This window comes from Quercus lobata, chromosome 9 (genome assembly GCF_001633185.2).
Source record: "Quercus lobata isolate SW786 chromosome 9, ValleyOak3.0 Primary Assembly, whole genome shotgun sequence".
Classification (NCBI taxonomy): domain Eukaryota; kingdom Viridiplantae; phylum Streptophyta; class Magnoliopsida; order Fagales; family Fagaceae; genus Quercus; species Quercus lobata.
The window spans coordinates 26,751,949-26,824,037 of record NC_044912.1 but is presented as its reverse complement, the minus strand read 5'-3'; the positions used below and the strand labels follow the sequence as shown (position 1 = coordinate 26,824,037).

The window sequence follows — 72,089 nt, the reverse complement described above, 5'->3', positions numbered from 1 at the left end:
TCCAAACACCCCTAAAATTTACAAGGTAAAATCCAAATTTTAAAACGTTAGGGTGCAAAATCCAAACACCCCTAAATTTTAGAAGGTAAAATTCAAATTTTGAAACGTTAGGGTGTAAAATCCAAACACTCCTAAACTTCAAAAGGTAAAATCCAAAATTTGAAATTTCAGGGTGTAAAATCCAAACACCTCCAGACTTTAGTGATATAATTTACAATTTACCTGATTAATGATTTCCCATGACTTCTCAATTCTCCAGATGGAAGAGGAAAAATGTAATCCCTTTGTAATTAATTGTGAATTGATAATTTCTCATGACTTGTCAATTCTCCATATGAATTGAGGAAAAATGTAACTCCTTTGTAATTAATTATGAATTAATAATTTTCCATGACTTATCAATTCTCCATGTAAAGTTGTGATTTACAACTATTTTGTATTGGTTTTAATTTCGTGCCAAATTTGAGGTTTTCGCGAATATTTCGCAAGTAAGGTCTTCCCGCGAGATACTCGCGAAACATTCTATTTTGCTATTTTGTCATATCTGATACACCATGTCTTTACCCACACTATATATACTCATATTAACCACATATTGTGAAAAGAGTTTTCAAAGAGAAAACCCTAGCCATAACCCTTAAGAGTTAGAGATTGTCACACCCACAATCCTCTACACAATTTATCCTCAACTTCTACTAATGGTGTATTATAAAATAGACCAACTCCAAGCTCGTCCATAAGGGTCGTCCAGGGCAAGAATAGAAAAATGGACTTATAGAACCCTCATCCGTGACAAGGTCCTTCATCCAAAAGATGCTTGGACGACCTCCATACATTTTGAGTGTGCTTCTCTATACATGTTCTGGATGACCTCCACATTCCTATTTTAGAGCATAAGTAAAAATCGGGGTTCATTGCTACAAATCACTTCCAATGACGGTTATGGAAAATGAGACCAAACAATATAACTTCCATGGCAGTTATGAAAGTTAACTCCGAACCTTACGACCTCCTCGATAGGGGAAGTTATCAGACAAGTAACTGCTTCAAGTGTATACTATATAAGCACTCATCTATGCAAAAATAAAGTAAGTTTTTCGAACATTTTCAAAGAGATTGGAATTCCAGAATTTGAGAGAAATACTGACTTTACCATTGGAGGGTTCTTGGCCGGTCCTCCCCGGTCACCTTTGATTGTGTGTTCATCCTTTCAGGTTTCCTAAGTGATTTTCTTACCATTGAAGCCCGAAGCATTCAGTTTTCTGATTTTACTTTGTAATATTAATTGGCACCATCTGTGGGAAAGAGATTTTGTTTGTGCAATTAATCTTTCTTCAACAAAAAGACTGCATGATTCGGACAAGATTAAGGGCCACTAGCTCAGGCCATGAAGAGAGTAGGGATGCCTCTAGTAATCCCCACCGTGATCGTTAGTCAAAGCCTGTTATGCAACCGTCCTCTGTTCAACACGTGTAGTCCATGGCAGTTGCCATGGCGGAGTTAACCCATTAGAACCAAGAGTTGACCAGAGAGATTAAACTAAGGAGGCAACGACACGAAGGATAAATTGAAGGACAAGCACAGAGTCAAGAAGATAAAGTGAATGCTGAACCCGAAACCTAATCAAGGGGTACCATTTCACGAAGGGTGCCATACTTGGAGAGGGAAATGGACCAGATGAGGAAGGTTATGGATGAGATAAGGGAGAACATGAGAAGGGCGAATCCCGTAGAGGATTTAGTTCATCGAACAGTCTCCCCTTTCACAGCTTCCATCAACAGTCACCCCTTGCCTCCGAAGTTCAAGATGCCTTCCTTGGATTCGTATGATGGGACGCGTGACCCTTTCGATCATATTGCTACTTTCAAGACTACAATGCACCTTCAAAGGGTTCCAAACAAGATTATGTGTAGAGCCTTCCCTACCACTCTTAAAGGGCCAGCACGAGTGTGGTTCAGTAAGATACTTCCAAATACAGTGAGTTCTTTTGAAGAATTGAGTAAGTTGTTTGTCAATAATTTCATCAAAGGGCAAAGACACAAACATTCCTCGTCCAACCTGCTAACCATAGAGTAAGGAGAGAATGAAAGTTTGCGGTTCTTCATTACTCGCTTCAACAGGGAAGCCTTAACAGTGGATGAGATGAACGACAAGTTATTATTGGTGGCCTTCCATAATGGAGTTAACTCTAACTTATTCATCCACAAGCTTTACAAAAAAAGCCTCAAACCATGGCTGAATTCGTCCATTCGGCCTAAAATTTTATGAATGCAAAAGATGCGATTGTAGCCAAGAAGAGGAAGAGAGCTGAGAGAATGGAAATTGATCTCTCGCGTCATTCTGAGCAAGGTCCTTGCACAAAGAAGGGACGGATGGTAGAGAAGAAAGACCGAGACAACAAGAAGATAGGCTCGTTGGTACGGAGTCAGCAATATACGCCCTTGAACATGCCACTTGAATAGGTTCTTATGCAAATCAAGGAGGATCCTTCTTTGAAGTGGCCAGAGAAAATGAAAGGAGATCACAACAAGTGCAATAGAAACAAGTATTGCCGCTTCCATAGAGACCATGGGCATGACACAGACGAGTATTTCGATTTGAAGCAGTAGATTGAAAAATCTTATCAAACAGGGGAAATTGAGAAATTTCCTTGGACGAGATCACAAGGACGAGAAGTTGAAGGGAAAAGTAGAAGAGTCATCACGACCCCCGCTTAGAGAAATAAGATTTATCATAGGAGGAACCTCAACAAGGCAATCCTTAAAGTCAAGGAAGACATACTTGAAGGTAGTGCAGAACGTCCAACTCTTTGGATGATCGCCAAGGACGAGGGCAACAGACGAACAAGCCATCACATTCATGGACGAGGATGCTGAAAGGGTTCACCACCCCTATGACGATGCCATCGTCATCACTTTGCTTATTGCTGACTATACGACCAGAAGGGTGCTGGTGGACAATGGAAGTTTGGCAAATATCTTGTATTATCATGTTTTTCAGCAAATGAAACTTGGACAAGATCAACGTTGTCCAGTGAATTCACCCTTAGTATGGTTTAGAGGAATGAAAGTGCAGCCTGTAGGCACCATTACATTACTTGTGGTGGTGGGGACATACCCACAATAGATAACCAAGGACGTGAATTTCCTTGTAGTAGATTGCTCATCCTCTTATAATGTCATAATTGGAAGACCAACTTTAAATAGTTAGAAGGCAGTCACGTCTACTTACCACCTATCAGTCAAGTTCCCTATAGAGTATGGGGTAGGACAAGTGTAGGGAGATCAACTAGCAGCAAGAGAATGCTATTTGGCCATGTTGGCCATGGACGAACAAGTTCAAATAATGAACATTGAGGAAAGAAGAGTTGTGGCAGAGCCCACTGAAGCATTGGAAGACATTCCTTTGGATGAGAATAACCCTGAGAGGTATACAAGGATTAGAGTGGATATGGAAAAGAAGACAAAGCAAGATCTTGTCCAGTTTTTAAAGAAGAGCATTGATGTGTTTGCATGGAGTCATGAGGATATGCTAGATATAAACCCTAGTGTCATTACCCATCATTTAAATGTATATCCTTCCTCTAAGCCTCTATGACAGAAGAAAAGAATGTTTGCCCCTGAGAGAGACAATGTCATTAAAGAAGAAGTTCAGAAGTTGACTGTAGCAAAGTTTATTCGAGAGATTTATTATCCAGACTAGTTGGCCAATGTAGTAATGGTCAAGAAGGCTAATGACAAATGGAGGATGTGTGTGGGCTTCACCGATCTAAACAAAGTCTGCCCTAAGGATAGCTATCCATTGTCGTGTATTGATCAGTTGGTGGACTCGACTGCAGGTCATAGATTGCTAAGTTTCATGGATGCTTTTTCCGGATACAATCAGATAAGGATGGACGAGGCAGACTAAAAGAAGACATCCTTTATCACCAGTCAAGGCTTGTTTTATTACAAGGTGATGCCCTTTGGTCTGAAGAACACAGGGGCAACATACCAAAGGTTAGTTAACCATATGTTTTGTCTACAGATCGGACGAAATGTAGAAGTCTATGTAAATGATATGCTGGTGAAGAGTCTGGACGAGGGGAACACTTGGACGACCTACAAGAAACCTTTGATATGCTTAGGCAGTACAACATGAAGTTGAATCCTAGCAAGTGTGCTTTCGGAGTTTCATCAGGAAAATTCCTCGGATTCATGGTTTCGCATAGGGGAATTGAGGCAAATCCTGATAAGATTCGAGCAATACTGAATATGAAGCCTCCGCGAAGTATCAAAGAAGTCCAGTCTCTTACCGGACAAATTGTTGCCCTTAACAGGTTTGTCTCCAAAGCTACTAACAAATGTTTACTGTTTTTCAAGGTTCTTAAAAAAAAGTTTAAATGGACGGACGAGTTGTTAGAAAGCTTTCCATAACCTGAAAACCTACCTCACTACGGCTCCCTTGTTGAGTTCATTCGTGCTTGGCGAAGAGTTGTATTTGTATCTAGCAGTGTCCCTAGATGCAGTGAGCTCAGCTTTGATTAGAGAAGAAGGAAGGGTGTAGAAGTTGGTTTACTATACAAGCCGAGCGCTGAGAAGGGCGGAAGGACGATATCCAATGATGGAAAAACTAGCCTTCACTTTGGTCACAACTTCAAGGAAGTTAAGGCATTATTTCCAAGCTCACGGCATCAATATCTTGACAGATCATCCATTAAAGAAGGCAATGAACAAGTTGGAAGTCGCAAGACAATTGATCCAATGGGCCATAGAACTTAGTGAGTTCAATGTCAGGTACCAGCCAAGAAATGCAATAAAAGCACAAGCACTGGCAGATTTCATTGTGGAGTTTACCCCGAGTCAAGGAGAACTAGACGAACTGGACGAAGCTCAAAAATGGGTCATCAATGTGGAGGGCTCATCCACATTATATGCAGGAGGAATTGAAGTCATACTCAAATCCCCGAAAGGAGACAAGTTGAGGTACGCAGCTCGTCTAAAATATCAAACCACCAACAATGAGGTCGAATATGAAGCTCTCCTTAAAGGACTAGAATTGGCTAAGTCCCTAGGGGTGGAGTCAGTAATAGTCTAAGGAGATTCTCAGTTAGTCATTAATAAAGTGGATGGAATGTGTGAAGCTAAAGAAGGCCGGATGAAGAAGTATCTAAACAAGGTAAGGCAGCTCGTTAAGAAGTTCAAAGAAGCAAGTTCTGTTCAACTTCCTAGAAAGGAGAACATGGAGGTAGATGCTTTGGCAAAAGCAGCCTCAGTAGGGGAGGCTATGGACGAATTTGACAAAGTCCAATATATGCCAAGCATAGATCTTCCAGAGATACAACAAGTTGGAAGAGAAGAAAATTGGATGACTCCAATAGTCATCTACCTCAGGGATGAAAGACTTCCAGAGGACAAGGACGAGTTCAGAAAATTGAGGATCCGAGCTGCCAAGTATGTTCTCATAGACAAGGTGTTGTATAAACGAGGTTTTTCTCAGCCCTACTTAAGGTGCTTAGCCCCGGATGAGTCAAACTATGTATTGAGGGAGATTCATGAAGGGGTATGTGGGAATCACTTAGGAGCAAGAGCATTGGTTCATAAGGTCGTCCATGCAGGTTATTATTGGCCAACTATTCAAGCAGATGCAAAGGCTTATGTCAAGGTGTGTGACCAATGTCAACGCTTTAGCAATATTCCCAGGCAACCATCGGAGTATCTCACTCCAATGACAGCCCCATGGGCTTTTGCACAATGGGGATTAGATATCTTGGGTCCCTTCCCACTTGGAACCAAGCAGATGAAGTTTTTGGTGGTTAAGATTGACTATTTCACTAAGTGGGTGGAAGTAGAACCCCTAGAAAAGATCACGCAACAGAATGTCAAGAATTTCATCTGGAAGAACATTGTGTGCAGGTTTGGGGTGCCCAGGGTATTGATATCGGACAATGGATGACAATTTGATAATGCACTTTTCAAAGACTTCTGCGAACACTTCGGAATTCAGAATCATTACTTCTCACCCGCCCACCCTCAAGCAAACGATCAAGTAGAAGTGGCAAACCGATCTTTGTTGAAGATCATCAAGACTTGGCTTGAAGGGGCAAAAAGAGTATGGCCAGATGAGCTACCATGTGTACTGTGGGCCTACAGGATGACTGCAAGAACCCTTACAGGGAAAACTCCTTTTAAGCTGGCTTATGGAAGTGAAGCAGTCTTGCCTACAGAAGTGCATATGGTCAATCACAGGGTAATGAAGTATTAAGACAAAGATAACGAGGAGTAACTCCGCCTGAACCTTGATCTAATAGACGAGGTGAGGATGGATGCAGAGTAAAGGACAACAAGGTATAAAAACCTCATGGCTAGGCAATACGACACAATGGTTAAACCTAGGCGTTTCAACATTGGAGACCTCGTCTTAAAAAGGGTTTCCTTGGCAACCAGAAACCTAGCTCACGGGAAGTTGGGACCTAATGGGGAAGGACTCTACAAGGTTATTAATTGCAAAAGACAAGGGTCCTACTACTTGGAAACCTTGGACGGGAGGAAGTTGGAGCATCCTTGGAATGTTGAACACTTAAGAAGGTATTATTAGTAAGATACTAGCCTGGACAAGCATCATCCTGGACGAGCCAAAGAATGTTTTACTTACCTACGTGTTATTAGCATTATATATTGTGTTAACTCCTCAGAAGTATGTTAGTTTTTAAGCTGTGATGTACGGATGAAGTCATGGATGGAGTATGTGTTTGTATCTTTAAAATTCCCTAAAGGCATTAGCTTATAAGCATGTGCCTCGCTTATGGACGATATTTATGTTATGTACATAATGTTGTGTGAATTCCTAGTTTTCCTATTGATTTCATCCAGATTAATTCACAAAAAAGCTAAGGCCCAAGACGAGTAAATTCTCTGGACGCAGGGATGTAACATTTATAAGCTTTCCTTAATAAGGATAATGAACCTAAGGTGTATTCGTCTAATCAATGGACGAGGTAAAACCTAATACATTCGCCCAACCAATGGACAAGAAAAAAAACGTGCACGCAAAAGAAATATTCAAAATCCTTAAAAGGAATTTGACAAACCAAAATCCAACTTATGGATGGGCAAAAAACTAAATTTACCCAAAGACAAGTAAAGAATCGTCTAACCTATAGACGAGGGGTAATGATGTATTAAGCCTATATAAGGCTAACAAAAGAAACATCATTCATGGACGAGTTATACTTGCAAAAATTTGAACGGTGAAAAATATTGAACATGAATACTCTTATCAGGGACGAGCCAAGGTGAAATCAATATCTTGGGTACAAAAACATTCGTCCATTCAACATGTTTAGTAAGTAAAAGAAAAAAATGAAGGAAATAAACATTCATTCACCAATTAAAGGGTGGATGACCTACGTCCAAAAACCCTTATAAAAAGTAAAGCTTAACAAAGTAATTGTTTGAGAACTTGTCCTAAAACTGTGGACGAGATAAATGTACTTGAGTTACATTAAAAGGTCCAAAACAACGGACCAAACAAAAGGAAAAGAGAAGAAAAAATACAAGGGTAAACAAAAAATCCAAATCTCGTCTTCATGAAGGAGGGGCGTCAGCATTAAGGTCATCTTGAGTTGGCTGGGTGGTGGCATCGTCCCCTATGTTGATGTCTTTTGAGCTCGTTTGGAGGAGGGAGCTTGTAGCAACACCACCAAGGTTGAGTTTGATGGAGCTAAAGTCAACCTCAGGGAAGTTTTCCATAGCGTCCATCCTAAAATCTTCAAACCCGGCTACATAGTTGGTGTCCAATAAGTCAGTATATTGCTTGGACACCTTGAACTCTGCAATCGCATCTCCTTTTGCTTTTTCAAGAAGGGTACTCAACTTGTCATTCCTCTTTTGGAGGTGATCAAGATGAGTATCCTTCTCTATGGCATCAGCTTTCAACTCCTCAACATGGTTTTGAAGCTCTTTGGCATCATCCTTGGCCTTAGCCACTACCTCAGCCCACTTCTTGCACTCGTCCTTAATCTCTTGGATCCTCGTCTTGTCCAGCTCTATTGCCTGCCTAGACGCGGCGATGAACTTAGACATTGCCTACACAAATTAAAACTTGGTTAGACAAAATACACATGTATACATTATTGGCAGGACGAGATATAAAAAAAAGGGTTCACATACCTTGAAAAGGTCATGAACACTAGAGTGCTCAAAGTCCTTCAAAGACATGTCATAACACGCTGCCACGTCCTTGTCTGTCACAACCTTCTCGAACCTTTCCCAAGCTAAGTCTTCATTTTCAACAAGGTTTTGAGGTACTTGTCTAGAAGGTTGAGACGAGGTAGGCGCATTGATTTTGGACGGGATCTGCACGAACGAAGGATCTCTAGGCTCTGAGTCAACATTGAGAATCTGGACGGAGGGATCCTGAACAGGGAGGACAGGGCTTGACCCCCCCCCCCCAAATGATATGACTTGTCCTTGGCCTTTTTCTCCCTACTCCTACTTGGGAGGTTTCCCAAGTTAATTCCTTTTGATAGACTTTTCCTTTTTTCACCTACAGATGGACGAGGTTGGGATTGCACCCCCTGCCTGACTACCTCGTCCATCACTTCTTTGCCTTTGTTCTCTTTCATTGTTGCCATCCCTGAAAAGAAAGATCTTAGTCACCCTAAAAAGAAAAAAGAAAAGAGAGAGAGAGAGAGAGACGAGAGAAAAGAGAACTTACGTCTACGGACAGTAAGCTCGTGGGCAATTGCTTCAGCAGACGGCTCAGGGCCTAACCCTCAAGTGGCAAGACGTTGAAGACTTACCAAAGAATGGAAAGTCCTATCAGAGTATAGACAAGCCTTTTGGACTTGTTCAATATAAAACCTGATCAAATGAGGTCATCTAACACCTATAAAATAAAAAATAAAAAATAAAAAAAGAAGAAAAAAAAAGAGTAGAGTTGTTAGACAACTACAATCGAGAATAAATATAACCAATAATAAAATGACAACCATAAGCGTACCTTCAGGACGAAGGTTCCCTAACTCTCCTGTATACGAAGCAAATGGGTCCTTGTCAACCTCAACAAGGTGTCCAGCCCATAAACCGAAGACGAAGAAGAACTCTGTCTTCCAGTTCCTATCTGATGTGACTAAGGACTTTATTAGCTTACAATTTTTCCCTCTAGTTGTGAATTGATAAAAGCCAAGGGATTGGTTAATCTCGGAGGGTTTGTAGTAGTAGAGGAACTCGTCCACAGTAAAAGGATGATGCCTTTCAAACACCTCCCTCCATAAAACTTGCATAGAGACAACTAGCCTCCATGTGTTAGGATTGAACTGACATATACCTAAACCTAACCTAGTGAGCAACTCCCTAGCAAAAGCATTAAAAGGCAACCTCAAACCCCCTAAGAGATAAGCCTCATAAATGCCAACACCAATACGAGGTTGGCAACACCACTCCCCACACACAAGTAACCTGGGGTTTAGGTCATCAGGAATTTGGTACCAAGTCCTAAGGGAGGCTAACCTTTTCTCGCTTGTCTTAGAAGCAACCCCTATAGCACAACTATAAATAATCTCAACCTCGTCTTGAAATGTAGACGAGGGAGCACTTGTACTAGCCCTAGACTTGGACTCAACCCTCGTCCTAAGTTCTTCCTGAAGAACCTCTAAGGGAACCCCAGGGACACCAGACATGTAGTCGTCCGTGGTGTTTCCCCCACTACTACTATTGCTACCATTACTACTACTATCACTGCAACCACTAAAACTACTAGGGTTGTAATACTCGTCTATGGCCTTATCAACACTATTGCTAGATGAGGAAAGGACAACCTCAGACATTATTTAAGAAAACTTAAAACCTGAGGATGAGAATGAGGAAAATACCTGGATCTAGATGAAGGGAGACTATAGATGCAGGAAATTTCTAGACGAGGTGCTAAGACGAGGGTTGTCAAAGAAGGAAATTTCAGAAATGTAAAGGGTAGCAGAGGAATTCCACTATTTATAGGCAGTGGACTTTAGCATCTGAAACGACACGACTAACCAAAAGGTGACATGTGGCATGCTCATCGAAAAAATGAATCAACGTGACCAGTCACCAATAAGGTCGTGACACGTGGCACACCTAATCGCTAAGATAAATACATACATCCAAAGAATGGTATCAGGCTGTACATTACCCTAGACGACCCATGGACAAGGGGGCAATTGATGGTGTATTATAAAATAGACCAACTCCAAACTCATCCATAAGGGTCATCCAGGGCAAGAATAGAAAAATGGACTTATAGAACCCTCGTTCGTGACAAGGTCGTCCATCCAAAAGATGCTTGGACGACCTCCATACATTCTGAGCGTGCTCCTCTATACATGTTCTAGACGACCTCCACATTCCTATTTCAAAGCATAAGTAAAAATTGGGGTTCATTGCTACAAACCGCTTCCAATGACGATTATGGAAAATGAGACCAAACAATATAACTTCCATGGAAGTTATGGAAGTTAACTCCGAATCTTACGACCTCCTCGATAGCGGAAGTTATTAGACAAGTAACCGCTTCAAGTGTATACTATATAAGCACTCATTTACGCCAAAATAAAGTAAGTTTTTCAAACATTTCCAAAGAGATTGGAATTCCATAATTTAAGAGAAATACTGACTTTACCATCAAAGGGTTCTTGGTCGGTCCTCCCCGGTCACCCTTGATTGTGTGTTCATCCTTTCAGGTTTCCTAAGTGATTTTCTTACCATTAAAGCCCGAAGCATTCGATTTACTGATTTTACTTTGTAACATCACCTACCTCTCTATATCTAAATCCTTGAGAGGTTGATAGCCTAAACACTTACCACACCCATTTTGAGTGTAAAATGAGGTTTTGGTGCTGCTGGAAAACATTGGAAGAAGCCATTTGTTTGTTGGATGCAATCGGGTTGAATTACGTGATCCAGAAAGCTAGAAAATACAAGGCTTCATCAAGTTAGTTGGTAGCAGGAACTTGAAGGGCTCAAGTACATGGGGTAGACTAGGCTTGGAGGGTCTTTTGTTATTCGTGTACTCCAACTCATTGTTTAGTGGATCGATTTACCGTTTGGAGGACGGTGGAGAGGTTTTTCACCAAGTTCTTCGGTTTCCTTTTTGATAACACATCGGCATGTTATCTTGTGTTTGCATTCTTCTTCCCTACTCTTTTAACTTTCATTTTACTGTTGATATGTGATGAATATGACTTAGAGTAGTTTATTGTTTGTTTGCTTGCATTTACTCTATTCCGCACTTAGTTTAAGTTAGAGTAAAATCAACTGAGCCGTAATTTTAATTTAGGGGTCTAAACAGCTCTTGTGTTTTCACACAAATTTGAACTTTCACTTTAGATGAAAGAGTACATTGCATTAATTTTCGAGATACAAAACTTATATGGTTTTTATTTTTTATTTTTTTTTAATACAAGATAGAAATTCTACTCTAATTTAATCTAAGTGTATATGTGTGTGAAGCTCCCTTTTAGAGACTTGAATCTCAACTCTTACCCCCCACACTCTACAAGTACTTATACTTGTGGAATGGCCATTACATCAAGGGTGTGCAGTGGTAGATACAAAACTTATATAAAATCCTTATATGGAACTTTTCCCAATTACTTTATTTGTGAATTGAGTAAATACGGTTTGTACACATTCAAAGCAAGTAGTATCAATTAGGAGCATTAGTCTATTTATTTATGCTATTCATAAAGACAAGTATGGCATCATGAACTATTGTTACATATCAACATCATTGAAATATATCTGGAGTTCAATCTCCGCCTACATAAAAAACTGATTTATGTCTTGGTCTGATGATAAAAAACTATTATAAAGAGCAGATGCCATAGGTTGAAACTTTCTAAAAAAATGACGAAACTAATAATACTCTACTTTAATTGTTACACTTGAAAATGATTTATTTAGTTTCTCAAAAACAAAGATTTATTTTTAAATTAAAAATGAAATTGTAGCCCATCTTATTATCATATTACATGAAAATAGTGATATATTTACACACACAATCAAATTTCAATATATAATGTATGCTTCATGATAATTGCTTTTTATGTTATTATACCAAGATACTAGTTGGTTTTTTGTGTGTAAGTGGTGTTTGAATGTTTAATTTTTTATTCGATGATCAGAGATTTTACTAGTTGAATTAATTGAAACCTACAAAACACTAATATATTCAACATTAAAGAACCATTTTTCTCATGTTTCAATTATCAATTTAATTATTAATGTCAAGAGTCTTAAGCCTCAAATGGCATTTCTAGATTTTTCCAACACAAACGTCAAAGTTCCCCCCCCCCCCCCCCAAAGTTCCCCCCCCCCCCCCCAAAAAAAAAGACTATTAATTGAAACCATGTCTTCTTACACTATTTTATATCTCCTATATCAATTTCTCTATTCAAACCAATAATGCAACTGAAACATAAGGATTTACATCAATTCCAAATTGAATAATTTTATTGTAAAAGGAAGATAGATTATGTGTGGTAGATTCCAACTAGCTTAATTGGTAAAATTTTTTATCACCAATTAAGTGATTGTGAATTGAATTCAACATACCAAAAAATTAAAAATAAGTGTTTTAATCTGACAATAAAAAGTAATTATTATGGACTAGACATTATATATTCAATTCAAATCCTATCATGTATGTGTGTGTGTTTTCAATGGACCATTTTAATTCTTCTTCTTTTGTTTTTTTTTTTTTTTTTTTTTTTTTTTTTTTTTTTTTTTTTTTTTTTGAGAAACAATGGACCATTTTGGTTAGATATACGATCTAAAATGTAGTGATAGTTTACAATCTGATTCAATAAAAAAAATTGTTTTGGGTTACTTAAAGATCAATTTGAAGTAAATTTTGTTTTGTTATATGTGACAAGATAACATATATTAAAACATACTATAGATATAGTTTATATATATATATATATATATATTGTTAGAAATTGGGCTGGTTTTGACCTAGCCCATAAACCATGGCCCATTGATCGTCCACATGGGTTATTTGATAAGTAAGTTTAACTTTAAACTAACTAATATTGATATGAGTTGTCAAGATCAATAGTGGAGTAATTTAAACTTAGCAGTTGAGAACTTTTAGAGATAACATATATCTAATAGTAGGTGAGTTCTACTGGTATTTAAAGTACTCCTACATCAAATGAAGAGTTACAGTGAGTGAACATAAGTATAGTTTTTGAGTGCTCTCTCAAAAGGGATACCATGTATTGTTCCCTAGAATTTGGAGCGTGAAAATTAGGATAGACCCTAGTAGTCTCTTCGGCGACTTAATCGTGAGGAGTTAGTAAAGCAAGCGAAGAATAAGATCATCAATTTGGTGATTCGTAATCCACCAAAGGTATGTGTCTATATGATCATAGTATTTTATTCAATATATATATATATATATATATATATATATATTTAACTTGACTGCTAGGGGGAAAAAAAAGAGCTTCGTTACTATTGTTTTCCCCTCTTCAAGGTCAAGAAGACACCCACGAGAGGATGTGATTGGTTGGCTTGCTACCAATTAAGATCCATATTTTTCGGTTCTCTTTATGATAATACATATCTATATGTCACACCAATCTACATGTAATTCACACAGTGCATAAATTTTTTTCGTCATTTTAACTATTGGGAGTTTTCTAATTTTAATGTTGGTTAATTCCATTGGCAATAGTTGTGATCAAATATCATGATTTGGGAATACTTCATGCTTTGTAACCTTTGAGGCTGCTCAAAGCCTCAAAGAATTGGTGTTTGAAAATTTTTGCTCCAGCAAAAGTGGCTCTTGCTCAAACAATCGAGAAATGTCACCCAAATGAATTCCGATACTTCGCCTACACCTTTGTTCGAGGCTTGCTTGAGCGAAATTGTAGAAAACGTTGTCTAATCCTATTTGAACTAGAATTTCCCCCGGTTTTTTTTTTTTTTTTTTTACAACTATATAAAGCATGATTGTTTTATGGAAAAAGTTAACTAATGCTCTAAGAGCATTAATTTATAATTTTTTTAAAATTTTCTTATGAAAAAATAAAAAATAATTAATTTTTTAACAGTTTTTAATATTTCTCATGAAAGTAGTGTTAAAACTTTCTTAAAATGGTGTATTAACAATTGTCCTAAAGATACCCGTTATCATAAATTTATTTTATTTAGAGAAAATACAATCTCACTTGCCCTATGTTAATAAGAGAGAAAATATTATATCTCTTCTCCTTATGCTTCATAAATTTTATTTATTTACCCACTCATTGGTCCAAAGAGGCTGTGTTGGAGAGATTGATACCATGTAATTCTCCTTTTAGTGACGTTCACTGCAACAAAATCTGCAAGGAGGTTTCTTTTGAGTACAAATAATTAATTTTGTAGTGACATTATTTTTAATGGTCACCCTTATTTTGGATGATTGCAGGGAGTTAGACTCCTGATTTCACCAAATTCATTTTAAGCATTGCTACTGCAAAGCTAATTCGTATGTGGACAGTTCTACTAAGATGAGATCTAATTAAAATTAAAATTAAAATTTTTATGATAATTCGCTTGTGGACTTGCATTGCATTTAATTATTTGCCAGTCTTTTTTTTATTATTTTATTCATCTAATTCGTTTAGTGAATCTCCCTTTTACCCCCCCCAAAAAAAAGGAATTATTTTTAGTGGGGTCAACCACCACTATAAACTGTTATTGCGGAACCAAACCTGAAACCGCCACAACAAAATTATGCAGACCTTGTACTTTGTAGCAGCAGCAGCTCCATCGTTGCAATAGTATGTAGTGTCAGTTTTTCCAGTCGCCACAGTAGAATGGAGACAACTTAGAATATTTGCAGTGACGGTTTATGTGAACCGCCGCTATAACACTTTTCTTTTTTTCTTTCTTAAACGGCATCGTTTTCCACATTGTTTTTTTCCCGCTACATCTTTACCCTAATACTTTCATTTCCCTCCCAATTCCCAATTCCCATATACACGATCACACACGCTCTCTCTCTCTCTCTCACAGTACAGAAAGCTTGCTCTCTTGCTTGTGAGTATCATCTATTTTCTTTAATGAATTTTGCTGCTTCTATCTTTTGATGCTATTTTGTAACATTGTCTCTAGTCTCTACTATGCACTTAGATTTAGATTTAGATTTTTATATATATTATTGTTCCCTAGTGATTATTAAATACTGTTTATCAAGCTATATAATTTTTTATTTCTTACATTTTATTACTCTTTTTGTGTTGTTAAATTCATAGAATTTTTTATGGATGGCTATGCTTTTCCTGATTTAGAGTTAGGTTTGAACCCAATTCCTCATTACTGTACTAGGATGCTACTACTTCACTGACATGGGTCTCAATCATAAGTAGCTGTCTTTTGAAAAGGGTATTTGGAATGACAATTTTTTTTTTTTTTTTTATCAATGTTTAAGCATGATTGTTGTTAAAATAGATGGCAAGTAAATTAAAAGGTTTAGAGAGAGAGGAGTAGAGAGCATATGAAGGGTTTGCGTGGTTTTGTGGCTTTTGCCTGATGGCCTACGATCACAATGTAAAGCTCTTAGTGGCTACATTTTCTATTTTGAATTTGGTATTACAATAACCCAATATAAGGATAGTTGATATGCCTTGATTCAGAGCATAATAAAGGGTCTTGACTAAGATATGTACACAATAAAGCTTATAGGGCAGACACATTATTTGTCTGTTTGGCATAAGCTTATAAGCTTAATTTTTAGCTTTTAGCTTCTTTTTATTTTTATTATTATTTTTTTTTTGAGAAACAGCTTTTAGCTTTTATGTACAGCTTTTTAAAACCTCGTTTTTTTCTCCCAAACATACACTAAGTCATATGAAACGTGTGCATGTGCTAACACTTATGACATTGGTTATGATTTATGTAACTGATTTGGAGTTTCTTTGACATAATTAGCCTTGTAGATGCTAAAATTTGAACTATGATTTGCTCATTACAATAATGAATATAAACAAAGACTTCCCACCACTAAGACAAACTTAAATAATCATGAGTATGCATTTAAAGTGCATGAATTTTGTGGCAATGTAAGAAAACTCAGGTAAAGGAGGGAAGTTTCTTGTTCTCCCATGATGGTTGTTATCTTAGAGGCTCACTATCTTGTTTGTTTCGTAATATAACCTTGATTGTCACTATAAATTAGTGATTGCAATATGACCTGTTGCAATTGAACTGCTAATTCTATTACTGACTGCGAGTTTTTGTCTCTAGAAATTTATGGAGTTCCAAAGGTTCACATTCTTGGTTTGAGTTCTCACATTATAAAAAGTTAAAAACAAGAATGATTCTTTGGTTCTTTTATTGATTATTATTATTTTTAGATTGCTTCAGTATATATTTTGCTAGGATTGAACTAAATGGACTGAGTCCTATAACTTTTTGCGTTACTATAAATTTCCATGTGCAATGCAAGACCTCTTAGACAAACTAAGTGGGGCCATCTTAAAGATGCGCACAAGGCAATAGAGATTTTTGAAGAAGCATTATTGGTGTCCACTGATCCAATTGTTATTTCTCTTGGCCCAAAGTCCAAACTTGGAGGTACATAGACCATTTTGTTAAGTCAAATGTTTTCCATTTGTTACAAAATGGCGGATTGTTATGTGGATAGATGGACTTCGCAACAAATATACCATTCAACCTTAATAAATGTCTTAGCACTCATCAATTTTTTTTGATAAGTATGCCTTACTGCCTTAGCACTCATGATTAGGGATTTTGAACTAGCTTTTAGTACTAAATATATAGCCTACTACTCAAAATTAATAAATTAGTGATGTTAGCAAAGTACAAATTTTACTACATAACTTATATAAATTAATGTGTCACCAATCGGTTAAATCATAAAAAAGTAATTTTGACATTAATTTATTATGTTATTAACATCAAGCAATTACACCAGTTGTCACATCAATTTTTAAATTTAGTGGTTTAGGTCTCTATTAGGAGTGTTGTTTGCTTTGTGTATATTTGTTTGCTCATGTCCTTTTGGGAATCGAACTGTAAAGTTTTGTTTGGATGGTAATTATAAAATGAGATTATTTTAGATGGGAATTAACATTGAAACTGTAAAAACCGTCACTTACATAAGTTTGAATGCATAAATGTGAAACTAAATAATTGAAATAATGACTAACCCTTTATGTGCACTTTCATGAAATTTGCATCGCAAAAAGTGACCAAGGATGGGATGATTTTATGTCCATCTTTAAATTGTGTGAACTCAGCTATGTTGACTCTAGATGTTGTACATGATCACATAATATCATTTGGATTTAGAAGAGTTATGGGACTCGGATTTTTCATGGGGAACAACTGTCTCCAACAACTTCTAGTGGAACTAATTCAAGTTATTTTCAAAAAATCTCTAATGAATGCAGTGATATTCATGCCATGTTGCATGTTGTGTTTCCCGTGCAGGATATGGCATCAAAACCACGAGAAGAAGGTCCAAGTGTACAACAATCTATACAAGGTCCCAATGAAGGTACAAAATCGGTTGACAACTTGATGAAAGATGCTGAGCAGCCTGTATATAAAGGCTGCAAGAATTTTAGCATATTATCATTCATTAGGCAGTTGTACCACTTGAAGTGTCTTAATGGTTGGTGCGACGAGTCATTTACCATGTTGCTTCAACTTCTGCAAGATATGCTTCCTTCTGATGCTAAGGTGCCAAAAGACTCTTATGAGTTTGAAAAGATCGTTAAGGATTTAGGTTTGAGTAATGAGAAGAGTCATGCTTGTCCCAGTGGTTGTATGTTATTGGAGAAGGGGAATTCCAATGATGAAGCTTGTTCAGCGTGTGGCTTTTCAAATTGGGCAACAAATAGGGATGATGTTCAGAGTGATACTAATGCTTTGTCCAACAAAAAAAAAAGAAGGCTGCAAAGATCTTACATGGATCAACCTCTTCTAACAAAAGTGGCAGGAGTAATAGTTCATTGCGAGGGATACAAATAAGTTCTGAAGAATACAGACAAAGAAAGGAAGAAGCGATATGTGAGCCGAAGGCTGGATTGTCTAATATGATGGAACAAATGGCTAGCTTCATTCAAGGAATGCAACAACAATCTCGTACTGGTTTCCAGGTTATTAATATTTAATAGTTTATAAATTAATTTAATCTATATTTTTAGTTATTCTTAATTTATTATTGAATATGTTTAGTACACTAACTTTTTTACTTCATCATTTAGGGCATAGACGTGGGTAGTGATGCTCAGGATAAACAACATCCACACACACAAGGATCATCAGTTGCTAGTCATGAAAATGAGCAGCAGGGTAAGATTTTTTCTTTATGTTCATCAATACTTTGAAATGTACTTAATTTTAATATATATGAAGAAGTATTGGTGTATTATATATGCTTGTGTAATGACAACAATAGCCGAGGTATTCAAATTGATTTGTTTAGATATTGAAATGTGTTGGTGACATTGGGAGTGTTATGCATGTGATATGTTGTTTGTAGTTTATATTTTGTTTGTATGATGTTGAATAGTATTGGTGACATTGGTTTTGCAATACTTGTGATCTGTACAGTCATATATGAAAGTAGAGATAATGATGCTACTATTCTCGGGTGAGATTGGATATGTATTTTGGCATGTTTAATTAATTTCTACAAAAATAGTAATTTTAGATTTTGTTGTTGTTGTTGCAGGTAATAAGACAATCTAGAGGAATGAAGATGGATCAGTCAAAGAACAAGTCCTTTTTTGATGAATGTAGGAACAAGTCTTTTTTTATTCCCCTGTTATTGTAGATATTTAGTGTGGTGAATCAAATGTCGAACTTTTTAAACAAACAATTTAGAAATTGTTGTTAGTTATTATTAACTTAGTACGCTGAAGTATCTTGATACGTGGAAAGTGTAATGCGACTTTATGGATTTCATTTTTGTAATATATGCTACTTTATGCTATTGTGATATGGATTTCATATATATGATAATATGATTAATAAGAAATATATTTAGAAATCACATAAAAAAAAAAAAATATATATATATATATATATATTCAGTTTGGGTTTAATAACTATATATACAGTGATCAATCAAGATTTTTGTTTAAAAACAATAATTTTGGATCGGTTTAAAAACAATTGTTTTTGACCCATTGCATAAATTATAATACATAGATCAACCCCTAAAACTTATTCTACACTTTTGCTCACAAAAATCGTCCAAATTTGCCTGGTTCGACCCGTGTGACCCGTGGAACTATTCGCAGGTCGCACCGTTATCAAGGGTGAACTCTCAACAACTGGTCAGTCCCTTAGTTGGTCTTCCAAATCCAACCCCAAGTTTTTTATTGTTTATTTTTTTTAGACATGATTTTAAAAACCGGGAAGACCAAAGAACTGAAAATGAAACTGCTTACTGGCCGTGGCGGCTCCAAGAATATTTTTTAGGGTGGTCACTAAGAAACTTAAATTATATAAAATTTAATAAAGAGATAACTTGAATAAATCAACATCACTAAAAAAAAAAAAAAAAAAGTATTACAAGTTTTTTTTACTAGCAAAGAGAAAAAGAAAATTGATTGATAAGAGATAAAATAGGAATTGAGAATGCTGAAATAAGAGTAATAAAGTAAGAGAATTGAAATAATAATATAGAAGAGAAGGAAAAACCGATGATATTTGCTGTAACTACGAGTTGAGTCATTAAGGAAAGCAAAATTATTGAAACTGTAAAGCCAAAAAGAGCATAATTACCGGCACTGCCAAGGAAAACTCATGAACTATAATATTATTCTTGAGTCCATTTTTCAAAGAAAAATGAAATTAGAGATTATTTTTATGTAATAAGTTGAAAGAGTTACAAATTTGAATTTTTATTTTTATTTTTCTTTTTGAAGAGGGTTTTTTGTTGAATAATTTGTTAACTCATTTTTGTTTGGTTTAGTCTTCTTTTTTTTTTTTTTTTTTTGGGTCTAAGGGGTTAAGGATTATGTTTGTGGGGATAGAATTATTTTTTGAGTAATACTACATCTACAAAATTAGAATTAGTAACCGCTTTCTGCTTAATATATAAGATTTATTGTGAAATTATTGTAAAAATGCTGTGAATGTAGCATCACTCTTATTTTTATTGAACTAAAATTCTTATAATTTTCAAGTTAGGGTAGTCAATATTTTTATCAGGGTGGTCCAAATAGGTTAATTTAGTGTGTGTGTGTGTACAATTTTTGGCAAGTCAGGGTGGTCTTGTGACCACCCTGAGTTAAAAGTAGCACCACCCCTGCTTACCGATTCTTTGGCTCGATTGGGGTTGAACCGATGGTCGAATTAATGATGCCATAATTAATATAATTTAAATACTTTTTATGTGAATTTTGAATATTTATAAATTATATTATGAAAACATAGAAAATAGATTTTATTTTTTTAATTTGTAATTGTTGACAAAGTATAATTTGCTATTTAAGTTCTATATTTTTATTTTTATTTTTATAAATAATAGTTTAATAGTTTTGTAAGGACCTAAAAGTTTGTAGCCCAAGCCCACTTAGAGTAATGGGTTGTGCCTTTCAAACCTGGCTCAAATCAATAAAATTTGTAAGAGAAGGGAAAGAATAACAACAATGGGCTCTACCCGAGAACAGCTATAAGGAAGAATCAGGTTTGTATTCAGAAGCAAATGAGTATCAGGCTCTACACAAGTGCTCCCGAGGAGACTGAGTTTGTATAAAAAGTAGTACTGTTCACTTTCTTCTCTTAATATTCTTCCTTCTGTTTCTTTTCTCTTTTTTTCCTCTCCAATTCCAATGCTCTCTCCTTTCCTTATATACCTTTACCTCCATCACATCTTCACCATCCATTTCTACCTAACCTCCCTCATTTTTTGACACTTGTTACCTTTCACATCTGAAGAAGATGGTGAAAGGAATCTGTTTAGCTGTGGCTTATACTGTTCAGGTCACTTCCTCATTAATGCGTTTGATAAAGCTATTGTCTATCATTTAATGCGAATGCAACAGGCTACACCAGGCCAAAAACTTCCCTACTGCCCACTGACTTCCACTCTCTTCAGATCCTAGCTCCCACTTAAAATACCACAGAGCACCATGATTCATTTCTTCTCTTCCCCGGGCAGCTTCATCCCTCGGGCCCGTGGCTTGTAGCATTACCACGTCAATACTGCAACCTTTTGACTTCATCTTTGGTCCTCGGGTCAATGCTATGACCCTTCAACTTCATTCTTGGTCCTCGAGCACCCACAAGTTTAACTTTAAATTTTAAATTATAATTGTTTATTCAAAAAAATAAAACGTCAAAGGTCTAAAACATCAGAATAATTAGACAAGTCATTCCATTCCCTCCAAAAAAAAAAAAAAAAAAAGTCATTCGATTCCTAACGACACATTTACTTCCCCCCCCCCCCCCAACTAAATCTCTCCCCACATGTTACCACTTACCATTGGTTTAATTGCCGCACAGGTTCTTGGTTTTTTCAATTGAACTAGCATTTTTTTTTTTTTTTATACTTTTGTTTTAATTTTTTATGATAATCAAACTAGATTGGTGTTTGGTTTTTTATTAAACCAACTAGTTCGGTCTGATTTTTAAAACCATGATTTTGAATTAATAAAAAAATGGATTGCTCTATCCCAAGCGATTTCTGAATTCTAGATTGGATGAGGCACATTATAATGTATAATATCAACTTGAGAGAGTCTTAAGTCTTTGGCTAGTTAATGTAAATCCCGGAAAAAGTTTGACCGTTGAAGCCATGGAAGCGATGAACTGGTTCAACCGCCACACCTATCTTACATTAAAAGGGTTTGATCGCACTCCTTCAAACCCAAGAAAAGGAATCAAATAACAACCATCTTGATTCTTGACCCACAGTTGAACCTTTCGACCGGTCAAACCTTACCCTTATCTTTTCACGTGCATTAGTATTACAATTTAAACAATTACGAGTTTTCACTTCTCATTCAAAGTCCTAGTCCCGGTCAGTCACTGACTCTGCCTTAACAAGTTAAATTTAAATTGCTCCTAATTTATAGATTGGTGTATTAAAGATTTGGATTCTAGTTAACTCAATTGGTAAAATCTTTGATTACATGGTTTGGTCTAATTATGACCCGTAGCCTAAAAATAAAAATATACATAGATTCTTCTATCAAAAAAAAAAAAAAAACTTTGATTATCTTAGCATTTGAACCGAAGCGATTTGAAGGGAACATAGTTTAACGTTTAACTAGTGTTCAACCGGTCAGAACGTGACCGCTTATACCTCAAACTCCAAACAAAGGAAATGAAAAACCGTACCTCAACGCCCGTTCCAAGTTCCAACCGTCTTGGCCGAGGCTCGAGCAGAAAAATGGTTCCAGTAACAACCGCTCTAATAATGCTCTCAATAAATCTTGTTAGTAAGGTCCACTTCAATTTGTTGAATTGTAGTTGAACATATATAGAGCCCCTTGAATTGCATGCACAAAGAGGCTTCAACACTTGCTTGCTCATTTACGCACATACAATATACAAGCGCACGTACGGAACAACTAGATTTTCAATGATGCATGAAGAAGCAAAACGAAGAAAACTAGACTTACAATGATGTATAACAAGAAAGAGATTGAAATTCGTCATGGGCCAAGAAATGATGATCCTAAAACACGCACCCAAAAACAACTCCGAACTGTAAGTGGTTTCGTGAATTCGAGCAGTTTCTGGTGGATAGTCCTGTCCGGTTATTTACCTAGAAGAGAAACAAAAGAACCTAGGAGAAGAGAATAATATATGCTTATGAAGCTAAGAACAATGAAGGAACAACAATGTTTGTAAAGTTGGAGCTCGCACTACTAGCTTAGCAGTTCAGGAAGCATTAAAAATTGAGTCTTTCATCACATCATCATAATCACTGGAAGAAGCTAGCAAGAACTTGGAACAAATTCGCAACAAGAAGAAGCGGAGTGATCTAGCTATGTTAACTGATCTTCACTTTCTCCAACAGCAGGGAATGACTTTCCAGTTCATTGCTGTTCCCAAACCAAATCTAAATGTTGTTAACGTGGCTTCTCTTGCTACTATGATGCCAATTCACCACAGCTCGATCGGCTCAACCAGCAATTTTGTAAACCTGGGTTATTTGCCTTGGTCTTATGTTAATGAAAGTATTAAAAAAAAAAATTGAATTTTTTCATGAATTTAATTAGCGAATTCTAGGTGAAAAGAGACACTACTACACTACATTAATTAAATTCACTATTACGTGAGTGAAAAGATTATCATGTTATTATATCTCGGAATTGCTCCTAATTTATAGATTAGTATGTTAAAGATTTGAGTGCATTATGAAGTTTGTATCCCGCCAATGATTTCTAGCTAGCTCTGAAGCATGAAGAATCTTAGGAAGCATTTTGAGGGTTGTATTCCAAATAGATCTAGTTAGTATTAAAACATCACTTTGATTCTCAACAAAAAAATTTGTAGCAACTAGTGAGGTCATATCATATAAAATATCTAACAGCTAATGCTTTGGTGCAACCGTGCAAGCATATATTCTTCAGATCTTGCAAAGGCACAAGATACTTAAATTTTTATAAAGCCCCTCAATGTGCTCCTGAGAAACCAATATACTTAAATTTCTACAAATAACAACAAAGGCATTCTTCAAATCTTGCAAGGATATAAGCAAACAAACATTATGCAAATGAAAATTTCCATTGGTTTTATAATACATGTTTTGTAAGGAAAAGCTAAGTACACCTCCATCTTTACATTACATGGTACAGACCTTCAACTACTACACATTTGGCTGATCAGAAACAAAAGGGATCAGACATTCAAAATGAAATGGATGGTTGCTTTTTGATACCTCTAACAACCAAAGTTTTCAAATCTCGCGCCCTACAGTGTTTATGTACAGACCAATAAGGCGCAAGAAAAGCTCCATCATATTTTTAGTTACTTGCTGGAATGTTTTGATATTGCCAATGAGGATTGACTGCAGCAAAAACTTTATTGTTCATCAATCTCCAGAGGAGTCTGAAGAATCAGATCTGAGCTCTACCATCTCTGCAATGACCTTTGGCTCCTGATTTAATAATCGTTCCTGTTCTGACGGTTTCTTGAGAAGTTCTATTTTGTCTAAATATTGAAATAATGTTCACAAAAGAATTGGTTAAGGTCCACTCCAATTTGATAAAAAGAAAAAAGCACCTTGAAACATGCACAAAGAGGCTTGAACACTTGCTTGCTCATTTACGCATGTGTAAGTGCACACAACAATTAGATTTTCAATCATGCATGCAGAAACAAAACAAGAAAAATAGACTTACGATGATGAATGAATAAACGAAATTGAAATGTTCTTAAGTTAAGGTAACCAAAAAATTGGCATTTCCCAATTCATAGAAGGTCTGATTAGATGGACAGGTTGAATTCAACACTCTAACCTACATAGTGGGAGAAGATAGCATAACATTAATAAATAAAATTTTTTTAGATCACATGGGAAATCCCATTTTCCTTTTAAGAATATGAATTTTCAGCTCGTTCAAGAGTGATTCCCTAGTTTATAATGGATGAGTATATGAAGTACAACAATCTGTTGTTACAGATTCATCAATATTTGGCATACATTACTAGTTCTGACTAATGAGTTATAACATAGCTTACTCCATGAAAGGATATTCTGCTCTCCAGCCCTTCTCATTTGCCCGATCAATGCATTTTTGTAATTTGACCAGCTCCATCTCAATCCACTAACAAAAGTATTTCCAAATAATTCAGGAAAGATGACATGAATGAAGAGACAGTAATAGCTGTAGATGATTATAGTAACTAATCCTTTTTTTTGTTGCGCAGGGGGGGGGGGGGGGAGTGCGAAGTATAGTACTCTAGGAATAATAGAATGTATTTTGAGATGTAAAAAATAGCACTAATCAGGATAATTTACATGTTTTGTTATATCCTCATGCAGACTCCTTGCCTTCTGTTCGAGCTCCACCTTTCAAATCATACATATGGGTTTAAAACCTTTCAAATTCCAACTGTCTAAGAAAAAACAGAATTTATGCATGAAAGAACTTACAACAGTAGGTTTCTTTAGGAGGCCATTTTCAACCATTTGTTGCAAATCTTCACATTCTTCCTGCAAAAAAGTACCATGCATTAAAGAAAACAATGTTGTTGGGGAAGAGGGTGCTGCTCATATGAATGGAGCAATTAAGCAGATAAAAAATGGCAGGGCAAATTTGCAATATCTAGTACATATGGTCATGAGGTATTCATATTTTATTAATGTAAATGTGATAAATCAGGTAGTTGATGAAGAATTTTACTTCTTGATGAGTTACATACATGAACACATCTTTGTGCGTCTATGCATGCCTACATTCACATTTTTGCATTGTGTGTAGGTCTATCAACGTAAATATTGGGGAAATTAAAGGAATGTTTTTTTATTGGTAAAAATTCCCTTACCTACTAGACTTGTCTAAAAGAAGAAAAGATGCACGAGCCACTCTTTCTCTTATATACGCTATTTGAAGAAGTTATACATCACGCCCTATGGGTTTTGTTCATTCGTCACAACAAGTCAATAAGGGCTACATTATTACTAAGGGTCATTAAAGACTTAAGCAGTTCACAACAGGAAAACATCATATTGAACCGCCATAAATATTTGATTAGAACTTATTAGAAATCTGTTGGAGCTAAAATAGCAAGCATCAAGATAACAAAAACCAAGCCCACTCTAGTCTAAATTTTGGTGTCAGCAACTCCAAAAGATATCCTAAATACTGGCAAACATCCTGTCTGAAAATTTATCCTATCAAGGCAATACAAAGAAAAGTAGATATGTCAATTTGCAAGTCCAGTAAAAGAATCCTTAAAGATATCCAAAGAAAGTAATAAAGTATGAAATTATTAGATTAACAACGATGTATTATGTAACACCCCATAATTTTGATACCAATTAAATTATTATACGTAAATTTTTAATGGAGGCCTATAATTAAAATGGATTAAATTAATTTGGGCCTAAAGTATTAAAAAGAAGATAAATACTATAGAATATGAAGCCCAAGTGAGGTGACATAAGTACATATATGGGCCTTGAAAACCCTAGTCTTTTACCACTTAAGCTACATGTGCATATTCTTATAAGGCTTCCTTTTTGCTTCAGCCGCATCAGACTACTGAACTTTGCTTCTCTTCACTGTGGCTGTGAGTAGAGATTACAGGTACGGTTTTTATAATTATACTAATAGAGAAAAGGCTCCTAGAATTGTTATTATATTTGATTAAGAATTGTATTATGGCCGTATGTCAGGAAGTCTTTGAATTGAACCAATAGAGTTTGTGGTTAATTTGCTTTCACACTAGGCCTCAATTGTGGTTTATTTGCTTTCACACTAAGCCTCAATTGTCGACCGGTTTATATGCATTCACACTAGTTCAACCGTGTAATAGATTTTGGGTCTTTAGAGTGATGATTACAATATTATAATAGCAATTGTTTATATAGCCGTAGTGGAATAGTAGTTCTAAGTCCAACATTGAGGCTGAAAAACTATGAATACTGAATACATTCTGACTAATTGTCATGCTATTGCCATGCTACATCATGTATTGCCATGCTATTCCCTACAAAGTATGGTCCAAGCTTTGATTGATTATGTAGCTTTTACTTTTGTTTAATATATATATATATATATATATACATATAATATTAGGGTCAGTAGATGTCCAGCGACATCAAGAGAGCATTCTAGCACTAGATTGATGGATTAAAGCAATCTCACGTGGCCTTCAGTGTTAAGTTGAATATATATAGTTATATATATAATGTTACAGTCAATGGACATCCAATGCATCAAGAGGGAATGCTAAGCAATAACTTAAGGCAATATGTGGCTTCCAATAGTAAATTGGATAGTTACGTGAATAAATGGAGAATTTTAGATATATCATTATTGTCTAGGATAAAACCGTTTTAAGTGTGAAAATAAGTTTTGAAGTGGGAAATGGTGTATTGATGAACCTATTTTTGGTGTTGCTAGGTTCTAATTCTACTGAATTGTTGTGATTCAAGGGAGGTTGATTTCCTTTATTTTTGCAACTAAGAGGTAAGTGGTGTTTACTAATTTTGGGGGTTTTCCCAAATAGTGTTGGTTATTAAGCTATTATATATATAAGAAATATATTGTTATTTTATACATATAAATGGATATTTTATAATTTCTTGATGTGCACATTAATTATTCGTTTTATGAAAAACTTGTGGGACAACCTAAATTTATTTAAATTTGTATGTGTGAATATATCCTTATATTTTCGAGAATTATGAATGGATTATTTTTATGAGTATCTTGAATGGATTATTTATGTGAGCATCTTGTATATGTTTTGAAAACCTATGGCAAGTCGTGATTAGAAGCTCAGTATGGTATTTAGTCCTTAGCTATGGACAATTATACTGCAGCTAGTCCTTAGCAAGGGACGGTCCCAAAAGGGGACAGTGCACATTTAATAGCTCCTTAGCAAGGGAGTATACTATTGAGGATCCAAAAAGGAAGATCCTTAGCAAGGGAATGCACCTTTAGGTTCCAAAGGAGCCATCCTTAAGAAATGGGATGAAAAGGAGGTTCCAGTCCCAAAAAGGGGACAGCACAACCCTGTCAACGGGGCGTAAACGTTGACCATGAGAAAAGCCTAGAAAAGTGTTTATATGACTGTATATATTATGATGGCTCACAATATAAAGATATTATTTTCTTTTACATGAAATATTTGATGACAAAATATTGATGAGTTACAAGTTGTGAATTTGTTGAAAGAATTATTTATTTAAAAGGTTTGTTCCCACACCCCAATGTTAGTGAATTCCACTTATTGAGTTATCTCACCCCTCCTTTATTTCTCATTACAGATACATTAGACGGATTACTGGAGTAGAGATTCTTGGGAGACAGAAGTTACGAACTATTTTTGTAGAACTAAAGATTTTATTATTATTTTATGGCATTAAACATTGTATTGGAGAATTATTTTTGAGGATGTTTTGTATTTGGTGAATTAGGGCTCTGACTCTTGTGATCAGATTCAAGGTTGCTAGTTTCTTTTATTTAATATTTTTATGGATTATTCAGATTAAATAGGCTTTTATTGCTTATGATTTTGGGGCGTTACATATTAGTTTAAACCAAGTCCAATATTTTGTTAAACGGAATTCTTTGGTGTAAATTTCAGTTGAAAATAAAATCCTACTAGGGATTTTTGGAGGACAAAAAGGGAGCCTTATGACAATTATGATGAATCCAAACAGAAAACTGACAGTGAGACAGCAGTATGTTAACTCAAGATCATTCTGCTCTCCTACTATTGTGAAATTAATAGATATTCCCTAACGTACAAAATTGAAATCTCTCAACTTTGTGCTTGTTTAAGCATGCTTACATGCAAAACATAGAAGTAACTTTCTCTCTCTCCCTGACTTTTATTTTAGGGATGCATAAGCATATGTCTAAGAAATAAATCTGATAAGTGATAAGGAGGTCAGTATGCCATTGTCAGCAAGAATTTGTGATAAAATTAGTGTGGATCAAGAGATCAATAACAAGCAAATCCAACCATCAGAAGACACCATGTCCTAGAAGAACCTAATCAACCAACCTAAAAATACAAAACACAACTCCTAGAAATTTGTTCTTTATTTTTCTGATTGTAGTCAATGTGATCAACACCAAGCCAGCAAGAGTTGCATTTAAGTTTAAGCAGATCAAATGATGCATGTGAAGAGTGACAGAAAAACAACAATCTTTGATTTTAAAATAGGATTTTACAAATCATATCATAACTTTAAGAAAGATTACTTCCAAACAGTTCTGTTACCTTAGTGAAGTCACAGTCAGAAAGTATAGCGATGTTAAGGTCTATTGGCATATTAGAGACTTGCAGTAGAACTTCACTTGCGTTTTTCTTTATGCCTAACGGGATAAAGAGAAAAACATAACTTAATATAAAAGAAAACAGAAACTTGGAAAGAGAACACTTTTTGATGAAACTGTACTAAAATGACTTGAAGAACATATTACTGCATCATCAAATAAATAAAAAAGAGATTTACTTTAAAGAGAATCTAAATGGTCCAAAGTACATAGAAACCACTATTTTATCTGCCGTTATCAAAAAATTGCTAAGACTAAATTGCCTGCTACAATTACCTCTAACTTGTAAGAGCTGATGAGACGTACGTCGCTGATAATCTGTGGGGTCTGTTTTTGTTCTCACAAAACTTCCCACTACCTTGCAATCAAAACTTTCAGGCTGCTTCAGTAGCCTTTCCACCAAGCTCTTCCTTAAGTAGACAAGTTTGATATTTTCAGCAACCATAGATGCAAAACCGCTCTCTTTCACAGTACGATTCACTTCCTCTTCCTGACATGTTCTGTTTGAGCTCAATGTTTTCTGTTTCTTAAATGCTGCTGTAATATGTTCGTTCTTTTTCTCTCCTAAAATGATTTCATCTTCATCCTCACTTTCATCGTCTTCTGATTGCTCCAAGTTAGCAACAAAATGGATGTCCAGGAGACTATATATTTGGTTCTTATCCACTGATTTCCTTCTGAAGAGAGAATACAGCATTGGGTCACAAAGTATCCTCCTCTTCTTTTTTGGGTGAAAAAGGTTTTTCTCTTGAATATATCCAGAGATGATAGACTCCACATCATATTGTGATAATTGTTTGGTTGTATCTTTACCAATGGATGTGAGGAACTTAATGAGAGGGCTTGATCCCCATCCTATAAATTCTATTGCTTTAGACACCTTCTTTTTTCCTAATGCCTTCTCAGAGATTTTCAGTTTTTTACATTCTTTGGCCTTGCCTATTCTAACTGAATCGGAGCAGCGTCCTCTCTTCTTTAACTGGGCATCTGCAGAATACACATTGTCGACAGTCAAGCCTTCTCTTCCTTTTATTATATCCCAATATTCCTTAAATAGACATTCATATGTTTCTCGGTCATTGAAATCCACCTTTTCCTGCAATCATAAGAAACAAACATCAAAACAAGCATATGCTCCCCAAACTAAAAAAAGGGGGAATGAAAATTTTAAAGAAAAAAAAGCCCCTCAAAATGAACAACTACACAACAAGAGGTAATTATGAAGCAGGACAACCAGAACAAAACTGAAAACAACAATAAAATAAAGGGATATGACTTAGGAGTCAGCACCTAGGCCTTGCTTGGAGTCAGTACCAAGTAAGAAAACCACTAGGAGTCAGCACCTAGGGTAGACCTGGAGTCAACACTAGAATAAAGAAAGACCAAACAGCCATTTTTTCATTTATCAAAATATCAACTAACTCCTCAAGGAGTACAATAGGTTGCTTATAAAGGATTGCTAAACCCTAGTTCTAATTGGTTAGGAAACCCTAATTGCCTTATTACGAAAATAACCTTGCTTCCAAATTAAAATATTAATAGCCTAATAAACTACTAGGACCTAAAACATAAAAATACAATTGGCTTGCAAACATAAATAATACTAAATAAAAATCTTCTTGCGTCTCTTACATCAAATTAACTTCTGATGCAGTTTTTCTCCCCTTTTTTCCTCTTGTTTTTCTAATTTCATCGATGAATTATCCTTATCCCTCAAATAAACATGTAATTATTTTGCAGTGAAATAAATACATGCAATTAGATAGTTAATACGCTTACTTTTCTTCCCTTTCTTTATGATTTACTAAGCTGACAGCACTATATTCTATAATGTGTCATCAATCATGAGGTAAGGTACAAGCAGCCATAATGTTGGGGAAGAGCAATGCCTAAGGAGTCCACTAAAAGTGTGTTGATACACATGTTGGGATACCACTCACCAACCCAAAAGCATAAGCCAAAGGGTTATGCCCAATATGTATATCATCTACTCACTTTCTTTACTTTTTCCTCTGTGTGGGACTCAACACTCACAACACAAACATTCTGGGACTACATATGGTGGGGGTCTGTATTAAAAACTAAGAAAACAAAAGGCACAAAGACAAATTAAAACTGTAGAGAGATAACATCCAGGTGGTATTGGTATAGAACATATTGCAATAATAAGACTTCCAGAACTTTCTAATGGAAGTTGTAAAATTCCTATACATACCCCATCAGAATCATAATCCGCATTTTGTTCAGCAAGAAGAAGAAGCTCCAAACAGTTGTCACAGAATCCTTTCTTCCCTTTAACAGGTGCAAACTCAACTTCACCAATGCAGCATCCACATACCGCATTTGGACAGCAAACACAATAAAATTTTGCTGTGTTTTGGCATATTAAGCAAGAATGCCTATCTGAAACATAAATCTTTATAATTATTTAATCTGGTGTATATAAATTCTCCAATGCAAAACAAACATGAAGAGGAAAATTAATGGCAGAACTTTGATGTCGATTGCAAGGTCAGAACTTTGATTTCTGTAATCATATAGCTTCCTGGCAGTATATTGCTTATACTTGCAAAGAGTTATTTATGAAAACAAACCATTTTGCTTATCAATTCTTGGGCATGTAACTGTATAGGACAGGCCTTTTGCCTTCTCAAGAGCTTTCCAGAGAAGTTTAGGGTATGATTTTGAGTGAGTCCTCTGGTTGGACCTTTCAGAGAAATAAAGTTCCCCCTTTTATGTTGTGTTCTCTTGATTATAAAGCATTCTGACAGATTATTAACAAGTGGACTAAATATCATCACGATAGTTATGATTGACTTACTACAATTCCAGGGCTCTTCATTCTCCATGAATGAATCATCCTTTCCCACACATTCTGGATGATAAACTTTTAGGCAATCCCTGAAATCGAGTAAATACGTTACCAGAATAAGGTAGATAAAATCCTAATTTGGTGCACAGAGAAATGCTAAATTTAGTTGTAAAAAACCTTGAACAGATGCACAAAGCACACATGAGTGTTTTGGGAGGCATGGATCTAAGAATTGATCCCTACCAACTGTAAACCCTCAATCTTCTTATAAAATTAAGTTGCAATAATTAAAAATGCTATATCATTAAAATCACAAAAGTATATGCTTAGCATCTACAAGCAGATATGGAAACAATCCAAGTGTACATGCTAATTTATACAAGAGATTGACAAACAACATGCTTCATTAAGAGTCACATTCTTTAATGCAGAAGATAAAATAGCAAAGTCAATAAAAGGGGGCCTCACTATTAGAATTCAAGACTCGCTTTTATCCTCAATCATCTTTAATAGCTGTGAACCCCTTTGCACCCCCACGAAGGTTACAAAATCAGCAGACTTGATAGGAAGTGAGGCAATTTCAAAATCAGTGGGACTTTGGACCAAAAGGAAATTTCTAAACTGGAGATTATTTGCTACTTATAAAAAAGAAAATAATTTAAACTGTCTATAGATAGAGAAACTCCACAAACATGATCCATCTATGAGCCCCAAAATACTTATTTAAACTGACATTTGACCTTTTCCAAGGACAGAATCCACAAAGAACTTCTACAAAAGATCCCTCCAATTGCTTCCCCAGATAGCCTTTTTCTACACATCCATAACAGTTGATGGTACCAATGAATGGAGAGCTCCTTCCTTGAGTGTTCATTGATCAACACTAAAAGTGATAATTTTTTTTGGAGACAGTTGATGTATCACTTCATATGTTATTAGCTACAAAAGTACCTAAAACATCAGTCCAAATTTTACAATAAAAAGTACCAACAATCAAGTATCAGTAAGGAAGGACTGATGTTTGGCACTTTTATAGACAAAAAATCATAGTCAATGGAAAAAAAATTTCGAAGTCAAGGGAAAATAACACAAAATCTGGAAATCATTTTCCACCATTCCCTTGTGTCCTCACCTCATCTCCTATATTCCTATGTGCCACTAACACCACTGCCATCACTACCACCACCACTACCACCAATCCACCTTGACCATAGCCTCCATCACCACCACCATCTTGCATACATTTAATATTAATGATTTTCTGTACAAGCCAAACGTTATAAAATATTCCTAAGAACATTTTCAAAGCCGTAACCAAACACAGGAAAACAAGTCATTTTTTCCGGAAAATGTTTTCCATTGCAAACTTTTTCTCTGAAAAAAAAAAATTCTGTGGAAACAAAGGGAGTGTACAAGTACATGAACAGCCAAAGCCACACATACACTTACAATCTCGACTTTTTGGTCAACAGGTATCCTTTTCCTGAATTTCAAATTTTTATGATTCAGACCATAGCAATAAAAAAGGGGAAAATGACAACAAAAGGAGATTTTTTTTTTTTTTTGGATTTTTTTTTTTTGAATTTTTAAGGGTGCTTTCAGAAAGAAAACCAATTTCTTACAGAATCTTGTACTAGAATCTTTTACAAAACGCCAAAAGTAGGTTCACCCTCCTGTCCTGTCCTTTCCATGCTACAAAAACATTCTTACTATATACTATTCCCAAGAATACATCAACAACAAAACAGAGCCAAACAGAAATTGAAGCACATGCAAAGCCAGGCCAATGAGTTAGGAACTACATTTTCAAAGACCAACAACAATGAAAAGACCAAAATGCCCTTGATCCCAAGGAAAGATAATGAATGTTGTCTATTTTCATCAGAATATAAAAAAAAACACTGACTCACCCACACTTCAAGAATGAATTACTGAGCAAGTCAACTCACCTGTAGTCACAGATCATTAGTTTTCCACCATCTTTGCACTCAAAACACCAGTCTTCTGAATCCCTGTCTTTGATTATCTTTTTTTGCTTCCTTTGCTTCTTCATGATGATTATGTCTAAAAAAATTTCAAATAAAAATTGAAAACTTACAGACTATTTCTTGAACTAAAACCCAGAATAAAAAACCCACTAAAGCTTTGATCACTGGTTAAAAAAAAATTATAAACAAAATGCAAGTACTTTCACTCGGTCTTCAATAAAGCTATGATCAAGAACTACCATTGCATAGACAGAAGAATATATTACTGCTTAAAGCATAGCCCAGCAAGGTTTAAAAACACACACACACACACACACAGATACCCAGTACAGAAAAGAAAAAAAGAAAAAAAGCTATTAACACCCACTAGAGAAAATTGATTTTTGAAGAAACTGGCCCAGACCCAAAATGGGGTTCAGAAGCAAAACATAACTAAAAGCATTGTTTGACACTAAGAATTACATGAAGGGAAAAAAAAAATAACCTGGCTCTTCTTTTTGGGGATTGGTTTAGATTACTGTAACATGCATGGTTTGGACAGCAGAGAAGTCTAAACAATTGTTGAAACATTATTGCGTATTCCACTGGTGCTCTTATTTATATCATGTCACATAGTGCTTTGTTTGATTATGTTGGAAAAAACTCGTTAATTATGAACTAACTTAGATTGCATTGACTTTGGGATTCTCTTCTCGTCCGCACAAGTCTCTCCTCACTGTTCTACCGTCACTCCGGAGAAATAATCTTGTGCATTAACTTGCGCACCTGTTGCATGCTACCTCGTCCCATATGTGATGTGTACAACAGTACAGGACACCTTATTCCACGGGTTCCTTTCAACTTTCATATTCAACCAGCCAAGTACATAGTTGTCTGTTCTAGAAGACCGACCTGTTTTGTCACAATTTTGTCATAACTATAATGAAAATTGTGGGTAGTTTTATATCACATTTATATAAATTTATTATATTTTCCTTATTTATAATTTGTCAGGTCAAAATTGTAAAAAATAGAAAAGTTGTGATTATAAATTTTTTCATTATTGTCTAAAATCTTTGAATATTTTATTACAAATTTATTGGGTGTTTTTTGGGATTTGGATTGGGTTAACCTCAATCGAAATGAGATTTGATAGGAGGAGCTGGTATTTTGTGCGTCATGTGTATGAAATGCCTCTCTCACCGACGTGTGGAGAATGCCTCTCTCACCGACATGTGGGCTCCACACGTGCCTGTGGGAAGGCACTTCATGAAGAAAATTTTCCCTGATCGAAGGGACATAACACTTCACTTACATGCAATTCTATCACATCCATTGTTTTTGTACTAAAAAGAATTATATGTGATTGCAAGAAATTATTATTAGGGAAGATATCGATTGGATTTTTGAAATGACGGAATTCTGACCTTAAATTTTTTATTTGATCATAAGTGATGTAGTTATTAGAATCCATAATTTTAGAAGTACAACTAATTATACTCGTTATCATATCAATTAATTGTAAGTTTTTTATATTAAAATTTCGTTAGAAGGGTAAGGGTTTTGTAACTCAACTAGTATTTTATAATGCTTCAAAAAAATATGTTTAAGGTTCAAATCTCCCTTCCTCAATTATCAAATTGTCCAAAAATTAAAAATTAAAAAGAATCATAGAAGTTTGACAAATATTGTAATATTACTTTCTTTTTTTAATAATAATTCGATAGGTACAATACAACAATGGGTAGGGAGATATATTTGAACTCTAGTTTTCAAAAATATTAGATTCAAGCATAACATAAAAATTCAGTTGTCACCAACAATATTTCCCTTCATCGGTCCTTAATCCGTATAGCTCATCCTGGCAAGAACTCAAAAGTTCTTCGCTAAGATTCCACCCCTATTACGATCACAAGTTCTAGGCATTTGTTGTACGAGTATCTTTTTCTTTTTTTTTTTTTTTTTTTTTTTTTTTTTTTTTTTTTGCATGACTATCTTGCAAATATTGAAAGAAAATACTTTGCAAATGTATTTTGTAAAATATTGGTAAAGAATGACGTGGGATTTTTTTTTTTTCCTTTGTTCAATCAAGGTGCAAGTTACACCATTCCATCATCGTGTGATCTAAAAGACATTCTACAATAATATTATTAGGTTTTAGGACTATTCACTTTAAACATCTATTTTAGCAACCGCAAAAATAGTAGCTAAATTTGATGTAGTTTAATAAGCAATTGAAAGATCTGTACTAAATGTATGATTTGGATTATTTCTTTTTCCTATGTTTATTACTTTAGTTTGTTAGGTATGCAATGTGAGTGAAAGTTTTATAGGGAAATATATAATATACATAATTGTTTTCAAATTGAAATATTTAACTTTTCAAATGGGGTAATATTCCAACATTTATAATTTTATTTGTTTTAAGAATTTATTATGATGAGTAATTATTTAATACTCCAAAAGTACAATGACGTAATACTTCTTCTTATTAATAATGGTTAGCTGATCTTATTAATTAGGCAAAAATGCAAAACTGATCCTTTAATTTTCACATTTTTTCATTTTAGTCTTCTAAATTTCAGTTTTGTCAATTCAGTCCTCTAACTTTCAATTTTTGTCAATATAGGGCTCCGTTACATTTCTGGTAGTGGCTGCCATTAAACCCACTTAAACGACACCGTTTTGCATTTTATTTTTTTTATTTTTTAATTCGGAATTAAAAAAAAAAAAAAAAAAACCAATTGTAGTTGTTGAGGATGACAAAGTTCTCGGAGAGGATTCTAGCGATGGTGGACTGAATGCTGAGGGTGTTGCGGCGGAGAGAGTCGAGGTCGAGGTCGGGACGCTCGAGGGACTTGCCGGAGGGGTCGCCGATGCGAGCAGTGGCACCGCCGATGAGTTTCATGAGCTGGTGGCTGAAGCGATGGACCCAGGAGAGGACGATGAGGCCGAGGAGGTTGTCGAGGTGGAGAGATTGAGTGGTGGGGTCGAAATCACAGTAAACTTTGAGGCCGTAGAAGGAGGAAACGACGACGGTAGTGTCGTGGAGGTCAGGGCTGGTTAGGGATTCGATGAGGCCGCGTTGTTGGAGGATTTCGATGATGTTGTTGTTGTTGTTAAGGCGAGGAGGAGAGGATTGGGATTGTGTGGAGGAGTGGTAGCAGCAATAGGTGTAGGATTCTGAATTGGTGATGGGTTAGGAATTTGGGTCTTCTGAACGAAATGTGTTTTTTTTTTTTTTCAAACAAAAAAAATAAAAATAAATAAATAAAATGCAAAACGGTGTCATTTCAGTGGGTCTAACGATAGCCACTAACAAAAATGTAACGGAGCCTTATATTGACAAAAATTGAAAGTTAGAAAACTGAATTGACAAAACTAAAAATTAGAGGATTGAAATGAAAAAATGTGAAAATTAGAAGGTCAGTTTTGCATTTTTGACTATTAATTAAAAGGAAAAGTTAACTACTTTAAGGGTATTGATCTAAGAACTATGTTTAAAAACTTTTTATATGGAAAAAAAAGTAATTAAAATTTTTAACATCTTTTTATATTTTTTAAGAAAGTGACATTAAAACTTTTCTAAAATTATCTATTAACATATGTTTTAAAGACATTCGTTAACAGAACCCTTAATTAAATTTAGAGTGAGATAATTCACATAAGAAAATGGAATACCAGTATACTCTTACTCTAATAATAACTAACAATTTTCCACTTGTTTTTAGCTTCCATTTGTTATGTTGTAAGAAATTCTCAATACTATTTCAAATGACCAAATCCTTAACCATTAGTTTGAAATCATCCTATTACAAATCGAAAAATAAAGTATAAAACAAAAACGACTTTAATTTGCATGAGCGATCCTGCGCATTCATGCCAGCTAGCTTTGATTGTACGATATTACTCCCTAAACAATGAAGCTACACATTTGGACGAGGAAGCAACCACGAGGAACCCTTGATAAAGCCAAGGGAGAGGAATGGTTTAGCTTCAGCATCACTCAACTGCTTGGCGAACTTGGCTCGTTTAGCAGGGTCTGCACCTGGTCCGGTGCACTTGTATTCTGCAAAGTAAACAGTGCTGCAATGCCAATAATCACTGTGTTAGATTCAATGATTAAATTTACAATTTTTTAACGATTTAAATTTTTGAGATAATTAATAATTTGTCATAATGCAGTATACATTCTGTACACACTTCAGGATTTTAGCCCATGTGACCGGCAGTGTGTGTATGGTGAGTGTGCAGTAGCGAATATTTAATAATCGTTATCCTGTTGAATACTGCTAACCGAAAACAAATAGAAAAAAGATGGCTCAACCTGTCACGTTCGGGGTGGACGTTATCGCTCCATCCAAGAGGATTAACTTCGCCGCTCATGTCGGTGTAGGAAAAGACCACTCTTGGCCTCGCCCTCCATGCTCTGCCTAAGTATGTACCATGTCCAGTGCCACTAATATGGCAATGTATAAATGAGTATCCAGTAGTTTCCGAGGGAAAGTCCCTTGCATGTGCTGTGATGAACGAGGCTTCATTACCTTGCCCGAGTACGTATAACTGAGTGTTCTGCATGCACCAAAACAATATTTGTCCATTATTATTCTTTTCATCACCAAGATTGACAATAAATAAATAAATAAAACAAACAAAATAAGACTCAATGAAAATTTCAAAATTGTTGATGTGATAATAATCTATTTTATGATTAAGATTTTATTTATTGAAATTTTAAATAACGTAATAGTTTGCACATTTTTAAATTTATAATATCTAATCTAAATCATTAAACTATATTTTGTTTTAATAGAAGTTGTGTTAGCAAGTATGTCCATATAAAAATGATGTTATACAAACTTAATAAACTATGAAATATTTTTGCCGTTGAACTTTAGGTCAAATGACACGTGCATATTTCTAATTAAAATGTTGATTCGAATCTTTATGCCCTGTTGAAATGTATAGAAAAATTTGTGACACTAACATGATAACTAGAAAAAGTTTGGACATACCAAATAAATAGAGGTTCCACTTCCAAAAATGAAATCAACGGTGCCTTCAATGTAGCAGTCCTTGAAGAAATGGTTGCCCTTGTCATCACAGACAGTGTCTTGATATCCTTTTATTTTGCAGTTAAAGAAGGCTGCCTTGTCGCCGGAGATCCTCAATGCAGATGCCTGAGCTCCGGATTGCCCATGAGGCCTTGGGGCAGAGTTCTGTAATAAGAAATCCACAACATGTTATCAAAGATATGTATAGAGCGTTTATACTCTTGTACTCGTTTTCTCGTGTATGTTTTTTCTATTTTCATGTGTTAAAATGTGAACGTTCCTACGTCAATTGTAGATATTGATGTGAAATATTGTACGTAAACAAGTGTAAAAACATACACATACACGCATAAAGTTCAAGTAAAACACAAAAAATATAAAATGAACGAGTTTGTAGAAGCACATATATATATATATATATATGCACCTGAATAATAAGATTTGCGGCAACAAAGTAATCAGATTTCACAATCAAACTGGCACTATCTACAGTTCCATATTTCGCAGCTGTGCCATCATATGTCAAAGTTGGCATGCTTTTAGGGTTTCCGTGTAAAGTAACAAACGGCTGGGTACGTTCAATTATTATTTTCTCTTTGTATACTCCATGTCCAATATGCACAATGACACGTTTGGTATTCCCAGCCGGAATACTTTTAATGGCGTCGGTGATGGTGGTGAAATCTCCTCCTCCATTTATATTAACCTTGATGATTTTAACACCTTCCTCAGCTTGAACAAGTTCTGAGTCTAGAGAACCCTTACGCTGCTGAAACGGCTTCACATTGTTTTGAAACCAATTGCTTATTTGTGAACTGTCACCGGGAACTGGGGTGTTATCATCCGCGATGACAAAGGTAGAAACAAGGAGATAGAATGTCATCAAAGCAGCATGTACAGCAATGCATGATACCATTTTTCCAGCCATGTTTGTGTTTGATTGCTTTTTTTGTGAAGATAAGCTAGCGTATGTTTAATTTATAAGCCTCAGTTGAGGTAAGAGAATCTTAAATACATGTGAGACTTAGAGAGTTCCTCGCTTTCTTTTGTGGTTTTAGTTAGAAATTTCCTGTCTATACATATGTAACATGTATGCACCAGGAATCTGAATCCTTAAGATGGAAATTGGGCAAATATAACAAGGGCTCATTGTGAGATAATTACGTACACACTCCTAAACCATTGGATCGATATACCAAGGTCTTGTACGGACAGCGCTGTCTTCACAAAAAAGAGGTAATATGTATGTGTATATATGTATATAGATATATATAGCTACCTAATCTTTATACCTAAAATAATAACGGTTAATAGGTATCTCAAATCTCCACCAAGTTGGGATAATGTTCACAAGTCAGGCAGTCATAACACAATGTAAATTTAACTATTGTAGAACCCGATCAACTATGTTAACACAAAAGATAATATTACATGAAGCATATCTGACTTTTAGCTATTTGGTGAAATGATGAATTTATTCAAATCATAGGTTTCAAACACAAAATGACATTTGACTATAAAGTCTTGATTTAATCTCTTCAATTCAATCGTTAATGCACTTCTTGTAACTCAGGTTGAAATTTGTGATGGTAATTTACTATTTTGGGTAAATTATGTATTTAGTCCAAATCATTTACACTATATTTCAATTTAGTCTCTCACATTTCAGTGTTGTGTTAATTTAGTTTTTACTGTTATCTTTTGGATGGAAATTACTGACGTAGTTAACAGCCAAAATAAAAAATTAGTTTCCGTTGATATGACAATAAACTAATTTTTTATTTTGGCCGTTAAACTAATTTTTTATTTTGACCATTTGTCACATCAACAATTTTCATTTAAGAGATAACGGCAATGATTAAATTGATATAACATTGCTGAAAGGTTAGAGACTAAATTAACACAATTGAAAGGTTATGGACCAAATTAAAGTATGATGTAAAAAATAGGGACCAAGTACATAGTTTACCCTACTATTTTTATGTGGTGTATATAGTGATAAAAATTTCATGTTTGTAAATCTAGCATACATGCCTCAATATTGCTCTATCTCACAAGTTCACTTCATATTGGCATGCAAGAAACAAGAGACGTGAATGCACCAATTGGAGATGTTAGGGTTTTAGACCCAGTTGTCCCAAATTTTACCAAACCTTAGCCGAATAATTAATTAGATTAATTATGCATCTGAATCAATTAAACATTAAACAAGCATAGATCACATTAGCACCAAGAATTATGACTCAAGAAAACTTTTGAAACTATTATTTCAAAGTAAAAAATCTAGAGAGGATTTAACCTAAACAATCAATGCAATATTTCACTAACAGATTTGAAGTTTGTACAATAGACTTAACCTTAAATCTACTGTTACTTTGTGTAGTACTTAATGACATGATCACACGTAGCTCCGAATTTGTGGATTCTTCTATTGTGAAACCATTGCATACAAACTCTCCAATTTGTGACTTTGAGATCTCCACTCAAAGATTTAGACCAGCAATTGTGGTTGAGTGGATGCAGCAACTTTGCTTTATAACTAGATCTGTTGTTTGCACAAGGTCTCTAGCTGTTGCTTCAAAAGGGTATAAAAAATCTCCAGATTTATATACATAAAATTGCCCTATTGAATGTGTAAAAATGTGCTCTAGAGTTTTTATTTAAATATCCTTAAGTTCCATTAAAACCCTAGATCAAACGATTGAGAGAAAAAGCCAGATCTAAAATCTGCACGAATCTCGATCAGTCGAGATAAGTGAAACTTATTTGCACTTTTCTTTTTCTGATTTCTTGAGTTTTCAACTGTACTAAACTTCATTTGTCTTGTTCAATTGAATATTTCTGGACTAAACTGCTAGACAAACTAAGTTCTAAAAAGTTACAATTTTTTCTTGGTTACCAACCTACAAATAGAGATTTTACAAGATAAATTGAATTTTGACTTGCAGAGTCTTCAGGGAAGGCGAGATACATTTGGTGTAATTTTAAGTAATGTTATACCACCAATATTCTTTAATTAGATGTGAATTTTAATAAATCCGCCACTAGATTACTTTATTTTCGTATATTCTCTATACTTAAAATTTTTTTTAAGATGATCAAAGATCAATAATTACGTCATCAATCAATTGTTTAAATTCAAGTTTTTGTAATTTAAAATAATGCATAAAAGATGAGTTTTTGGATCGAATAGTAAATTACATTAAATTGACATGCATATTAAGAACATATTGTAGACATCGTATTTTGTATCCCTTACGACTTGGTCCCCTGTTTCCCAATGATTCCAAAATTCTTAGGCCCAAGGTTAATTTAGAGCCCAATCAGATTACAAATTGACTTGAGAGGTGTTAAAATGGAAAATGTAACTTTTTATGAGCAAATAAATCTATTTTTGAAAAATAAAATATCAAGAAAACCCTAGGCTTGTGTACACAGGCCATAACCTGCGTACGCGGGTCTGATGCATGCGTACGCAAGCACGAACCTGCGCACATAGCTAGGGTTTCAAAAACTTATGAAAGACAAGTTTTCTACATTAATGTTGAGATTTAGAACGAATCTCATATTATCTAAGAGACATTCCAAACCCCTATTTTCTCACTACATAAAGCCATACATGGCACTTTTTCAAAACATACAGAAAATCTTAAAGGAAAATCTAAGATTCACTAGGAATAGTGGATCAAAGAGGGATTTTTTCACGAAACATCCTCAAGTTAATTTTATTGTGATTGGGACCTCTTCTAGTCTTGATCCTCAAGTTTTGAAGTTTACTAATCATTTTTGTTTGATTGTGAATAGATTTGACTGAGAAAAAGGGCAAAATCTTCATTTTTGAGGTATATGTTCTAACCTCTTTTCTTCATTTCTACCTTTATTCTTGTTTTTAATTTTCTTTATTTGCTTCTTTTATGTTATAACTTGTTTGTTTAGTCTAGGTTTTCTTTACTTTGTAAGTTTGAGCATGTTTAGGTTGCTAGATTTGTTGTTTTAGATTGTGTTTTATTTTTTGTGTTCCTGGGTTAGGGTTTAGGGTGTGTCTGCGTGCACATGCTCCTGCATGCGTATGCAGACTCAAAGTATGTGTACGCATACAACTGGCCCGCATATGCAAGCCTATGTATGCGCATGCATACTTGTGCTTAGAAACCCTAATCTAGATTTTTTGCTTTTGTTTCTTTGTTTCTTTTACATCTTATGCCTCTGTTTTGCCTTGTTTGCATGTTCTTAAGTTACTGCTTCTCTATTTATTTATGTGTTTGCTCTTAATATGACTAGATTAGGGTGTTCTCTTTGTTTCTTGCTTTGATACCACGAACATGCATTAATATGATCATGCATTCATGCCATAGGTGTTGTGATACTGCAAGGTAAGTGAGGTAAGTCATGCATTGGTATGGACTTGCATTTTTATATGTTTGTTTGGTGCTTGATTTCATGTCTAGAAGTTTGGAATATATATGATGATTAATACTTTGTTGCCATGCCTACCTTTTTGCCATGATTTGTTTGCTGCCTTGATAATATACCATGTATGATAGATGTATGTTAGGCTTGATGTGATTTGCCATGATAGATGTATGCTAGGGTTGGTTGATGAGCATGATAGATGAATGTTAGGTCTTGGGATGAAATACCATGTTGTATGCTTAGATGTATGCTAGTGTGTGTGTGTGTGTGTGTGTGTGAAGATGCAATGTTGAATGTGTCTTTAATAGGATTAAGACGTAGGACACAATGAGTAGAAGCCGACCTATGGGTCGGGTAGTTTTGGGTACTTAACACCTTCTCAAGACCGTACCTAAACTCCGAACCCATACTCTAGTAGTAAGACTAGTCCTTCCATGTAAGGGCGCTATATTTATAGTTCCTAGACCATAAAACTAAATGGCAACTCCTTGTGTTTTCTTCACCCCAGTCCACTTAACCGAGACATACTTCCCAAACCACGCGTTGCGCCCACACATATAGAACATGTAATTCAATGGTTGGATTTTCAAAATATTAATTCAATAACAAGTTATTGAATAGTGTAACAATATTTAGAATTGCACCAGGTATAACTTTTCTAGAGTTACACCTTTTTTAGACCTTAGATTTCAAAGAAATCTAATAGTTAAAAAATGTATCATTAATGTTTATTATTTTTGACATCCTTACCTAATTAAATACATTTTTTTCTCCAATTATTTATTGCTTTCCAAATTCATTCCCATTGAAGTACACATCTTTAACGTCTTTTTTTTTTTCCCCAAATTTGTCTCCATTTTTTTCTCTCCTTATTTATTGCTTTCCAAATTCCTCCCTATTAAAAGGCACATCTTTAATTTTTTTTAATTAAAAAAACATGAAAATATTAGAATTTGTTAAAATCTTAAATGTGTAGAGAGAGAGAGAGAGAGAGAGAGAGAGAGAGATTTTTAACATGTTTTAGAAGAAACTATCAAAATCTTTCCTTAGTGTTAGCCATTAGAATTTGTTTTTAATTCAAACTCGTATTCTCTACAAATTGATAATAATATTTTCATAATTTTAAAAAAATGTCTCTCTCTCTCTCTCTCTCTCTCTCTCTCTCTCTCTCTCTGATATATACATAAAGCAACAATAAATATTTAATGATGTCATAAGCAAACACGTTAAAGCTTTTTTAGACCTTAGATTTCAAAGAAATCTAACCGTTAAAAAATGCATCATTAATGTTTATTATTTTTGACATCCTTACCTAATTAAATACATTTTTTTCTCCAATTATTTATTGCTTTCCAAATTCATTCCCGTTGAAGTACACATCTTTAACGTGTCTTCTTTTTTTTTTTTTTTTCCAAATTTGTCTCCATTTTTTTCTCTCCTTATTCATTACTTTCCAAATTCCTCCCTATTAAAAGGCACATCTTTAATTTTTTTTAATTAAAAAAACATGAAAATATTAGAATTTGTTAAAATCTTAAATGTGTTGAGAGAGAGAGAGAGAGAGAAAGAGAGAGAGATTTTTAACATGTTTTAGAAGAAACTATCAAAATCTTATCCTTAGTGTTAGTGATTAGAATTTGTTTTTAATTCAAACTCATATTCTCTACAAATTGATAATAATATTTTCATAATTAAAAAAAAAAAAAAAACTTAGTTTCTCTCTCTCTCTCTCTCTCTCTCTCTCTCTCTCTCTCTCTCTCTCTCTCTCTCTCTCTCTCTCTCTCTCTATATATATATATATATATATATAAACATGTTAAAGCTTTTGAATTAATTAATGTAGATGGTGTAAGTGGGAAATTATTGTATACTTCCGGAGTACCATAAATGCGTACTCCCTCCTTTCACATGAATGGTGGATCCCACTAATTAAATTCATGGTGAGACCCACCATTCATGTGAGAGGAGAGAGTACGCACTTATGGTACTCCGGGGATACCTAATAATTTTCCGATGTAACAAGCAATAAATATTTAATGATGTCATAAGCAATTGATTTTTTTAACACTTAGATTTTATAGAAATTTATGGTTTAAAAATAGTGTAACTCTTGTGGTGTAATTTTAAATAAATAATATTACACTACTTAATATTTTTAAATTGAATGCGAATTTTAACAAATATATCCACCGTTAGATTACATTATCTTTGTGTATTCTCCATGCTTGTAAAATTTCAAGATGATTAAATATCAATAATCATATCATCAACAATTGTTTAAATTCAAGTTTTTGTATTTTATAATAATGAAGAAAAAATGAGTTTATGGATCGAATAATAAATGACAATTGATTGACATGAATATTGGTGTGCATATTAAGAACATATAATTCAGTAGTGGAATTTTTAAAATATGAATTCGATAACAAGTTTAGATAGTGTAATATTGCTTAGAGTTACATTTAGTGTAATTTTAAATAATGTTACTCCACTCAATATTTTTTAATTGAATGCAAATTTTAACAAAACTACCGTTGGATTATATTATCTTCATGCATTCTCAATGCTTGAAAAATTTCAAGATGATTAAATATCAAAGTTATGTTATCAATTAATTGTTTAAATTCAAGTTTTTGTAGTATAAAATATTGAATAAAAAAAATGAGTTTATGGATCAAATGGTAAATAACAACTGATTGGCATGAATATTGATATGTATGTTAAGAACATATAAAACATATAATTCAGCAATGAAATTTTTAATATATGAATTCGATAACAAGTTATTAAGTGGTGTAATATTTCTTAGAGTTACACTTTGTGTAACTTTAAATAATGTTATACCACTCAATATTTTTTAATTGAATTTGAATTTTAAAAAATATATCCAACATTGGATTACATTATCTTTATGCATTATCCATAGTTGCAAAATTTCAAAATGATTAAATATCAATAGTCATGTCACCAATTAATTGTTTAAATTCAAGTTTTTGTAATTTGAAATAATGAGGAAAAAAATGAGTTTATAGATCGAATGGTAAATAACAACTGATTGGCATGAATATTGGTATGCATGTTAAAAACATATAATTTAATGGTGGAATTTTTAAAATACGAATTCAATAATAAGTTATTGGATGATGTAACATTGTTTAGAGTTGTACCTGGTGTAACTTTAAATAATATTACACTACCTAATATTTTTAATTGAATATGAATTTTAACAAATTCACCGTTGGATTATATTATCTTTATACATTCTCCATACCTGCAAAATTTCAAGATAAAATATCAATAGTCATGTTATCAATTAATAATTTAAATTCAAGTTTTTATAGTTCAAAACAATGAATAAAAAATGAGTTTATGGATCGAATGATAAATAATAACTAATTAACATGAATATTGGTATCAATGTTAAGAACATATAGAAAATTTAATCTAATGATGGAATTTTTAATATATGAATTCTGTAAGGACACAATTCTCTGGCGGCCCAATAAGGATGTTGGGCTCGCGCATGAAAGATCCCTCACAATATGATTTGTAGAGAGTGGACTTGAAAAGCTAGCCGCTGGTCACGGGGCGGTGCCCGGTCCTGGTTTTAGAGGAATTCATATGGAAAAAAGGAGTTGGGTTTGAACATTTAAGTCCTAAGGCGTCGCACCCTATGGGATGGGACTCCTCGGAGTTGATCCGAGGACCATTGAGGCCTTATCCCGGTTCTCCAACGACGGACTTTCTTCAGTGAAGTCCGGTGTTGTTGAGATGTTCTCCCCCATGTGATCTTTCTTTTTCGGAGGTGGGATGGGATCCCTCTCAGATTTACTTACTTTCTTCTTTTATACTAGCTTGCATTCGCTGTCCTTCGTCCACGTGTAGGGTCAATCTTTACAAAAACTGACATTTGTCCCATCAGTCCAATCCCGAAATTGCTGGGGATGGTTCGATAAAGCTAAAAAGTACGGCTCTGTCAGGGGCAGCGCATTGAATGGCAATGAGAGCAGCTTTCCCGGATATTCTTTGATTCTCTTTAAAGCTTGGCCCTATACCGGTTTTATCCTTCTTCTTTTGGTGAGGTTTTGGATCTGCCGAGGACTGAGTTGTCCTCGGCTGCACCACAAAGATGTTTGGTGCTCTGCATTGTAGAGCTTGGGCCATAGTTCTCCTCGGCTCGGGCCTTTGGACTCTCTAAGGACAAATGGGCTTGGTCCGTGAATTATTGGGCCCCACAAATTCAATAACAAATTATTAGGTGGGGTCAAAGGCATATATTAAAGGGAAAATTCATGAACATATGTATATAGGGTAAGGAAATTTGAGTGGGACCAAAGAGAAATTGCCCCTTTCACCCTCGATCCTTCTGGGTCTGTCCTGGTCTTGGTTCAAATCCATCATCCTATCGTAACTATCTAACTATAAAGAAGAAAAAAAAAAAAAAAAAGGGAAATTTAAATATTAACTTTTCCATGAATCAGAACATGCCACGTGGTTTGACCATGCAGTGGATAAACTCTCATTGGTAGATGCCCTCTTGTATCTCTCCCAATCGTGAATAACAGCCATCAGATCCGTCAGCTTAGCACTAATAGTACGACAGCAATTGGCATGAACGGTTCGAACAGCTTTAAAGTCTTCGCTATCTTTGCAGAACCCACTGAAATAGTTTGTGTCCAAGAACCTCACGGTAAGGCCTAGCTCTTTAAACACGCCTTCATGCATCATGTTTAATAAAACATCTTGCTCCTTTAGTCCCACAGAGTTATTTTTCATGGCGTACCATGCATCAAACAATGACATGGTCTTGTTGTTGGATCTGATAAAGTAGAAGCCAGTGTTGATGGGATTGTCTTCAGACCATTCGTTGCCATTGAAGTTATCGGTGCTGATTTGAAGATCTATTCTTTCATTTTGGCTTAGCATTGGAAATGGGTTCCTTAACCACATTACATCAGTGTCCTGTAATGAAAGCATTCATCAGTCAATTTGGTCGCATGAAATCATAATCACTAATAGTATAATCAGCCGTGGAACAAAACCAAATAATGGTGTAAAGACTAAAGTTATTCTTTTTCACATTTATATTAGCGACATAATATTTTTCACAATTATTGACATAACTTATTATAGTTGGAATATTATTAGTTTCACTAATATTCTTCAATGACACCACTTTTATTATACATTAATCTCAATTACAAAAAAGTTATGTCACCAATTGTGAAAAATGTGTGAAAATTTTTGTCTATAATAAGGTAGTCAATTTTGTACCAAAGGCTATTACGGTTTGGCTAGAGAAATGAAATATTTCGGTATTGATGTACCGTTTCAGGTTAATAACTATATATGTGTATATTAATTAATTAATTTTTATAATTATAACATTAAATTTAAAAATTACATATTTTATAAGTCTAACATTAATTTAAGTGCATGCATTAACCCAAATATATATTAACTTAAATACTTTTTTTTTTATTGTATTAGCTGAAACACCAAAAATATTTCCAAAATCAGTATTTTATTCCATATATTTTAGAAGAATACTGGTACCAATTTAATGGCTAGAATGGCATCGGTATGCCATACTGGTATTAAATTCCTTGTTCGTTAGACATTTTTTCTTAGGGTGGCCATCCCAGCAATTGACTTCCTTGGTCGCTAGACATTTTTTTCCTAGGTTGGTGTTTATTACATAGGTTTTAGCCTTTTTATTTATTTATTTATTTATTACCCCATAAGTACAAGCAGTTTTTTTTTTTTAGGGGGAAGTACAAGCAGTTAGGTCATTAATTCATTCTTCACTTTGGTTGATTATTGTACGCTAGTTATGGCTGTTAGGTCATTCATTCCTCATTTAATATCACCTCAAAGAAGGGGCAGTTAATTAATTAGGCGGCTCCAACTATGCTCTACTGCATCTGTAGGTAGTTTTTTTTTTTTTTTTTTTTTTTGGAGAAAGCATCTGTAGGTAGGTTGATATGCTGAAATGAAATTAAGCAAGCTGAGTATGATCACAAGCATTACCAAATTAAGTATTACCATAGTGGGTTAATCCCATATTGAAAAATAGGTACGAGTTAAAGACGTTTAAAGTCTGTGCTGTGTATCCAAGAGTTCAGGCAATTTTGGATATATACCATTGTTAAAAATATTTAGTATTCTAAGAAAAAAAATAGTATTACCACATTCTTTTTGTAGAAATCAATGAGATTAGGGTGAATTTTTCAAACCAAGCAAAGCCCTGGAGGAGGAACGGGAATTGGTCCTGTAGATATATTTATTGCAAAACATGCAGGCAAAATTTTGAATATTTGTGTGCTTTGTAGCTGGCCACATTGTTTCTTTTTTTTCTTTTCGTTTTTTCCTAGCTAATTATAGAAGTATGCAGTGCGCACCTTCAATATTATAACAGCATTATAATTATAATTTAACTTTCGACTGTTGCCATGTTGTTATAACAACATGGCAACAGTCGAAAGTCAAATTAATCATGTGTAAGCCCTATGCTTGAGGTTATGATTCAGACCTCTAATACTTCTATACAAAAGCAGACACTACTGGGAAGAATTTGAAAATTTTCTCTTTTTTTTCTACTATTTTGAGTTCAAGCAACATCAATCTCCTAACTTCAGTTTCAAAAAATTCCATCATACATACTCAGCCTCTACATAATATTCCTAAGATCTGTTTTATTCTAAATATGGTCGGATTAGAAAAACAACGATTTATTTATTGAGAAGGAGAAAAACCCATGATCATTTCGTAACCTTCAAGTTCTATGGTCCTAATAGAAGACTAATTCTGTAATCCTAATAAAAGATTTAGGAATAATATATAACAAAACAAATATAAGATAAGATAGCTAGAATCACTTTCAGAGGTAAGTAATCTTTGTTGGGTGCATAATTTGATAAATATCTAGACTCATTAAATCAGTGGACAGCTCTAAATACTAACTTTAATTAAGTAATGTTAACATTGATTTTTGATCAACTTAATCATGTGATGATAAACTCTACAAAAACACGGCTCAAATTTAGTTTCTCATTTTTTAAATAACCCTATAATAATGTTCATAAATTTTGTTTTTGTTTTTGTTTTTGTTTTTTTTTTTTTATACAAGATAGAATTCTACTTTAGCCTAATCTAAGTGTATATGTGTATGAAGCTCCCTCTTAGAGACTTGAATCCCGATTCTTACTCCTCACACCCCACAAGCACTTATACTTGTGGAGTGACCATTGCACCAAGGGTATGCGGTGGTAATAATGTTCATAAATTTGAGATAGAAACGTACCGTGAAAACAAAGCTGTAGTCTCGCTTTAGTACTTCTCCAAGAAACAGGGTTCTCCTCCACATCATCTTGATAAAACTATCAGACATGTAAACCTTCTCACCATTGGAGTCTACCCCATCGTCCATTTGGAGCCTATAGCAATGAAGCCGAAGAAATTTGCACCGTTCAAACGATGTCTCATCGACCGCAACAAGTAGAAGGTGATCAACCAATTTTCGTGTATCTTCCCCAAGCCAAAAACTATCCAAAAACAAATCTAGCATTGGCTTATCGCCTTCTACATAAGCCTTGTTGACAATAGCGATTACTATGGTCTTGTTCTCCATTGAAGCCTCAGATAAAGCAGCTTCGAGTGCATCTTTGTTGCTGGTCACGTTGCACTTATAACACACATATAATATAAGAAGAACACAAAATCAGATTTATATAAGCAATCAACATTATAGATTCATATTTTAAGAAAAAAGAAAACAATAATTATAATATGCTATTCTTGAATCTTAATCTTGATGATGCTTACCGTCTTAGAGAGTGTACATGGTTGATATGGTAATGAAAAGAGTGGCGTGAAACCGATGTAGGGGGTTAGGAATACATAGAGTAAACAGAAGGACAAAAGGCAGACTGTGATTGTTATATGAGTGCGTCGATCTTTGAAAAATTCCATGTGTTTGCCGAGAGATCTCTAACCAGTTACAGGTGAAGAGGGTATTGGTGAAGAGAAACACAGCATGTAGAAGAGAGTAGGATCTGGACTTGTTTTTTTTAATAGCATCCGTATTCACATCTCAGCTTTTTTTTGGAAACTATACTACGTTTTTCTTACAGGATCTTATATATGGGCTTTTAATGTACTACGTATCCTACTAGGATATCTATTATATAATCCTTTATATATATATATATATATAAAGAGTACGAAAGTACCCTAAAACCCTTAAACGTAGGGCAGAAAACAGGTTGTTAAGAGAGAGAACAGGGTCACGCAGAAAACAAACATCAAATTAAGGGGAAAAAACTCCATTTTGACATGGCCTTTTGTTTCTATAGATTCACTAGGATTCAATCTCTCTGTATTTTCTTTTTTCAATCAATGTTTTTCATATTCATGGTGATGGGGTTGGTCTCTCTTCACAAAGATACTGATTTTTTGTGATTAAGTGAAAAGAATTGTGGGTATTCTAAATAATTGTGATCAATTGTTTAGTGCTTGAGTTTGAAAATTTTTGTGTTTATTTTGCTTCTATTCGTAATCATTTGATGCCAAAATCTGTTCTGTATTTTGTTTGTTTGTCAAAAAAAAAAAAAAAAAAAAAGAATCAAAAGTTTTGATATCAATTATTATAGTTTAGCATTCAGTGGCGGCTTTACGTATTGATCAGGGTGTTCATTTAGCATTCAGTGACGGCTTTACGTATTGATCAGGGTGTTCACATGAACACCCTGAGTTGGAGGGAAAAAAAATTATATACATTAAAAAAAATAAAAAATTTAAATTAATATAGGTTATTCATCACCCCAAATAAAAATTTGAACTCACGAAATTTTGCTCACCATTGGCATAGTTTGTATTTGAGAGAGCTTTTTAAACAAAATTCAAGAGTTATAAAAAAACTGGCACAGATAGCTATTGCCACACACTTTAATGGTGTCATCAAGTCATGTGGGCTAGTTTCTTTATTTATTTTCTTTTGTTAAGGAAAATGCGTTAATAAATAATATTTTTAAAGAATTTTGTTAATGACTAAGACCGTGGTTAAGATATAATTAAATAATGTTTTTATACATTTTTTTTTAAAAAAATAAAGTCAAATTACACTTATATCTAAAAATTATATACAACCACAATAAATTTGTGTGTGTAAGCCAATAAATTATTAACAATTATTTTAAAAATTTAAGTCAAATTGTGTGCATATATACAAAAAAGTACACATTACTTTATGAATGTAAGCTAATATATCATTAACAAGTGTATTTTTTTTATTTAAAAAAATTATCTATTATACTCATAATAGCACTTGTTTACAACATCTTATTATAAAATTTCATATATATATATATATATATATATATTGTGATGTCAATATATTTAATTTAATTTTTATTAATTTATTAAATTTGAGTTCTTTAATGACCATCCTGGAAAAAGTTCTGGAACCACCACAGTTGACATTGAATCTAGCTTTCCATTTAAACGTGAGTCCCTCTCCCTCAAATTCTTCACATTCATTCATATGAGGGCTAAGGATTTGTAATTTTTTGTTGAGATCAAGGAAACCATGTTTCCTTATTGAAAGTTATTTATATATTCACTTCTATATGAATTGATATCGACGATATCTTAATGAGAAATTGTGTCCCAAGCATTGTTTATGTAAAGTAGCAATTACCAAAAAACAATTTCAATATTAATTTTTTCCCCTTTTTCTTAAATCAATGATTTTGTTCTAATGCTTAGCTAGATTAAAATTTGATGTTATATATTTGATCTATTAAGCGCATACCTTGCATATTTGCTTGAAATTCTATTCTCATGGCCTTTTTGATTTGTTACTAACTACATGTAATAGTTGATATTTTCTCGGTGAATTGTGAGAAGAAGTTTGGTGAGTAATAGATGTTAGGTTTGGGTTGCTGGTCCATGACTGTTGGAAAAAATTCTATATAATTGTGAATAAATTTTAGCAAGTACAGTGGAAGCACAACTACATAAGAACACAATAATTTACGTGAAAACACTTTCTCTTTGAAGGGAAAAATCACAAAACAAATTCCGAATAATTTCACTATATTAAATAGAGATAACAACACTTAGAGATACAACTTGAATAAAGAAAAATTATCTTTTTCTTTTCACTCACTGTGTATCTCTCACAATTTTCTCTTGCTTTTTATATTTTTCTCTTTTCTTTTGCTTGCTTTCACTCATGCAGTTCTTCAAGACTGCACCAATCCTTACACTCTAGGACTTCTCTTCACTCCTTTTTCCCTCCTACACCAAATGGTTGAATGGCCTTACTTTATATTTCTTCGCCCTTTTCTTCTTTTCTTCCTTCAACGTGTCTCACAAGCTTAACATCACATCTTCATTCATGTGGCTTGACTTTTGTACATCCCTTCATAATTGTTGCTGGACTTTTGTACATAATTATAGAGAAAAAAGGATCACTTCAATTCTTCTTTTTGGAAAGCTTCTCCAACAAGCTCAATCAACTTTTTTGACTTCTTGGCAATTTTTTGAACAAGCTCATTTAATGAGCTAGTCAAAAGAGTGGGCTAGACCCACGTGGCACAATGCACCTAAAAATCTCCCCTTCTAACCCACTTAGGGTATATTTGGTTGGGGTGAAAACATGGAAGATGGAAAATAGGGAGAGGAAAATAGGATAAAAAATTATATTTTCCACTATTTGGTTGAGAGGGGGAGGAGGAGAGAAAAGTGGAGGGGCCCACAAGTTTTCTCTCCTCCTCCTTCAAAATACAATCTCTCCAAATTGGAGTGAAAAGTGGAAAAAATATTTGGACAAAATTGCCCCACCTCTTTTTAATGTTTCTGGCTTTTTTTAAAGTATAATGTATTACTTTTTGTTTTATTTAAGAGGGACATGAGGGTAAATCTATATAAACTTTATTTTCAAAAAATTCAAAAAGTTTTCAATCCCTCTACTTTTCCACACTCTTAACCAAACACAAATGAGGAAAACTAAAAACTTTTCTATCCTCCCACTTTTTCATCCTCCCTCTATTTTCTATCATTTCACTTTTCCATCATTCCAACCAAACGAACCCTTAGGGAGGAGATCTTCAACTCAACTTTTTAGTTTGAATTTATGCTGGTCAAGCCTACACTAGGCTCAACCTTTTTCATTATCTTCACCAACATTGAGAAAATTTCATCAAAGCACCTTTCATTCTCAAATAATTTATTTCACCTTGGATATTCCTAATCCAATTTATTGGCTCCCCCTCATCAGAAGTTCAAATATTCTCAAAACTAACTACTCAATGTTCTTCAGTGCAACTCTTTTCAAGAGGTTCAATAATCTCTAGTAGATGATATTGCTCCCCCTGCTCAAGACCTTCACGATCTTTCACTTCATCATTTTGCTTCCTAGCACCATAATATTTTTCATCAAATATCATTTCCTTATTTTAAGCATTGTCAGGTAAAGTGAATTTTGCTCTCTTTGTTGCAACACCATTAATATCACCTCTCAACTGTGGAGTTCTCTCAAAAACTTTGTCTACATTGAACTTCTTTTTACAGGCCTTCACATGAGTCCTATACATACCACAACAAGCATGCCCTCTTGCAACAACTAATGATCCTTTAGACAGTTTCCATCTTCCATTGCCAAGATGGTTACAATAACCTGCTCGATCTATAGCCAATGTAGAAAACACATTCATCCTTAAATCTGGAACTTGTCGTACATCCTTTAACATCAACATGCAACCAACATTGGTCTTAATGCACACATCATCAATTCTCACAATTTTTGAATAAATGAATTTACTCATCTTCACAACACCAAAGTCACTTGCTTTGTATGTGGTGAATAACCCTTTTGTAGGGATAATATGGTGGGAGGCTGCTGAATCAACAACCCACTCAACATAAATCTTAGCAACATGCTCACACTTTTGCTCTTTAAGAAAAAGCATTTGAACTTCCTCATCAAGCACAACTGCTACAATATTCTTCTCATTATGATTCTTTTCATTTTTGTCTCCAATTTGTTATTTACTCCAATGCCAACAGTTTCTTTTTATGTGACCCTTTTTCCCACAATGGAAGCATTCTCTCATCTCTTTAAACTGAAATCTACCTTTTGATTGTGACCTATCATTAAATTTAGCCCAATCATCAGGCCCTTTGCTTCTATTTCTACCCCTATTCTCCATGACGAAAGATTGATCTTGTGCATTGTTTATACAAGCGTCTCTTCTGCAAACCTTTTCACTTAGAATCAAATCTTGAATATCATCATATTTGAGTTTTCTCTTCCCTGCAAAATCGCTCACTACCATTCTCATGGCCTCTCAACTGTTTGGCAATGAAACCAGAACAATTAATGCATGGATCTCATCATCAAAATCAATCTCCACAAAGGACAATTGATTTGTGATGGTGTTAAACTCATTTAGATACTGAGCCACAAGTGTACCTTTCACCATCTTCAGATTAAATAACTTCTTTATCAGATGCACCTTGTTGTTAGTCGAAGGTTTTTCATACATGCTAGACAAAGCCTTCATCAGATCCATTGTGGTCTTCTCTTTCACAACGTTGTGTGCAACTGATCTTGTCAAAGTTAATCATATAACTCCTAGCACCTGTCTATCAAGAAGACTCCATTCCCCTTCTTCCATACCATCTGGTTTCTTCCCCAAAAGAAGAAAATGTAATTTCTTCCCATACATATAATCTTCGATCTACATCTTCCAATAGCCAAAGTCTGTGTCGTCAAACTTCTCGATTTTTGACATCTTTCCTTCTTCTCCAGCTATTGCTCCCAATCAAACCTACACTCTAATACCACTTGTTGGGAAAAATTCTATATAATTGTGAATAAATTTTAGCAAGTATAGTGGAAGCACAATCACACAAGAATACAAAGATTTACGTGGAAACCCTTTCTCCTTAAAGGGAAAAACCACGGGACAAATTTCGAATAATTTCACTATATATTAAATAGAGATTACAACACTTAGAGATACAACTTGAGTAAAGAAAAACTATCTTTTCCTTTTCACACATTATGTATCTCTCACAATTTTCGCTTGCTCTCTATATTTTTCTCTTCTCTTTTGCTTGCTTTCACTCATGCAGTTCTCCAAGACTGAACCAATCCTCACACTCTGGGACTTCTCTTCACTCCTTTTTCCCTCCTACACCAAATGGCCAAATGGCCTTATTTTATATCTCTCCATCCTTTTCTTATTTTCTTCCTTCAACGTGTCTCACAAGCTTAACATCACATCTTCATTCATGTTAGGTTCTAAAAGTTTAGAACAATTGAAAAACCATGAACACAAACTTGTCTAGATATAGATTTCTAAGTCTTTAGGTTTGATTAGACAATGTTCAAGGTGCTGCAAGTCAAAATACAAGAAAAAAGAAGCTGCAGATTCAGGAAATTCGAAACATGTCAGGTTTGACTGATCGAGAAGAAGGCTTGACCGATTAAGATGCATTTCTACAGATTTTAATTTCAGCCAACAACTCATTAAGCCCATTAAGTAATTAGGGTTTCAGATCTAATTCTCTTAGTATTTAAAGAAAACCCTAAGGCTTGTTTTGTTATGATTTTGGAGGTGCTCTTTTGAGATATAAAAGGTACTGTGCTTCTACTTTCAAAGTCACTACCGGAATTCCATTTACACATTATTAGAATCGATAGATCTAAAGTTGTTGCTATAAGATCAACTATTGCTGATGATCTAAAGTTTTGAGTGGGATCTCAAAGTCACAAGCGTGGGTGTTTATGTTCAACAAATTCAGATAGAAGAGTCCATTAATTCAAAGCTGCACGTGGTTGTGTAAGTAAGTACTACAAGAGGTAGCTTTAGATTTAGGGAGAAAATTTATTGTAAAACTTCCATTCTATCATAGTGAATTTGTTGCCTTGAGATAGATTATGTTAAATCCTTCCCAAGTTTTTTATCTTGAAAATGTTGGTTTCATTGGTTTTCCTGGGTCATCGTATCGCTGTCTTCTTTACTTTTCTGCACTTAGTGATATGATTATTTGTGTTTCACTTAGATCTGAATAATAAAACTAAGTATCAACTTGGTTAATTAATTAAGTTAAAAAATCTGAGTATACAGGGGTTTAAACGAACAAACAATTCACGTGGCTTGACTTTTGTACGTCCTTTCATAAATGTTACTAGACTTTTGTACATAATTATAGAGAAAAAAAGGATCACTTCAATTCTTCTTCTTGGAAAGCTTCTCCAACAAGCTCACTCAACTTTGCTGACTTCTTGGCAATATTTTGAACAAGCTCATTTAATGAGCTAGGCAAAAGAGTGGGCTAGACCCATGTGGTGCAATGCACCCAACAATGACCACATGAGCTAGACCACTTGGCTTGCTTCAAAATTGTATATGTCCAGTGTGGTGCTGAATTAGGGTGAGTTTGGTTCAACTTTTTGTAAAAGTACATAATGAAAAAGTGGAGTTTTCAAAAAGTGCATAATGAAAAAGTACATTTTCAAAAAGCTGAGTGTTTGGTAAAAACTGTTAAAAAGTACTTTTTGAAAAAGCTGAGTGTTTGGCTAGCACTTATAAAAGTGGTAGTTTGAGGGATAAATTACCAAAAAGGACAATGTATATATAAGAGCATCTCCAACAGGTTAGACAAATTTTTGTACTGTTTGGACAATCAACAGTGACATTTATCTTTTGCCTACCCACTTTTTTAATTTTTATTTTGTAATCAAATTTATTCTTTTTTAATATTTATTTTTTCTTTTTCTATTCATTCTCAACAATTATATTTTTCAACAAAAAGTGTTACATCCACAATATTTTTTGCAATACTTTCACAAGAATCATAACAAAATCTTATATGGAAAGTTGTTACTAGTTCTAATTTGAACCCACCACTGAAATTATATTTTTACTCATCAATATTAGCTAATTACTTAAAATTTATTGTGAAAATATTATGGTAATATTTTTAAATTGTGATTTCTAATTCTTTGCCTTTCTTTCATCCATACATTTTTTTTTTCTCTTGCATTTTGTCCACCACACACGTATACCATTGTCCACATCCTCTCCTTTTTCTTTTTCTTTACTTCCACTTTCCAGAAGCTCCTCATTCTTTCTTCTTCTTTTTTTCCTTTACTTCCACTTGATTCCAGAAGCTCTCCGGCTCTCTCATTTCTTCTCTCATTTTCTTTTTTTTTTTTTTTTTTTTTTTTTTTTTTCTTTTCCTACTTGATTCCATAAATTCTCTAGCTCTCTCTGTGATACTTGATTCCATAATCTTGCTTGCCTTTTTGGTGTCATTATCTTCAAAGTTCAAACACACACAGACATAGACACGCATGGAGAGAGGAGAAATTGTCTTTACTCCACCACACCGCCACCTCTGCTCCTCCTCACTGCGGAGTGCATGCAACCAGGGGTCATATTGGCTTCTTCTTTTTTTCCTTGATCATTTATTGTTGTTCTATTTTTTTTTTTTTTTTCTGTTCTTGATCTGCTGTTGTTGTTGTTTTGATTTTAGATTTGTTGTTTAAATTGTATCAGTTTTATGAGAGCAAGAATTTTTTTGCTTTTATTGTTGTGGTTTGATTAATTTTAAGATTATGTTTTTGAGTTTGTATTTTGATTATGCTTGAGATGGGAGGCGTGAGAGGAGCTTCGTGCAAAGGGAGAGCAGAGAGATCAGATGAGGGGCGTGAGGCTTTAGGCGTGAGAGAAGAATTGTTATGGGTATTTTCATAATTCATCATCAGCCCAACGGTAACAGTATGCGCGTTTTGATTTATGGACCTCAGGAGGTCCATAAATTTTGCACATTTTGGACGCGATTTTTGCCTGAGCCCAAAACGCAACTTTTATCAAAAAGTTGCGTTTTGGGCTAAGCCAAACGCAATTTTTCTTCAGCTTTTTCTAATATGCGCATTTTCAGCTCCTAAAAGTGCAAACAAACGCACACTTACAAGTAAATTAGCACGTATCAAATATACACGTATAAGTAAAGTCCTACGTTGAATAAGAATGACAAGAGATAATTGTTAATGTAATATAGCTAGATCTGAACTTATAGACTAAGTCTTTTGCACATGGAATTAAGCAACACAAAAAGGGGACTTAACAGTTTTAATGATCCATTTGGAGTTGCAACATTGATTAGTGAAGTAAATAACAATATAATACATTTTAGAATGGAGACTTCTCTAGGTGGACCCAGATTAATTAGATATTACTATTGGTTAGGGGCCACGTGCTAAGTGCATCAAAATTGTTGATTAACACTTCTATCTTTGGTTGCTTGCATGGATCCCTATGCATTTGCCACTAGCTAGCTATATTAATTTTAGGCAAACAAACTACCTTAAAAAAATGAGATTTTTTTTATGATTATTTTTGGCGAGGTTAGGATATAATGTTTACATTCCAAACAAACGAAAGTACAAGTTCCCGTTTTACCTTTCCATCAAAAAAAAAAAAAAAAAGGGTTCCCGTTTTACCTTTAATCAACGTGGTCATAAAGTTTGCCTAAATTCTTAATTAATGGCTTTATTTTCTATTTCTCAATCTAAGCTGCGTCTGCTAAGTCCAGAATTAACTACAGGTACTGATGTGGTTTTTTCTATAGTTTTGCACTCAGTTATTCTGCTTATATTATTGAATTGAAATCCAAGCATTGAAAAAAGAAGAAAAAAAAAAAAAAAAAACTACATGTGTTGACATCGAGATCAAGAAGTCTTAGTAAGAATGTCGCCATGCACGATGCTAAGTAATAGGTTTATTATTATATCTTTAAGTGTTTCTTAAGCTTCTAAGATGTTTCTTCGATATACCGGTCCTGGTATATCCTAGCTGTTTTAATAATTATAGTTATTTATACATTCGAGAGATCTAAGAATCTCTAAATGGGAATGGTATTTTTGGAACTATTCCCACTTCCACTAGTGAATGTAACGACCATACTATAAAAAGAGTGAAGGAGCTTTGTATAGTAAGTAATCCAGACATATAGGACATACTGCTTTGGGTAAGATGTCCTTTCCTCTTTCTCCTTCATCTTCCTCCTCTTCTTCTTCTTCTTCTTCTTCTTTTTATTTTTTAACTTTTTACACTTCCCACCTCAAATGATGACTATGGATGTTCTCTTGCTTAAAATCATTCTTTACAAACAAACATAGCATTGGTTGAGGTTACTCTTAAGATACTTTTTCTGTTCAATATGCTTAGTTTAGCGTAAGTGTGCATTTGGATTGGGATAGAAAATTAAAATTATTTTACTATTTAACTTATTTTTGCTATTATTTATGGGTTCCACTGCACTTTTTGGTATTATTCATGAGCTCTACTGTACAATTTTAACTAACTTTTACCTTTATCTATATTACTTTCAACAATAAATTTTCAGTTTCAGAAAAATAAACAGTATCCAAACACACCATAAATTACACTTTCTATCTTCTTTCTTTAGAAAATTTTCTCCATTTAGAATAGTTAAATGCACTCTGCATAAATATAAGCTTTATGTTTGATGCCTTGTCTTAAACTTTATTTTTCTGCTTTTTAGCAACTTGAGGTGGGCCTTTGAACCTTCAATGGATCCTCACTTTGATTTTTGCGGTTCTTAAAACTAAATGAACAACTTGTATATTTGTCTAGTCTTTCAATTTAAAGACGTCTATTAACTTGAAAATCTTATTATTGTTTGGCTCTAATGTTAAGAAATCAAGTTCCCAAAAACAAAATTTAATTAGGAAATTTTAGCTTCGCTAATGATTCATAATTGAAAATAAAAGAAAAGGGTTCCTTAAAAATATTACAAATGGCTTAATATTATTCTTTTCTTGCACCGGTAGGTGGTAGCATATATATACAGAAGTTGAGTTACATGGATTCACGAGGAGCACTTAGACCAAAAAGAGTCTCCTTTGGAAATGAGCACCAATCACCATCTTACGCAGTGAGTCAAGCACAAATTGATTTGCATTAGAGTAATATATATATATATATATGTTTGCTGAAGTGGAAGCAAAATATTAACAATTTTTTCTCTGTATAATATTTTCCTGTTGTCTATTGAAACATGGTTAGAAAGGGAAGTTGGAACCTTGGACAAGAGCACAAAAATGCTTAGTGACTAATGAAAAGCCATATTGGTCTTCTTTCGGCCAATCTTTGGAGATTCCACATAACCCTATCCCTCCCATGGAGTTCCTTTGTCGCTCATGGAGCCCATCCTCCTCTAACTTCCTGCAGATATTTTCATCAAGTGTGAGAAATCACGTCCATATGCTATCTACATTTTAATCTTTTGTTAAGAACCTTGCAACTCAAATGACACCTCATGGTATTTTCAACTGAGATAGTTATGATTCAAATTCTTTTGTCTGTAATTATCAATGTATAAGAAAAAATAGTCTTTTATGCTTTGAAAGTACGGTTGAAATTATGTTGTGAAAACTATATTTTACTTACTTTATGATAAGGAAGAAAAGGAAACAGTAAGCACCTAGCCAGACGTGGCCGTGGGTTGAACATGCTATTATAATATATTACACACACACACGCATATATATGTGTGTGTGTGTGTGTGTATAGAGAGAGAGAGTGAGAGATGCTTGCTCTAATAAGGAATTTTTTTTTGTTCTGCAGAATCTGTTAATGCATTCACACGAGAACTGTAGTTTAGGGGAGCATGAGGTGAAGCTACATGATAATCTTACCTCAGGTGAGCATGAAGAAGAAAAGATGGAGGAAACCAAAGGGCATGCAACCCTAAGCAATAGAAGTACTAGTTCCAGCAAGGTGGATAACATCTGGGTAAGAAAAAGTGAATGTGATTGGAGTCACAGTAAGAAATAAAATTTTAAATTACGTTTTTATTTTGTGTTTGAATGCTTACACATCATAATTAATAGGTATATGGTTCTACCTATTTCTTCAGAACTAGCATTCAAGTCTGTTAATCTTTGCCATCTCTTATGTCATGCACAAGTTCATTAGATTTATAAGAGTTTAACAACGATTGAATCTCCAGAGCTAGGTAATTAGTTTATATTATGAGCTTGCTGACTGAATGTTTTTTTTTTTTTTTTTTTTTTTTTTTTTTTAACAATAGTAATTTGGTTGGTTTTAGGGGTAATGGACCATGTGTCAACTTGTTCCAATCCATGTTTATCACGTGGTGTTTTGTATCATAGGATATGCAACACTCCACTTATAAAGGGGGAGGGTTCCTCACTTGTGGGGTCTACCTTTATGTGTTGTATATTCTGCTGAATCCGTGATGCAAAATAAAAATTTGGAGCCAACAGTAGCCATGAAACCTAGAGATGTCAAGAACAAAGACAAGCTGTAATAAGCATGGTTATAATTATACATCAACCTAGACTAAGAGTCTCTCAACATATTTGTATGATTGTATTGTATCTTTGTGGGGTAGAAGTGTGTGGCTCAAAACTAAAAACAATCATGAGTTGATGGCCTGAACCAGAGTAGAACTTTACTGTTTTGTCCACTTATGCCTGCAATGCCTTTTGGCAAACATTTATACTTATAAAAGACCTTGTAACATTTCTTGAACCTCTCTTTTAACAGAAATGGCTTACACTTGACAAGTCTGTTCAACCTGTTGTTCAAACTCGCAAGTCCTTTATTACTAGCTTATTTAGACGTAGAGTAAAGACCAAAGAGGAAGATAGACTTCGTACCGCCAATGTTCATGCTGCTCTTTCTGTGACACGCTTGGCTGCTGCAATCGCTGGCTTTGCTGCCAACAGCACCAAAGACAAAGAAGAAGCAAATAAAGATGTCAAGCATATTTCTAGTGAAGGCAAAGTAGATTGGGATCAGAATATGAGCAACATTGTTGCTTCAGCTGCAGCTCTAATAGCCACAATATGTGCTGAATCTGCAGAGTCAATAGGTGCAAACAGAGGTCATGTGGCTTCTGCCGTCAACTCAGGCCTTGCCACTCAAACCCCAGCTGACATGATGACACTAACAGCCACTGCTGCAACATGTGGTGTATACTTACCCTAGTTTCATAATATCGTTCTGACTATACAAAACAAAAACAATAAGTTTAACGACACAATATTTTTTATAATTTTTAGCATAATCTAATTGTGATTAATGCTTAATAAAATTGGTGTCAATAATGGACCTAACTGAAAGTGTTGTTGCTTGAATCACAACAATCCTGTCAGCATTTGTGAAAAAAAAAAAAAAAAAAAAAAGGCGTGTCCCTAATATTACTTATTTCTTGCCAAAGCACATACAGGATTAATAAGCTGACGAGTTGAAAATTTTTGTCCCAGGCATGAGAGGAGCTGCAATGCTCAAGTCAAGAGCTATGGAATATGACAATTTAGCAAGGAAACTACTTGAAGTCGAGGCTCAGCTGCCAGTAGTCACACCTTCTGGTGAATTTACAGGCCCATGACTTCCATAATTTGTTATTCAAGTATATGAACATTTATGTATGTGACAGTAACACCTACACTCCTGTAGTTACAAAATGTTGAAAAACAATTTTTATGCGTGCAACCAGGGCATAAAAGACACAGGCGGATCTCCATCTATTCAAAGCATAAACAGCTTATTTTGAACCTTGAAAAGAAGTATCTGGGAGTTCTAACAACATCAAAGAAGTGTAAGATATATTCTTCTTTTCTAAACAGCTTACATGCTGTTTTTTTATTTGTTAACACTCTGCTGGAATTGAAAGTATCATTTAACATATTCCAGACAAGATTATTCATGTGAAGGAGGAGGAAGCTCATGGAAACTTCTCCATCAGCCTGAAAAGTAACTGTGGTGATATCAAGCTCTGGTTTGAAGACAAAAATCAATCATTACTCTGGATATCAGTGATTTCTAATCTCTTACAGATGCACAACACTTGTTGAGATATGTAAATTACTAAGTTTTAACAATCAAATTCATCAGGTCATCTGCTAGTTTATCTGTATAATGATCTGCTTGATATTGACTGATGGAAAAAGTGTACAATTTGGCTGAAAGCTCTTTGACATTTGATGCAAACGACAAGGTTATGGGGGTACTGTAAAGAAATGACTAATGATAAATATGTAAGTCACTAAAGTTCTTCTATAAAGTCTCCATTAACTGATATCAGCTTTTTGGTTCTTTTTTAGCAACCCAGTATAATAATGAGAATGGGAATTATACATTTGTATTAATTAACAATGAAAATCTTAAACTAAATAAACACGTACAATATTGTATATATTTGCAAACTATATTGTATTTATTTGTTTAGTCTACAAAGTAAATTTCACCTTCCTAATAAACTAAAAGCTCTCTTAACGAGAAAGTCTATACACTCAAAATTTAATAAATAATTTCATACTCAACTAATGTGACAGATTGTTTATAATAAATAAAAATAATAATGTTAATATTGAGTTCAAATTACGATAAAAATTTATCAATTTAACTATTATGAAAAATATTGTGAAATTTTTTATATTTATAACATTGTATAATAATGTGATGGGTTTTAGGATTTGTGACTCATTAGCTCATTAGCTAGTTAAGAGTTGACTGAGGATGACAACATAATCATGACTGCAACAGGGCTTGCCTTCGAGTTCCCCAAGATACATGCCTGGCATGGCCGGATCTGTTAACGTGTGTCCCCCACTAATGTATACCTAACCACCATTTGTCCACTTGGGTTGCCATTCAAATCTCAATTTCGCCTCGAAAGTCATGACTTTGACAATGGCTGTTTACAGTAAGTCTAATTGCCGGTGACAGATTTCACAATAAAAAGTGATATGCTTTTCTTTGAAAGTGACATTATTTTAATCATAATATACCCATTTCTAGGATGGTAAAATTTGTTGCGTAATCATCCCTAAAGCAATAGAATTCAACTTAGGACGACGAACCAAATTCAGAGAAGAAGTGAGAAAATATGATAATGTGAACTTAGGAAACTGCGTAGAAATCTACTAGAATAAAGAGTTGCGACTGACAAGGCTGCCGAGATAACTAGCTAAATGAATAAAAGACTATTTAGAAATGGCGTCTTAACGATTCTAACTTCACTCCTGGACAACTGATAGGGAAAACTTCATGCCCAAGGAGTCTGTTCAAACAGCTCCAAGCCTAACCTGCAAGGGAAGTATCTGCCTCGGTGGAAACTTTTGCCTTTTGGTACAAATGGTTCCTTACTTGCTTCTCAAGAAATAAATTTACCCGTTTTTAGGGTTCGAGTGATAGGCAAGTGATAATTATATTATTTTTGGCGTTTCATGTGTATAATTCAAATCCCACTACTTCTTTCTCCACTGTTTATCTATCTAAGAAAAATGTTTTTGCAAAGAAATTTTAATGTCATATTGACAGAAATCTTGTAGTGAGAGCAAGATTTTATTGATACAGAAAACAAAATTTATAATTATAAACTTCACCTACTCTAAAATGATTCCTTTGTTGGGTTTGGAATAGAGGGACATAATGATTTTGATGAGTTAATGTAACATTTTGCTATCAAAAATCAATGTTTTCTAAGGGGACAACAACTATTTTTCAAAATGATGGAGAGAGAAAGGGGCAATAACTTTCTTCTTCTCCTTCTTTCACTATTCAAGTGATTCTAGACTTCTCCAATTGCATTAATATCTTTTTCAAACATAAATAACAGTTCTTACACTTTTCAATCATACACTCAACTAGATACATGCAAGAAAATGACTATAAATGACACAAGTTTAAAATACATAGAAAACTACCATGTGCATAGAAAATACCAAAACTATTAACTTTTAACACTCCCCCTTAATGCTTTGTTATGTAACATCCAACAATTCTCTAAGCTATTGAAACTTATCTTGTGGAATAGCTTTGGTGAAAATGTTCACTACTTGATCTTTGGTCTTGCAATATTTGAGTTGAATGTCATCATCTTCCAAAGCCTTTCTAATAAAGTGATGCTTGATGGCAATATGTTTTGTACGAATATGGTAGACGAGTTTTTGTAATAGCAATGGTAGATTTCACACAAAATTGGAGTAGCTTCTTCTTACTTCTCATTCTTCTTGGAGGTAAACTTTGAGGTGAGAAATGTTAACTTGATGAAAAAGTTGGAGATGATTGTAAAGTATCAAAAGGAGGCATTTTTGTGGAGCTTCAATAACATCTTCATCTTCATTTTCTCCATTCTCAAATTCCTCATTAGATGTAGTGACTTGATTACTTTATTATTCTTCAAGTTAAAATGTCTATAACCCTTTCATTTTGAGTTATAACTCACAAAGATGCATTTTTCACTAAGATCATCAAGCTTATGCTCTACTTATTTTGGAAAATGAGCAAAGCAAATACAAACAAACACCTTTAAGTGATTCATGGATAGCTTCTTGCCAACCCAAGATTCAATTGGAGTTGATATAAATAAGTATGATAATTCTCTCTAATAATTATATAAACTAGCTGGATTCTCGCACGATGTGCGGTGCAACTTATTATTAGTTTTCTCCAATATTTCAATAAGTTTTACCAAGAATCTTGTAGCTTCCAATAAAGACATTCATGATTTAAATCCTCCAACTATCGATGTATAAAAAATTTCAATAAATTTCCTTATAAAATTTGTAATCTTTAGTTATTTTATAGACAAAATAGAAAGACACTAAGATTGCATGATATGGTGGTTAATATTGATAAGCATGTTTCATGCCTACTAAAAAAATGCATATATCATTCTTTTTTTCTTTTTTTTGGTGTAAATGCACTTTTAGTCCCTACATTTTAGGGTCATTTCTGTTTTGATCCTTACAATTCTATTTTACCACTTTTAGTTCCTAAAATAAAAAACGCGTTCCATTTTGGTCCGTACCGTCACTTACTTAATAGAAATATCCTATGTGGCAAACGGAATGCACTGTTGGCACAGTAAATGCTGACGTGTCCATCAAAATAATATTAAAAAATCCCACGTCAAAATCCATGTCAATCTCTAACTTAAAAAAATAAATTTATCAATTTTAAAAATTACAAAATTATAAATAAAAAAAACATAATTAAAAAAAATAGTGGAATTTAGATTTGTGTGTGCTTTTGTTTGTACTTGTTTCTTTTTCTTTTTTATTTTCTTCTTTCATTTTCTTTTTCTTCCCCAGATGAATCTCTCAGTTTCTTCGCCTCCATTCTTTCCTTCTTCTTCTTTCTTTCTTCTTTTTTTTCTTCTTTCTCCCTCTATCTTGGTGCTTAGCCTTCTTGAACTCTCTTTATCTCTTGATTTTGCTCAAACCCAAACTCATATGCTTCAAGCTCCTCTCTCAAATCAATGGGTCTCTCTCTTTGGCTCAATACGATGCTTTTCTTTCTCTCTAACTCAAATCGATGCTCCCTCGGTGGGTCCGATCTAGCTTAACAAAATTCAGATCGATGCTTCTGCCTTGTTCTGTTGGGTCCGATCGGTGATTGTGAAGCAACGGTCTGTTGGGTCCAGCGGTGGGTTGAAGGGTGGGTTTGTTGTTGGAGTGGGTTTGTTGTTGGTGTTCTTGTTGGTATGGTTGAAGCAGTGTTCTTGTTGTGGTTTTTCTAAGAAACCGAGAGATTTGGCTTGAAAATGTGATTTATTCTGTATAGAGGGCGGGCAAATTGCTTTTGGAGATGTGTATGGTACTTTGGTTGCTTACAGATTGTTACAGATTTCTCCGTAAACATTGTTGATGTGTTTGGTTTGTAGAAAAGTAAAGAAATTGTGATCTTGATATTAAAAATTTTCTTTTCAAAATTCATATTTTAGATTTTATCTGAGTTTGTTGAGAAACCGAGAGAGAAAGATCTGGATTTTTTTTTTTTTTTTTATTTGATGAGAAGATCTGGATGTTTTGTTCATGTTTAGATCAAAGTTTTAATTTAATTTCTTTTTAAATAATCTGTTTTTAAAATTTTTTTTATTTAGTTAAAATTAATAAATTAATTTTTTTAATGATGTGGCTTTTTTAAATATTAAAATGCTAATATGGCATTATTTAAATGCAAAATTAAAATTTTTATTATTATTTTAATAGCCATGTAAGCATTATGAGTGCTAATTGTGCATTTCGTTTGCCACATAAGCAATTTCTGTTCTGTTAAGCGAGTAACGGTAGAGATCAAAATGAAATACGTTAATTGATTTTGGGACTAAGAGTAGTAAAATGAAAATGTATGGACCAAAATGGAAATTACGCCTTTTTTTTATTTTTTATTTATCGTGTGTTACTAATTTTTCCCCATTTTTGTTGGAGCTTCAATTGTTGCATGATATAGTGTTTCAATTGTTTCCCACATTAAAAATAATATTGTTTCTCATATAAATCTTACAAAAATGATATTAAAATTTCATTATGCTTTTGCAAAATAAATATATTTATTCACACACACACATATATATATTTCACAAGTGACTAAAAGGAGTTAGAAAATTCAAAGGATTAAGATTAATTTTAGTTAATTCACAAATATTTAATTTTTTATGGGTTTTTTCTTTTTCATGTTAATTGTTGTCAAAGCAACTAAACATAAGTAAGAATGTCATATTCTAAATTTATTATTATTATTATTTCAACTAAAAATTATCTCTTATATAGAGTTTATAAAAGTAATCATATAAATTCATTTAATATAAATAATTAATGCACAACTATAGATAATTAATATATGCATTTATTCTATTGGTTAATTCAATGAATTAATACTTTGATATAAATACAAACTTTGTTGATTTAGAAGCCTAAATATGGAAAACTGCAAGGAATGCACCACATGATAGAACCTTATGCTAAATTTAGTAAGAAATTATTTATGATACAACAATTTCATGAATACTATTATTGTTTGTCATAATTAATCTATGAAGTTTTCTAGTAAAACAAAATTCAAACTAAATAAATTGGGGAAAAATTCCTCTAATTCATGCAACCAACAAATGTCACCATATTACGTTCACATTGTCTTTATTGTATGATTTATGCTTTATATATAGATTTTATAGTGTTAATTTCAACATTTCTTATGCCACTAAAGTCTCTATCTCCATTATATCAACACTTATAATTTTTATGTCATGAAAGTAGCTTTTCTTTAGTTTCAAAATTGATATGAGATTACATTATCTTTGTATTTTATGCATTATTTTAAACTACAAAATTTTGAATTTTAACAATTGATTGATAATATGGATATTAATTTTTAATCACCTTGAAATTTCGCAAGCATAAAAAATATACAAAGATAATGTAATCTAACGGTGGATTTGTCAATATTCACATTCAATTAAAAAATATTGAGTGGTGTAATATTGCTTAGAGTTATACCACCCAATAACTTGTTACTGAATTAATATTTTGAAAATCCAACATAAACTCATATTTTATACATTATTTTAAACTACAAAAATTTGAATTTTAACAATTGACTGATGACACAGATATTAATTTTTGATCATCTTAAAATTTTGCAAGCATAAAGAATATACAAAGATAATGTTATCTAATGGTGGATTTGTCAATATTCGCATCTAATTAAAAAATATTGAGTGGTGTAACATAGCTTAGAGTTACACCACTCAATAACTTGTTATTGAATTAATATTTTGAAAATCCAACCGTTGAATTACATGTTCTATATGTTCTTAACATACATGCCAATTTTCATATCAATCGGATGTTGTTTATCATTTGATCCATAAACTCATATTTTATGCATTATTTTAAACTACAAAAATTTGAATTTTAACAATTGATTGATGACATGGATATTAATTTTTAATCACCTTGAAATTTTGCAAGCATAAAAAATATACAAAAATAATGTAATCTAATTGTAGGTTTATCAATATTCGTATCCAATTAAAAAATATTGAGTGGTGTAACATTACTTAGAGTTACACCAGGTGTAACTTGAACTCAACCTTAATTATAATAGGGAGAAAATTGAAAGAATAATATCTTAATCAATTAGCTATAAAAATTGCTAGAATTTCATGATACAACAATAGAAACAATAATGCTATAATGATGCAATAATATCACAATTTAACTTCCAAATTTTAATTGAGCTAAAAATAACCAAAACACCAAATATACTACAAATCCTTACCAAGTATATACATCATACGGAAAACCCAAAATCTAAATTAGCACATAATATGAAAAAACCATCCTAACCACATTACAATGCTACATTAGTAAAAACAAATACATAAAATCTAAATAAAATATTAAAAAAGAACATAATATTTTGGAAGTTGACATACCTCTGGAACTAAAGATATTGTGAAAGAAATTATGGAAGTTTGATTTTTAAGTCCAAAGGAAATGAGGATTTATATTAGACAAATGTGGAGACAAATAATCATATTACTCAATATTCATTGAATCTAACTCTTGCAATTCTGTATTGAAGTTAGTCTTATGCATAAAATTGTAAATTTTTCTTAACTCCTATCTTTCCCATGACTTTTTAGATTCATCTGTATCTATCTAAAGCATTTCAAATTATAAATGTATACAAATTCTTTTAATTTTATTAATACATCGAAATAAATGCATATTTCATTTCTTAATAGTTTGATATAAATGCTAAATTTAGATAAGTTGAAAGCCCAAATGAAAAAAAATGTTATACAATACGCCACTTGACAAAACCTCATACTCTAGCACATGAGGTCTCTGCTTTTATATATACCAATTAACTTATAATCCGTGCAAATACATGGGATTTTTATAGTTGTGCTGGCTGTTTGTTTATAGCATCATCAAAAGTACACTTCTTTTTTTATATAACATCGTCAAAAGTAAATATTACTTCATCATTTTTTTTTTTTTTTTTTTGCTTACCGGCAAAACTCTTCCTTCATCATAATAATATATATTAACATAATTTGAATAACGGGAAAAAATTAAACTTACAGCAGAAGAAAAACAAAAACCTTTCTTCATAAGATCATAAAAATTTAGATTCATAACTCAAAATAACATTTATAATCCTAAAATAAACCAAAAGTCAAATAGTTTAACCCTTTGTTTATGGACTTCATGCTTTCTTTCTTTCTTTCTTTTTTCTTTTTGAAGTGGACTTCATGCTTTCGCTGTTAAAAGTCTTTATGGGTCTAATGTTGTAAGCAACCAAGCCATTGAGGATCTTTTTGCATACCTGGACATATCCGAAGATTCAGAACAAAATGTTAATGTTAAATTGATTCCAAATGAAGATCACATACAAATACAAAATTAGTTCTACCATCTAAAATTTAGATCACATGAATGTGCGTTAGATAGCTCTTATCATTTCTTTTTCCTTTAAACATGTCTGATAAAAGTTTCTAAATCAAAATTTTACTTGTAAAACAAAATCCAATAAAAAAAAACAAGGAAAGTATCTATTAGAATATAATCATATTTTTCTTATCTTTTAATAAGGTGTTGCCGAATTTCCATGGAAGGTCAGAGAGTAAAAAAAAGAAAATTTTGGTAAAAACCCAAGTAGAAGATACTAAAATTGATAAGGGTAATGTATATGTATGTTCAACTGTTTACCAATTGTAAGGCGTCTACCTACTACCATAAAAAAAATTAATAAATTGTAAATCATTTGTGGTAGTGATACACAAAGGAGAATTAAATGACTTCAACAATTTCGATATCATCTACAATCTAAGAGAAAATTTAGCCAATGTCAGTAGGTAATATTGTAACTTGCACCATGAGCTTAAGAAAAAAACAATCATTTTTATGGTAAGCATTAAATGTAGTTTGTAATCGTTTTCTTGCCCACTAAAAGGAGGTAATTGAAAGACATTTCAGAAAATACATAGAATTGGAAGTCTAATGAAAAAATTAAAAT

The 72,089-nt window shown here is 33.8% G+C and overlaps 3 protein-coding genes and 1 long non-coding RNA gene across 6 annotated transcripts; 1 reads left to right on the top strand and 3 right to left on the bottom strand.

Moving 5' to 3' along the window:
- The first annotated feature begins 14,858 nt into the window (after nt 1–14,858).
- LOC115959238 lies at nt 14,859–18,969 on the top strand. 2 transcript variants are annotated; one of them, XR_004084808.1, is made up of 5 exons: nt 14,859–15,044; nt 16,453–16,580; nt 17,460–18,130; nt 18,239–18,326; nt 18,709–18,969. It is a non-coding gene; the product is annotated as an uncharacterized LOC115959238 (long non-coding RNA). The 2 variants fall into 2 exon arrangements; XR_004084807.1 differs by lacking the exon at nt 16,453–16,580 and having other exon boundaries at nt 14,875–15,044.
- Nucleotides 18,970–23,699: 4,730 nt separating this feature from the next.
- Nucleotides 23,700–34,328, bottom strand: LOC115962137 (uncharacterized protein At5g08430). Of its 2 annotated transcripts, none has more exons than XM_031081024.1 (10): nt 34,242–34,328; nt 33,719–33,833; nt 31,779–31,858; nt 31,173–31,360; nt 29,234–30,053; nt 28,902–28,996; nt 25,096–25,155; nt 24,961–25,011; nt 24,696–24,766; nt 23,700–24,166 (listed from the first exon to the last, which is right to left on the bottom strand). In XM_031081024.1, the coding sequence occupies exons 2-10, from the start codon at nt 33,820–33,822 to the stop codon at nt 24,031–24,033; spliced, it is 1,605 nt and encodes a 534-aa protein (XP_030936884.1). In that variant the 5' UTR covers nt 33,823–33,833; nt 34,242–34,328; the 3' UTR covers nt 23,700–24,030. The 2 variants fall into 2 exon arrangements, with proteins under 2 accessions (XP_030936884.1, XP_030936885.1); XM_031081025.1 differs by having other exon boundaries at nt 23,775–24,149; nt 24,681–24,766; nt 34,242–34,313.
- Nucleotides 34,329–37,435: 3,107 nt separating this feature from the next.
- Nucleotides 37,436–39,725, bottom strand: LOC115961017 (probable pectinesterase 48). The gene is made up of 4 exons (XM_031080069.1): nt 39,218–39,725; nt 38,752–38,955; nt 38,064–38,308; nt 37,436–37,822 (listed from the first exon to the last, which is right to left on the bottom strand). Exons 1-4 carry the CDS (start codon nt 39,716–39,718, stop codon nt 37,663–37,665), a joined length of 1,110 nt encoding a protein of 369 aa, XP_030935929.1. The 5' UTR covers nt 39,719–39,725; the 3' UTR covers nt 37,436–37,662.
- Nucleotides 39,726–47,077: 7,352 nt separating this feature from the next.
- Nucleotides 47,078–51,313, bottom strand: LOC115962047 (uncharacterized protein At1g28695-like). Its single transcript, XM_031080911.1, has 3 exons — nt 51,028–51,313; nt 50,507–50,887; nt 47,078–48,165 (listed from the first exon to the last, which is right to left on the bottom strand). Exons 1-3 carry the CDS (start codon nt 51,172–51,174, stop codon nt 47,665–47,667), a joined length of 1,029 nt encoding a protein of 342 aa, XP_030936771.1. The 5' UTR covers nt 51,175–51,313; the 3' UTR covers nt 47,078–47,664.
- Between the last annotated feature and the right edge of the window lie 20,776 nt (nt 51,314–72,089).

Bases quoted from the DNA above. Each gene is read 5' to 3' on its own strand.
- LOC115962137 (XM_031081024.1), bottom strand. From the start codon at position 33,822: ATGAAGAAGCAAAGGAAGCAAAAAAAGATAATCAAAGACAGGGATTCA. The intron at 30,054-31,172 runs GTATGTATAGGA...TTATGATTGCAG, and splicing joins CGGATTATGATTCTGATGGG to GAAAAGGTGGATTTCAATGA. The intron at 28,997-29,233 runs GTAATTGTAGCA...TTATCCCGTTAG, and splicing joins TCAGCTCTTACAAGTTAGAG to GCATAAAGAAAAACGCAAGT.
- LOC115961017 (XM_031080069.1), bottom strand. From the start codon at position 39,718: ATGGCTGGAAAAATGGTATCATGCATTGCTGTACATGCTGCTTTGATG. The intron at 38,309-38,751 runs GTATGTCCAAAC...TGGTGCATGCAG, and splicing joins GTGGAACCTCTATTTATTTG to AACACTCAGTTATACGTACT. The intron at 37,823-38,063 runs GTTGAGCCATCT...TTGGCATTGCAG, and splicing joins GTCCACCCCGAACGTGACAG to CACTGTTTACTTTGCAGAAT.
- LOC115962047 (XM_031080911.1), bottom strand. From the start codon at position 51,174: ATGGAATTTTTCAAAGATCGACGCACTCATATAACAATCACAGTCTGC. The intron at 50,888-51,027 runs GTAAGCATCATC...GTGTGTTATAAG, and splicing joins CATGTACACTCTCTAAGACG to TGCAACGTGACCAGCAACAA. The intron at 48,166-50,506 runs GTACGTTTCTAT...CTTTCATTACAG, and splicing joins ACTACAGCTTTGTTTTCACG to GACACTGATGTAATGTGGTT.